Genomic DNA, 71,661 nt, shown 5'->3' with positions numbered 1-71,661 from the left:
AGCATCTAGCTGCTGATAAAGATCAGCTCTCCCTTTCTGGCGTTGGCGAATGCCTCCTCCAACACCACGCAGCTCACACATGCTTCCAGACTGCTGCAGAGAAGGAAGTGGCAAATCATTCTATAGAAAGTGTCATTTCTTTTTCTGCAAAGAAGTGTGAGGATACCACTGGTGAGCACACTTTTTAAGGAGAAATGTTGATCTGAAATCACAATTTGCCTGAAAATACTGAACCAGCTCTTCGGCTGCTGAAGACTGGCAGAGATCCATTTAATTCAATGGAGACACGCTAATTTGAACTAAAGAGCTGACCCTCTGTGCCTACCCATATTAAATTATTATTATATTAGACAGATCACAGATAATTATAATCCTTCATGTTTCAGTTTATTGACACTGTGTCTCTGGAAGCACTCTCTTAAAGGGATTTAGCCAGTCATCTGCCATTCACTTCAATTAGAGAAGCACACATACAGGCTCACAAACTTAAACTGAAAAAAAATCCCAACCCAGAAATAAAAGACTGTAAAACCACGGCAACTGGCAGAGAAATTATAGGCTAGTCTAATATTTGATTCTGCTTTCAAGTCATTGTAAAAACATTGCCTACCAAGCTGGCAAGTTTTGAATTACTCTTTAAAAGGCAATTCATGATCCTTGTCATGCAACATCAATCCACACACATAAACCCTGTTCTGTTCAATTCTAGACCAGGGCTGCTCTTGACACTCTTCAGCCCCAAAGGTTTCTTCTTATTCTAATTTCTCAGGGACAGATGTCTCCTGCCCGTTAGCGTGTAGTTGCCTTTGGTCTGTTTGCACTGGGAAGAGGAGGTGGAGAGCCACCACTGCCACCCGCTGACCTTACTGCTGCCAGCACAGAGCCTCTCAAGCACAGGATGGGGGGATCTTTGTGTTATGGAAATGCTGTCCCATCTCTGTGACAGTGATGTTGCCCCATTGCTCCTTTATGCCCCCATTCTGCTCCACGGCAAAGGCCAAAGGGAGAAAATGTTACCTTCTGCCTGGATGTTATTGTGAAAACCAGAAGAAAAGAGGCCTTTGCAATCCGTATGATCACTACTTTTTGTTTGCTTTTTTCTTGTGTTCATTTCACCAGTAAAATCTGTGAACCCAGTTTTACAAACAACAGATAAGTCTAAGCCATCTCTGTGAAGCAGTTAGTTCTTGTCATTGTCATTCTTAGTAAAGGAGGCTTCATGTCATCCTACGTTGTTAAACAGAAAGTTTGGAACTATGGTACACTGTACAGTGGGAGAGGTAATACAGCCACTGTGCTGTGTCTAGCTTTGGCTTCTCCCATGCAATAAAAATAACTAACAAACATCAAGGAAATTAGGGGGTGGCAGCACAACTGAGGGGTGTAAACATATGAAGAGACTGGAAGAATTGGATTTGTTCAGCTTGAAGATGAGAAAGCTGTGGGAAGATCTTATTGGCATCTTCATCTTCCCAGTGTGAGGTTATAGAGAAAGTGGAACCAGACTCTTCCCAGAGGTGAACTGTGAAATGACAAAAGGCAATGGACACACATTGCAGCAAGGCAAATTCTGATAATAAATAAGGAAAAGGATCTTCACAGTGAGAGTAAACAAACTCTGGAGCAAGTTGCCCGGAGAGTTGCTGGTCTTTCTGTCCTTGGATATACCGAAAATGCAACTCCATCATCTTTCCCAACTGAAAAATAAGGATATCTAAATTGATATAGATTAACTGCATTTAAAGGATACCTGCTCCATAGCTACGGAGGCCATCAGACAGGAAAGAAAAGCGTGTATGAGTAACACATACTCACGTCCAACACTGCAGAAAGCCATCTATTTTATCTGCCAACTTCTCTGGAATGGAAACCAACTGGTAGGGATTGCAGTTAAGTGGGGAATGTGAAACATTATTTCAAATGTTTGGTAAGTACTTTTCAAGGCAGTATTAACATTAATTCCTGCCGGCATTTGGACCTCCGTTGTCACCCACTCGTTTTGGCTTTATACCATGTATGAAAACTTTTGCCATTTAAGCCAGTTAGTAACATCCTCCCATATTCCCACTAGCACTTCGCTTTCAATTCGTCATCATTTAGCATTCCCACTTCATCTGTTTATATGCTTTTTTAATTTCTTACATGTATGAAGTCAAGCTTTGAAGAGGGCAATATTCAGAGTCTTTTACAGCCTATGGAGGTCCAAATGATACTAGGCATCTCTCTTGCGAATCTGAATCTTGAACTGTAATGCTACCTCTGTCCAGTCTAGGATCTAGAAGTCCTAAAAATAGGAGCCACACACTGCTCTCTGCATACATCGAAGCTGCCACTGAAGCCAACAGACCCACGTGTACAGGAGGGGCCATAGTACTGCAGTTTTACTGGGGTCATTCTGTGGTGCACGATCATGGATTAGTGGATTTATGCCTGTAAAGTACACCACAGTGCTACATAAAAGTATCCAAATCAGCTCAAATACCTATACGTTATTTCAGTGATCCATCAGGATGATTTATCTATTTCTCACCTTTAACAACAGGCTGTATAGTTACCACAGTATCTTGCAAACTTGATGATGAACACCTAAATTTAGGCACTTAGCAGTGGGTAGCTGGCTTCATGTCTGGTCACTCTAGGGTCTCTCTGCAATCAAAAGGGAGAGAGAAAGGTACTTCCAGATGCTGATTACCTTGATCTTGGCAAGAAAAAACTTGCTAGCAGGCACTTCAGCAAGGTTGGACTGACCTCAAACACACTTGAGGCGCCTTGGCATGCACGAAGACTTTGGGGATCACTGGCCAATATAAACAACATGATGAAGTAGCTATATTAAATGTAGCAGCAATAATATTCCCAGTAAGCACCTAGTTTTTCATAGTTGCAAGATTTTGTATTTATTTTCTCATAAGCACTCAAGTGTAACTCTAGGCCAGAAGTGAGAGCTGCACCATAAAAGACCCCCATTCGGCTTCAGAGACCATTTGTCCTCCTGCTCTCTGTGTTTTCAACCAGGATCATGGAGGAGCCTGAAGCACGGGAGAGGGAGGGCTGAGGCCTGTGGTAGTCTGATCCTGCGCAGATTCTTTTCCAAATTTTTTTTTCTTGCTTGCTGCATGAAGGTTTATTTTTATTTTTATTTTTATTTTTATTTTTATTTTTATTTTTATTTTTATTTTTATTTTTATTTTTATTTTTATTTTTATTTTTATTTTTATTTTTATTTTTATTTTATTTTTATTTTTATTTTTATTTTATTTTTATTTATTTTATTCTTATAGCAGAGAGAGTTCATATGCTATTATGAGCAGGGAGCATCCTATACAATTCTTGTAGTAATAGGTAATCTATAAATTGATGCTTACTCTTTTAGTTCCTTATGAATGTCTTAAAAGTCTATACAAGACACAAGTTACATATATATATATATGTTTATTTCTTAAGGGTATATAATCAGTGAGAACCTATTACTGAAGCTCTAATGTAGAGCAGCAACCAACATGGTTTGCAAAGGTTTAAGGGCTTTAACAGAGGTGTGGTCTAAAGGCCAAGTTTATAACAAATACAGAAGGACTGAGTCTGGCTGTTAGCAGTAAGACAGCAACGGGTAGCAATTAGTTACAGAAAATATCGGTCATTAGAACAAAAGAAAATTCTTTTAGTCCCACCCCCACAAAGACTATATTCAACTCAAAACTGAAACGATGAAAAAAAAAAAAGTGATTATTTCAAATGAAATAGAATGCTCAGCTCCAGACCTAAAAAAAGACAGTACTGTTATGGGCATACAGAAGATGCTACTTCTCAGGGAAGCGTTTGCCTCGCTAACACCCTGTCTATCTGTGAGACAGAAATTACACAAACATATGAAGACGATAAAATGGGGTTGTGCACAGGGGTAAGCGCATTCACAAGAGGAGGAGGTGGAAAGAATGGATTTGCCAGTTATCCAGCACGCTATTACGTGGTCTCTCTAAATGGACAGTCTTTGCTCCTCTTCTTAAGTACTTTTTTGCCCCAGGGGTTGTCCTCTGCTGAACCTCTCTCCTGGTTGCATCTAACCCAGGGTTGGACGGGTCTCAGGCCTGGAGCACCTCCTGCTGCTTGTGGACATGGCATCTCTCCCACTTCCAAAGTGGTCCCACCTGTGTCCCACCTCCCCTGGCCAGTTCCTGAAGTTTCTGTAATTAATAGTTGATCATTAATACTCATCTCTTTGTAAAGCTCTTGGAGCTACTGCTTTGTTCAAGTCTTCCCTTGAATAAGAACATGCTTCCACGCACTCTTCTTGACATGGAAAATGCAGAATCCACATAAGCAGATCTCTCTTTTTTCCAGCATTCTTTGTTAATTTGGTGTTCACTGCAGCTTGTGACATACAATGTCCTCTTCTCTTTCTGATCTCTTGTACTTCCTTCTTACACAACTTACTGCTCCACAATAAGCTCCTTGCCAGCACATTCTGGTGATGAGCTCTCACTTTACAAGCAACTACTTCAGAAATGCTTTTGCTCTTTCTCTGTCTGCCTCATGAGAAAAGATATTTATTTCCCTGGTCTCTGAACACAAACTACAGCCTATATCCCAAGAATGACAAAGCTTCAGGCCAAAAACCATCGTAAATGAAAACAAAGCACATCTAAACCCCCATCTAGCTTCATAAACATTTGTCAAAATCTTAATTAGGGGACTAATGAGCCAACGTAATATGGTAACCCGTAAAACACAGTCTGCCAGCATAGGTAGGAGCATTCAGCCTGGAGTCTGTGCATACCCTTGGGTGCTCCGAGTCACCAACATGCTTGCTGCAGGTATAGATTTGTCTGTGCCAGCTTTGACCTATGCAACACAAAGGCCACAGCATCCTGGGCCTCTGCACAGGCTCTAAAAGCCTGCACGGGCTCTACATGCTTATTCAGCCAGACGGCTCCCCGTGATGTTCGTACCACAACAGCTCTAGCCCTGTGGTCACTTGAAAGGCTGATGTAAAGTCAGCTCAAACATGTCTCAAGCAGGTTTTTTGCCCAAACAGGTGCACGCACACCGTGCGTTTCCCACTGCTGCTCATATCAAAGGCAGGAATTTTCAGAGAAGAAAAAGATTATGGTATGTACAGTTGGTACTAAGTACAGGCGCTTACTTGCTTAATTATTTATGTTTCCATGTCCCATCTCTGGCACCCACTAATGCAAAAGCTCCACGCAGCCTTTTGCACAGACCTCTGTGCCAGAAATGCACGGGGTCTGCAGTCCCGTCAGGGTCTGCCCTGCTCCATCATCAGTGTTACAAAAGCAGGTTTGGTAGCAAGTATGACTATTTGATAGAGGACGTCCAGCTCAGTACAGTCACTGCATTGTGATTAAAGACGTCTTTGTATTACGCTGAAGCTCTCCTTTAAGATTTTTTGTTTGTTTGTTTTGTGCCCAACAATAAACCTCAAAAGCTAAAGAATTTCATCTTACAGCTTCCCCCACATGTGACTCTAGTTTATACTACAGCTGTAACAAGCACTCCCTACGTCAATTATTTTCCCCTAAATTACTTAAAGATGACAACTCTGAGCAACCTGATCTAGTGGGAAGTGTCTCTGCTCATGGCAGGGGGGTGGATCCCCCTTAGATGATCCTTAAGGTCCCTTCCAATCTACACTGTTCTGTGATTCTATGATAACAATCTTTTTTTCACTGAAGTTCTTGAAGAAATAATTACATTTTTTAATGGAATTATTAACAGTTACTATCCCTGCTAAACAGTAGAGTCATTGAGAAGAAAATGACTGTGAAAAATGCATAAGGGGTGCACACTGCTCTTTTCTAACAAATTACGTTCCTAGTTTACAGCAAGATATAGAGTCCCCAGGAGAGCCACAGTGTGTAAAGCAACATAAATGTACGCAATGAAAGGTGCACCAAGAGTTTTCTTTTAAATAAGAGAGGGAAAAATATCAAAGGAAGTCCCATCACTCATTACAAAATCTTTAACAGGACACAAAGAAAAGGAAAAATGATTTGATTTTGTCCATGACCACAGAAGTAATTTACAGAAATATGGAACAGTCATCCACCCACCATTGAGCTCATTGGCTTCACCACAGATCCCTCATCTAGTAGGATTTAAATCGAACCCAACTAACCTTTCACCCAACCTTGAAGGGTCTTCTTTGAAAATTCCTGTAGTCCAGTCTTCATGTCAAAGCAGACAGTGGGACAGCGAGTGCTACCCCACAGAAATGGTTGCAAGTTCATCAGCAGGACTCAAGAAAAGTGAAAAACAACACAGTGTGGAAAGGTAGCTGCCAAACGCTTCATGACCCAGATGGAAAATAAAACCCTTTGGCCAGGAAACAGAAGCTTCTTCCTTACATTGGGCTGCAAAGCAGTTCTTCTAGCAAAAATTACACCTTTCAAGGAGTTTTAGAAGCAGGCATCAGCAAAACACCACCTGGAGCAGGGCTCCCTGCTTTGTTGTTATTAGAGTTCTGGGAGCCCTGCTTTGTCTTCTCCAGAGCTACAAGTTGACTTGTTTGTGTCTGTCCAGAACTTGGTCCAGAACTGCCAGAATTAATCCTTCAGAGATACACTTAGAAAATTTTGTCCTAGTAGATTCTGTTCTCATGCAGCTTCTACTAGATTATTTCAGTCAACTGAACAAAGTTTTTCATCCTTTTCAATTATTCATTTTTCCTGAGATGTTATTTATACAGCAGTGTACACAGCATTTTGCAGTAAGTAGGTACATCAGGGAAAGAACAATGTCCTCCTGGTAGTATTTGCAGCCCAAAGAAATGAGTAAGGTACAAAACAGCAAGAGTAAGGAGGTAAGGTCATTACAGTTCAACTATTTCATGGAACAAAGGCAATGGTAAGAATGTTTGAGGAAGAAAGGAGGAATATTTGTCACATTGAGTAGGATTCGTTTACTTGACTTTACACATCTACAATGCAAGGATCCATGTCTGAGCTAGTCACGGGGAGCTTCCTTTCTGGTCAGAAACAAGTATTTTTCATGCTGAGATTCATCTGTTCTGGACACCTCTAGGAAGAGAGGAATCATGCTTTATGCTCTACTTACTCCATTGACCTTTGCTCTGTTGACTACAACAGAGCTGAGCTGACCAGCTCAGGTGTGGATATCTACTTTTATTTGGATGAAACCAACCTACTGTTCTAACCATGTGACAATATCTCTTTTAAGTCCTTTTAAAATGAAATTCTGGCTTGTCAAAGCTTCAAGCAGTGGCTCCATATTCTTTTCCACTGGGTGGGGGTGAGGTTTTTTAAAAAGTCCCCATTCACACACACCTTTTCCTGGAGATGATTGCTGGAGTAGCTCAAAGAAATCAGCTGTCTCATAGGCTGCACTCTAAATTGGGTTCCGCTACAGGAGCCTGTTTTCTACAAGCCATCTCCAGATATGGGGTAAATAGGGTATCCAGAAACCTTTTAATTGTTTTGACCACTCCACAGCACCACGTCAGGTGGTCACCAGGAATGACATGGGCAGACACCCAACAGGGCTTTGCCTGATGCCTGTCACTGGCCTCAGCCCCGGCCTGAAACTCTCACTTTTGAGGATGAAAGCAGTGCAGAAAGCACGGCTGCACCAGACGCTGAGCACCTCCAGGTTCCAGCAATGAGAGCTGAGGGTGCTCATCACTTGGTCTTGCACTTGGGACCAAGCATGTGGCCACTAGAGAAAACATCTTTTCTACTGCAGGCACTCTGCTGGGAGTGTCAAGCCACTTTTTCTCTGACACCAAACAGCTGTGGGGTCACAATGAGTTGGTGGCAGTCCTTACTGAAGCCTTTAGATCTGGAATGGAAAGTCCTGCCTCCCATCAACACTGCTAAACCTTCAATCAGCTCATTTCCCACATGAGACAGCCTTTGTTTTTCTATTTAATAATTTCTGTAACTCTGCAATATGCAACTTTCTCAATCCAGTCCTTGTGTGTGGGAGGGTGTGAATATTTCCTGCTCATAGTATTGAATGCTTTGGCACAGGCAGTTGCAGCAGAGCACTGCTTGCAGACCCCAGCTCGAACACGCTTCTCACCATACCCCAGTGCTAATGCTACTAGCTGTGCTTTGTGTGCATGCCATGGTGAGACGACACAGGCAGAGACAGAACAGTACTCAGAAGACCCTGAGATTTATCCCTGCTCTATTACTTACTAAAAATTAACCACATTCCTTACATCAGGCTCTTCAGTCTGAAAAATGTTGCCTAAGTATCTGAGACACCTATGAAAACACAACATCCCCCTGCAGTGCTGTGGTGGGTCAGAAGGGTGTACCCAGATTAAACCCAAACTGGTCACTCTGTTAGGGTGAAGGGCAGAAGGAGGAATCTGAATTCTCAGCCTGCTTTCTGCATACCCATTTCCTTCCTTTTCAGCCCTGAAGTCAATCTCCAGTGGAGACCTGGAGGAGAGCAGACAGTATAAAACACTCCTGCTTTGTCTTCTCTGTGACTATCCCATGAATGCATTAACATTTTAGTATTTTTACTGCTTTGTGGCAACACAGAAGACTTGATGCTGCTTAAAATCGGTCCCAAGTAACCAATGAAGTTATTATATGTTGCCATGGTATGTAAATGAGATTTACAGCACAAAACCTATACACTTAGCAAATCATATTATTTATTCTAAAATGCAGCCACCATTCATTTCAAACCCTAAATAAATTGAGTAAAAAATTAAGTTAAGGGGAGAAAAATGCAAAATACCACTTAAAGAAACAATCTGTGATAATAGTTTGTTGTGCGTGGTTGAATTAAGTTATGAAAAACAGTCTTCTAAATAATATAGTACATGCTAAAACAGAGTAGATATAGATGTTAATTGTCTTCTCCATTACAGAGACAGAGCTAATGTCAGGGATTTCAGACAAATAGCACTTAACCTTCTGAACCCCAGATGAAGAGGGAGATAGATGTTTGCTTTTGATCATTCTGGTCTTTTCATGATCTGAATCAATAAGTAGCCCTTATAGCTTAAAGTCATGTTTCTAATTAGTCAGCCTCTTGGGCCTGGTTTACAAAATAAAATATAAATCAACGCACATTCGTAAATTCCAACAAGCATCCTGGGCCAGTGCCATCTCAATAAAAGAATTAAAATGCCATCAGCCTGTTAACTTGATCTTATCTCTGCCAAAATATATATACTGTCAAATGCCAACTCATGTTTGGAGTGGTAAGGAAAAAGGTATTTTGAAGCTATGATAGCTGCAATAAATACAAGACATAAAATACGTAAGTCTTAATAATACCAGCTAAAGCTTCGCTTTTCTTTGTTAGTGCGAGGTATTACAGAAAACAAACTAATAAGGAATTCTGTTGACTATGAAGATACAGATGATCCATAAAACACTCAGTGAAGCTCACAATTAACTTCTATAAAGACAAATGCAACAGGTAAACTCCATATTACAGACCAAAAGATACATAGTACCTTGACAGGACTTGAATATTACAAGGACAACAGCCTGTGTATTGACCCCCTCACTGGGGAGGATCCCGGAAACAAATTGTCCATTAGCAAGACGATTAATTTTCCCTTCTTTTGCATATTGTTATGCCTCGTGTGTACTAGGACAAATGTATAAGGACAAATTATCAAAAACAGCCTCTGAAATCCCATCTGCCCCTCTCCGCATTCCCAGCTTTGTGTACACGCTGTTGCTTGCTGCTTCCAACAAAAGGCCAGATTCGGGTCTCATTGACACCAGCGAAGGAAGGGAGACAGAAATCAGTACATTTAAGGTGGAAGGCAAATCCCTACAGCTCCACATATGTGAAAGAAGGAACTGGAATTTCCTCACAGAGGGTTTTCTGCAAATTAGTCAAGTCAGTTATGTGCCACACATCAAAGATTAATTAATTAGATATCTACAATTACGAAGAACTGATAAAAACCCCAAGGTACGTTAGCAGTATTCAAATTAGAGAAAGAATCCTTAAGGAAAGAAAAATGAAAGATTTAGAAGTGTATAGAAAATAAGATGGAAATAAATTTCCTTGCCAGGATAGATTATGCTGAATTGTCCTGATATTATTTGGGGTTTATGCATGATAATTGCTGATTTTCAACACAAATGAAATGTCCTAGATTTCATTTACCTCAATTTAAAATCATCTACATATGGTGCCATATGAGAAACTGTTAAGCTGGAAGAAACCAGCATTAGAGCAAGAATCATAAATTCACTTAGAAACTGGCTTGGATGATGATGGGAAAAGAAATGGGAAAGTTAGTAGTGTAACCCCCAAATCACAAGTTTTAGGATGGAGTATGCTTAAAATTTTTGCTAGTGACACTGACACAAAAATAAGGATGCACAAAATGGACTGGGTGCTTCTAACACCCCTCTGGGATGTACCAGCATCATGAAGGTGATTCAGAACAGAAAAAGGAAAAAAAAAAAAAAAAAAGCCTTAAAGATCTCCAGGAAAGGAACAGAATAATAACGTAAGTGGCACAAAAGACTTATTAGGATTTAGTAAAAGCAGGCAACTCATTTTCTATTTTGGCTTCTCCAAGCCAACAGTCTCAATTCTGTAGCGTCTCATTCCAGCAGAAGCTTTAGCGATCTTCACCCACAGTTTATCTCAGCAGTAGTAATTTATAAACCAAAGCCAGACAACGTGCTCGGCAGAGATCTCTGTTGTTCCACAGCTGAGTTTCACGGGGATCAGAAGCTGACTCCTTTCCAGGGCTGGGGGTGACCTCCTCGTCTGAGGGCCGTGCTGCAGGAGCACTGGTGACACCTGCCCCAGAAGCTGCGGGACAGAAGCTGGCTCCCAAGGCAAGCAGGTCTGCGTGGGCTACCAGAATGGAAGGTGATACTTCTAATACACGTTGCAAATGTTCTGTGAGCTTTCTTTTTGGCAGGCGTTCCTCTTTCTGTCTTTTTGGCAAACTGATCTCCTCTCTGCTGTAGTGTTGTGGCTTTGATCTGAAAGCCTAAGGTCCCAAGAGCTGAAGGCATTGGAAAGATTTGGGTGGCAGAGCAGCAGTAATGTCAAATTCCTTCCCTTCCCCTCTCATAGCACCTTCAGCACTGGCCCTAAATGAGATTTAATGCACAGTCTTGCTGGCATGCAGAGCAATGGGGACAAAAAGGGACGTGGCCTTGCTGGAGGTCACACTTGTTTTGTCAGTAGTCTGCATCATTCTGCATGGATGCTTTGGGGCACACCGGCTCGCAAAGCGTTTTAGTTGGATTTTAGCTGGATATTGGGCGGGTGCTTGTTTGCAACCTGTTTTAAAAAACAGTCATAGTAGTGTCTACCAATGAAGTCAAGCAGCTTTACACCAAAAACATGCCTGGTAGAGAGGCTTAGACCACCTCTCAGGGCAGCGAGAACTACTAGATTGAAAACAAGCATGAGACCAGGCAAAACTGACAAGAGAACAAATCCTCTACGGCAGAAGAATGGGTTACTAAATATTTAATGTCAGTGCTGCACCGAACATATTTAGCCAGAAGAAATAGAGAAGTTAGGCCCATGTACTGAAGCTAAATTTATATTTATTTTTATGCTGGTGATAAACATGGATTTAAATAAACATCAAGTACTGGCAACACCTAAAGCGATTGGATTTGTTCTCGAGAAGAGGCCACGTTCTAATCTTTTGCCTAATAGAAGAGGCTGGGCAGAGACTGTAGGCCACCCCTGCACAGTGAAATATCATTAAATACCAAATCCTAAAAAACACAGACCTCCTAAATGTGTGCAGAATCTTTATTTCATGGCTATAGTTGCATATGCAGTTTTCTGTCACTGTAGGCACATCATTAGCAGTACAGTTGTGTATGTCTTTTGTATCTTATTCCTAAAGACAACTAAGTCTAGCTCGAGGTCAAGTTTTTTGAAACAGTCCTATCCTTCCCCATTAAACAAATATATTTTTAAAATGTGATTAAGCTGTATAGCAACAAGCAAACAAGAATCTTTTGTAAATTCAAATTTACTACGTGCAAAATATTCAATAAGCATGTACATACCTTAGGATCTTAGCAGTTTCTTTGTTTTGTTTCTTAAGTGACTTAGGTGCCCAAGTCTGGAAAATTACACCTAACCACTGAATCAACTTCGTCATGTTCAGACATGCTACCCAAAGTCCTTCAGAAAGTCAGTGGGATTGACCCCAACAAAATAGCCCTATATACCTCTGAGTCAAAAAAATACCTGAAATCACTCTTTCTCTTTCCCAGGCGAACGGTGTTTTGATGAAAAGCTTCTTGAGCTTGCGTAGTGCAGCACAGAGAAGTGAGATGAAAGGGAGGTATTCAGACAGTGGGGTGACGAGAGCAAATACAAACATTTGGACAGATTTCTTACATGTTAGTAGAAGTTCTGCTGAACATCCACCAAATTACTCCTGCCACACAAGGGGCGTAATGGCAGTGGTGCAAGGGCATGGCTAAGATAAGGGATTGCACCCCTAAGGGTGGCCCTTCTGCCTGCGTTCACCCAGACGTGACCACGGCCCTGCTGCTTCTTTCAGTCCTGACCTCTTCATGGTAGGAGAGCTGGTGGCCAGGAGCCTCAAACAAGGGAACGCATTTATGTCTGAGCTCAGCTCTCTTCTGCTCCCCTTTCTGCCCGGCTGCAAGAAGTCTGGAGCCCCCTCTGCACATTGCACAGGGAAGCCCCGGGAGATGCAGGCCAACATCAGTGGTCACTGCAGAGCCTGGTCCTGAAATGTTTGCCCTTGGGAGCAGCCTTGTACATTTTTCTTATAAATAAGAATTCTTTTATTCCCAGAGCATAAACCTCCGTCATTTTCCTCAGACTGAAAGGTAAAACTGTAGTATATCATAAGACAAAAGTTTAAGTCTTCAGCAAATGCAGATAATGTTACAGATTTCTCAGATTATGTTGGAGAAATTCTTTGATGCTTGAAAATAATTAAAATGGTCTGGCATGTAAATGTCAAAATGAAGAAATTTAGCAGAAAATGGAGGAGAAATGGCCAGATCTTCCTATTATCACTTGCTGTACATCTCAAAAGACAGCTGATTCCCGGCTCTGTATGGGTTCCAGCATTCAGTGATTTATTGGGTAATTCAGCATTTGCCAGTATGTCTTGTGCTAATTAAATGCATCGCACTCTATTCAGAAATGTCACAATTGATTTGTCTTCTGCAAGCACTGACTTTATTTCAATCTTCTAAAAAAGATTTTATGAGCCCCAGATAACTTATCCTGGCACATTCATCTCCCAGGGCAGCTTCTGCATCTGAGGCCAGTATGGGAAGAAACCAACAGAGAACATCCAATACAAATGTCTCTTTTGCACAGCTTATTTATCTGATATGCGCTGTATATCCAGGAGTAGGTAGCCTATATGGTGAAATTACACGCTGTTCCATTAATGTATAAAAACACTTGAACATGACAGAAGTTAATATACAATATTGGCAGATTTTATTGGTTGATAGACTGAGCCAAGCAGCCACGCAGATTGAGAATGCCGTAATCTGTAACAAGGTGTTTATTTACAAGCGGCTTTGTGACTGAATTCTGCTATTAACTAAATTGCATCAAGAGGAAATGAGCATAAAACAGCTCAAACTAGATAGAAAATGCCAAAGCATGCTTAGTATAACACTCGATGCATAAAGATGGAGTCCGACACTGAGGGCTCTTCTCTCCATCATTTTAATTCACTGCTTTCCCCCCACATGCTATGTATAACTGAATGCTGAGGGTGAACTGCAGCACATTGCTACTCGGTCATGGAAAATACTGTTACAGTGTACAGTAAAAAAAACTGCTTTTTTCTGAGGAAGTGCAATTCCCGACACAAAATAGTGGTTGAGCTTAATCAGAATTGAAGCTCTGTGGTGCAAGAAAGGAAAGATTAGTTTTCATGTGACACAGAAAGAAAACAAAAATACCTATTTCAAGGGAGGGAATGTGTATTCAGAGAGGCAGCGGGAAGGTCAGCAACACAAACATTTTAAGTAGAGAAAATTATTAGAAAACAATATTTTTCTATTTTATTACTCCTGTCCCAGACCCTTCATTGCTTAGACTCTTCCGAGACAGAAATTGTTGCAGAGAGGAGCCTTGCTGCCTGGATAAGAAACTTTCTGGACTAGCACAGTCTGAATTTGTCATTTATCACATTAGCAACTGAATGGTGCATTTGTAGCAGTTTGGAGCTTGTAACTGGGGGAGGACCCTGGGTCTATTTTTGCTGCACAGGCTTCTGGTGCTGGGCCACAACCAAGGATACCTACTACAAGCGCCTGTCTGAGATACGGCAGCAGTTATGACATTTAACTGGAAGACAGTGATTCACACAGTTTACTCCCTGGTGTCAGACAGTGACTCTGTGTACTCTCCCTGAAGAAAAGCAGTTTCAATGGCCACAGACATGGTCATTTGGCCGTGGCCATTCATTGTGCCAAAACACGGATGACTTGACTACAATTTGAACATCAGTGCGAGGTCCTTATCTATTTGTAAATCTTCCTTGTCTTCTCTTAGCTTTCTTGTATGGGAAAGTGTGGGAAACCAATGTAAACACTGGAATGGGAAAGATACTCTTGGGCACTTTATTCTGTAACTCCTAGACAGCAGCAATATATTCTTCTTTTCATGAACTCACCGAGCTCTGCTGTCTGAAACTACCTCTTTGGCAAAGCTGCTCCAGAGTCTCACCACTTCAAGAGTTTGAAATGTTCTTTTTTGCTAATTTACACCTTAGTATATATACACATATTTGTTCTGTGCTTGTTTTTTGTTTTGTTGTTGTTGTTGTTTGTTTGTGTTTGCTTAATTACATCTTCTCTATTCTGACTACATATGTCCTATATGTCTTTCTAATGCACAATCATATGCTCTCCCAGTTTCCACTCAGACAGCTTGCTAGACTTTACCAACCTATGGTTTAGTCTCCATTCCTCCTGGTCATCCTCACTCCCCACACCAACTCTAATCTGAGTTCATCATTCTAGCATGCAGATCCAGAGCTATGTCCAATAATTTACATTGCACAATGACACTTATACTTCCCTCTTTATTTTCAGAAAATGCTTCATAGGCTACATTAGTATCAAATTTGAATTTTTCAAAATTACATCATAATTATTGCTGGCAGCCATTCTGTCATGGACTAACCAACCCAGGTTTTTCTTCTCTCATTTCAAATCAAAGAATTCCCAGTTCATGTCAAAAGATCTTGTTACTCTCCCTTAAGTGCAATTACCTCTTATTCGATTTTCTATTACTTAATCTATTTTAGTCCTCTGGTCACCCAGTTCTTTCTTCATGATATTCTGATTTGTTGTTCTACACTATTTTCTCGTGCAATAAGGATGATGTCATGTGTAAAGAGAAAAGGTAAAGGCAAGACATATTGCCTACTTACTAACAACAAACCATTTGTTAGCAGAAAAAGTAAGTTTGACCAAGAGATTCCTTTTTCCATACTAATAATGTTTTCCATATTAAAAAAAAAAATGCAAATATGCTGTTTACACAAAAGATGGGAAAATTACATACTGGAAGACTCATCTTTGCTGTAACTATATTTTAGCATTGCTTAATTTGTTTTTGTATCACTGATAAAGAAGGGTGCCATGTACATAGCCATCCATTTACTACTAATAAGAACATTTACTTCTGTAGTAAAGGGTAAATATTTGTCTCCAGAAGTGTTCTGGGATATCATTACTGCAAAAGATTGCTGAGAGAGCTCGCAGAAAAGCAATATTTTCAAAAACACAATGTTTTGTAAGTGGCTGTTTGGAAAGTACGAATTAATAGTCTGGCAAAGCCTTAGAAGACGGCATTTTAGAGAACTCCTGAGAATGAAGGAACAAATCTGGTTAATGAAAAGAATCACCTCACATATTGAAACGTAACTGAGTAGTAAAGTTATGGAATATGCTTCTATTTCATCAAGAAAACTCTGTTAGCTTGGGGGGTATGTTGATCCAGAAAGCTCAAATCTAACACGATATCCTTCTGTTCCAGTAAGTCTTGCTTTCAGCTGCAGTAGCCAAGACAAACTTTTTCAAGTGGCCAGTTTTAGGTCACATAGGCAATTAGTACTCACCAGGGTAACCTCCAGAGAACTCACTGCTCTTTTGCCAACCCATGAAATCGCAGACTATTCCTGGTTACTTTGTCTTTCAACACAATTTTTTTTTTTTTTATCACAGGAGATCATGATTTCAGACTGGGCCTCCAAATTTGCAAATCGAGTTTAATATTCCGCTCTCTGGGTTTGTAAGTCTTCTGCTTTCACAAACCGGATAATGGCAAAGGTGTGCTTGAGTGAGATGGCTCAGAGACAATACCCTTCTCCTGCTTATACACAGAAGTGAAGGTCCTGTGTAAATGTGACCTCCCTGCATGTCTAGCTGGAGACATGATGACAGTGTCACTTCTTGGTCTGCCTGTGGCACAGGGCAGCACTGCCACTGGGAAGATTGCAGGTGTCCCAGCCAGTCTCTGAGCACCCTCACAGACTCTGCTGTGTGAGATTGCTCTCATCAACTTTAAACTGAACTTCTTGCTTGAGCCCATTACATCGCATGCAGGAGGAGAAATGGGGCTTAGTCCAATTAAATATTCTGATCAGAAGGTAGAGTAAAGACGTCCAGTTAATGCCTGGAAGACAGAAGTAATGAATCTTGGTTTCCCTGAGCACCTTCTAATGGGACAGTTGCTAATGCAGCTGCTTTTTCTTCTACAAATACAAAGCTGATGCACTTCTTCACAAACATTCCCCGTTCCTTTTCCTGCCAATTCGTTCCCATTGGAGTCATTGGCAAAACCCCATTGATCACATAGACAGCATGATCAATGTCTCCTGTACCTGCATGTTTGTCTCCTTAGAAGATACCTGACTGCATTTCTTCTCACTAGCACACTTGTTCTGCTTACTTGAAGGGCTTCCCTTTATGGCACTGTCACAAATGAGGATGGTCATCTAACAGAAGTGAGCAAAACCTTACCTGTGAGTCTTTCCAGGTGGTAAAGCTAGAGAAAGAGATAGATAGGCAGGTAACAGTGTGCAGGTCAGCTGGTATTTAGCTTAAAAGCAAGTATAAAGCTTGGTAGGGAAGAGGTGGCCCAGCTGCTGACTTGCAGGGCACATGCATCAAAGAAAAGCATTTTCTTAGATTCTTGGGATACACATGCACCATGGAGCAGCTCTAAGTCAGAGCTTTCCAGAGGTCCAGGCACATAGCTCTGCCAGCTGAAGCCCTGGGAGAAGAAGTCCATCCTTCCTTCCTGGTGTCCGGAGCGCTCTCCTTGGGCGTGGAGAGTTTGCAGCACACCACAGCAATACAGATATGGTTGGCTTCTCCTCCTCCCCACACCACCTGTCCTTCCCAGCCAGCAAACAAATCAGCCACTCCTTCCGTATTTCTGCATCTTCCTTTTGCATTCCCTGTCTCTTTGCTGTGTCCCAGTGGCTCCAGTCCTGAAAGCAGTTCCCTTCAGGGCACGCTGTCTGGAGCCCATTTCTTTCCAAGAGCATGAATTTTCACTGGGTGAGAGACAAACGCTGAAGTCAGAGAAGGATTCTCCTTATTTTTATTTGGACATCTGTCAAATAAAAGCAAGCATGTGCTGTCTGAGCCGGGTCCTCTCACTATGGCAACAAAAGCAGCGTTTTGAGAGCTTGAGCTCCTGGAAGGGAAAACAGGTTAGCGAGAAATCTCACTCGGGATGGTGACCCCGAGCTCATGCTTAATGGCTCCTTCACACCCCATGGCCTGGGGGAGCTGCTGCAGGATCCCCCGCTGTGTGAGGAGTTTTTCCAGCCCCTTCTCCACCCTCACACCACCAGTGCCTGTGCCAGGAGCCCCCCCCACCAGCCAAGCCAGCCACCGAGCTCCTCTGCGCCCCTCATCTTCCCCAGGGCTCCTGAGGCAAAAGAGCCTCTTCCTCCCAGTCGGTCTCTAAGAACCAAGCCTGGAAGGTAGGCGTGCATCCCCTCGCAGCAAGAAGACTGTGCTTCCTTCATTTACAATTAAAATACCATTCTTAAGCACCACATTTTGAGGCAGAAGTAAAATAAACAAGAAATCAACAAAAGCGTAGTTTGTTCGTTGAGAGAAAACTGCTAAATTCTGCCTTTGCTGCTAGCTCGCTGGAGTATGAATCCCGTCACGGCCTGGGTGCCAAGGATTCAAATAAAAAATACATACATAAAAACAGACAGCTACTTCTAGCAGAAAGCCAGGATTCGTGCACGATAGACTCTAGAATAGATATTACTCAGTAGCTGCATCTGCTGAAAGTCTGGATCTTTCCCTGGAATCTGTCGTCTTACCTTCAAGCCCTACACCAAACCAGGTGCTTCTCAGGGACCGTGAGCTCGTGCTGTGGGGGTAAAGGTGGTCACAGGTGCTCGGCACAGCTGAGACAGCGACATGCAACCACAACACTGACAGAAATGTTAGCCGCGCTGTCGGAAAACCAGGAGCAATAGCATAACTTGTGCCCCTTGCACACAGGCTACCTGCTTCATTGGGTATGCTTAAATTGTCTGTGCACATCTGAATGCCCTGCGCTTGGCCACATCCAGCAGATCAGTCTGTGGCGTGTGAGCCACGTGGAAAGCTACGAGTGGATGTCTTGTCCCAGAAAAGGGCCAGGCTGTTGGAAGCGGCCTCAAAAGGCAGTCGGGAAATTTGCTGTTTCCCTGAGCCCCCTACGCGCCTCCCCACTCAGTTCTCCCTCTGCCTGCACTTCCCGTGCTGGAGGAAATACTCCAAGCCGAACTGAAGCACCCGATACTCTCATAAACCACCAGAAACATCTGCGCCCGGTAAGAGCGTGACTATTCACGGCGACAGGAGTCTGCAGGGCCTCAGCCCGCGCTGAGCAGACGCCCGTTGCAGCTGATAGATGAGGCCATTACCACCAGAAGCGCTACCCAAAGCAAGGCAGAAAGGCAGCTAAGCGCTGAAGGTATCCTGCAGTCAAGTGGCAACCGAGTCACAGAATATCAGTCTTTCTTGTTAATTGCTGTGATTTTGTTCTAAGACAGCTGGAGGTTGGCAAGAAAGCAATTTGTTTCCTTCGGTGGAAAATAAAGGAGCTTCTGTGGTGTAATCCAGAAAATTCTTCTGAGAGAGCACTTACTTGGGCAAGGTAAGGCCCAAAAGTGCACGGTTTTATCTGAAAAAGAGTTTTAACAGAGGAAGAATACTGTGGCAAGTATGACAGCCTCTCTTTGGGGCTGCCTGGGACTGAAGTTTTAATGAGAATTAACCCTTGTGGTCTGGGCAACAGGAAGGAAAGTGGAAAATTCATTGGCAAGTGAGACATTTGTTTCTTTTCTGTGACTTATTGTGCCAACTCTGGCGAGGAGTACGGTGACAGCCAGGAAGGACAGAAAAGATGTTGCCTAGTAATAAAAACAAAATGCTTTTTGCAGGAAGCAGAAAGAAATGAGTCAAAAAGGGAATTAAGAGGAAGCTTCAGAAAACAGATCACACACAAACAGAAAGATAAAAAACACCAAAAGCCACTGATGCTTTAGAAGGAGTAGGGGAAAATAAGCAACGGGGGGGAAGGACCTAAAAATTGACTGTGGTCCAAGAGAAGAAAACAACTGACCATCGAGTAGAAACTGATCAGTCGAAGAGTCCGTAGGTAAAAGACGTCGCAAGACAGGTCTGTATATCTTGCCACATCCTCAGCTGCCTTCAGTAAATCAGTAAATGTCAACTGAAATGACATCAGTGGAGTTTCTGGCCCAAAGATTTCAAATGGTTGTGATTAGCTGGCTGTCAATAGGCAAATGTCTAGCTGAGGTAAAATCCTTTCGAAAGGGAGACTGCAACTGTATCATCAAAAACAAATCATGGTGAAACCCAAAAGATGGGGGAATCATCCGCATTGACTCAGCGATGTTTGAGAGATCCAATAGAAACCTGGAGTCCTACTTTTCAAATCGGGAAGAAAAACTGTAGAATCATAGAACAGAATCATAGAATCGGGGAGAAAAATAGGTGATCCAGATAGGATCAGAAAAATAGGCTTCCCAGATCCTGGGAAGCCTCATGGCCTTGGGTTTGAGCAATATTGTATAAAGCTGGGCCAGCTAATCAGATCCCACTTGAAGGGCAGGATTACAGTCACATCAGCGAAGCCCCTTGTTTCTGGTATCACACTGCTATCACTAAGCATGCTCAGCTGCCTTTCGGCAATTAATTTGCAGCTTTGCGTTTGAAATGCCTCGTTAGAAGGAAGTGAAGATCGCATGTGGGAGGTCAGCTGACATATTCAGCACAGGAAGCATCCTGCGCTTGATGGAGAGCAAATGGTGAAATATGACAAAAAAATAAGAAAACTGCAACCACCAGTGTGAGGGTTCATCAAGCACACAGATTTTGGGGACATTTTGAAACAAACCTGACCAGCATGGCTACCTCCTATAAGGAGTTTGACAAAGCAGGGTCATTAAATGTGACTTTAACACTGTTCTGTGCTGCCTGGAATGACCGTAGTGAAGATAGGTACTCTAGTCTGGGTTTGCAGGGCACAACAGCACTGAATTCACTTCGCCTTGCATTGCTCAAGCAGTATTTCTCATGGTGCTACCAATGACTACCTTTCCTCAGCACAGAAAGTCTAACAAAAGTCTGCTATTGACATTTACAAGAAAGAAGTCCTTTCTTCTCTCATTGCTAGTCTACTCCTCCTGGAGGACAAAAGATGGATCCACATGTTGGTGAGAGCATGTGTTGGCTAGCAGTCAGTCTGCATCTCAGGGGAACTTCATGCAATCAACTCTGCGTGGAGGAACGGTCCCTTACAGGACTCTGAAAAGCCTAACAAGAAATTCACTGAACCTAAACACCAAGCAAATGAAACTGAAAGTTGGAAATGTTTGTTCTTTTCTATTTTGTCACCCTTTCATTTTGCATGTTATGAAAATCTTCCTACTCTTTTAAACAGTCTCGCTTCAGAGTATCTGCAACAGTTTCAGACCAGATGGAGTCATTCATTGACAAGCAATACTGTATAGCAAGTGTCCGATAATTAATAATTATCTTGGCATTTCATAATTTGGTATAAAAATCATCATATACTAATTTGTTGCAATTATGAATCCAACAGACAATTCCAGATGCCTGCTATAGCTTGGCACCAGCTAATGTTCTTAATGTACTTATGGTACAGCATTTTCATTAAAAATAAAGAGCTTTAGCAAAAGTTTACAACCAAAATACACAGGAAAACAGCTCCATTTCTCTCCCCTGCACTCAGACCCAAACGTATTACAGCTCTTCTCTGCCAGTTGAGTGAGTGTAGATCTTCTCTTGCGAAAGGGAACTGAAGTTTTGTGTCTGCCTGATGGAAACCTTGCCACCAGCTCCAGAGCCATAAGCATTTCTCTGTGCAACAAAGTTAGGCTCAGATTTTGCTGTCTGTAAGGTGCACCAAGGATTTCTGGTCCATGGCCTGAGATGAGAAGCCTCCTAAGAAACATTTTTACCTGGGGTAACTTCATTTTGGCTTATGGTCTAAAAGCATCTATCAGTGCAGTGAAGTATCTGAGCATTTTTCAGACATGAAGCAAAGCAGTATCTAAAATTACACTTGCATTTTTCCATGACAGATTTTCGCATGTACAGAAGTTTCAGATACGTCTGTGTACACTAATTAGATAGTTAACTGTAGAGTTAATGAAGAAAATGCCTATATGGGCATGCAAATGAGGGGTATAATTACAGAAGTCTCCAGAAGAGCTCTGAGCACACGTTAGGGTTGGTTTAGGGCAGCAGGACATTGGCCTTCCCCTTTCTAGCGGGATTCTGCACACACATCTCTGCTCCATCCCCACTCCAGCCTCCCCCCAGCAGGAGCAGTGGGGGATAAGAGTGCCTAGACCACATATGGTCCTCAGTTTTGCTGGTGGAATATTATGAGTCCTTTGCAATACTTGACAGTGTTTCTTCAAGTCATCTCTTGATCTTCTTCATCTTTGGGTTAAATAGTTTCATCTACAAATATTCAATATTCATTAAACAAACAAAAAACAACAAGCCAACGTGTTTCCCTCCCTGACATCTCGTCTCTAACCCTAAGGGGAACTGCCATGCAAACCCCATGCACATGATCCAAGCGCCCCGAAAGCAGATAAATCTGAAACAAAGTGATGGCAAGCCGTGTGCCTGCTTCTCTCAAAAACCACGCTCACGGGAAGGGAAGAGCCGAGCTGTGGTTATGGAGGACTCACGCTGATTTTCTAGCAAAGTGCCATTAATCTGCCAAAACCCACGGGCACCGCTGGCAGAGGCGAGTTTCATGCCATGCCTCCCTGCCCTGCACACCCTGGGAGAGGGAGGAGGCTCCCCAGGGCTAGGATGGGAGTAAGCCCCAGCAGAGCAGCCCCAGGCCACTGGGGAACAAATCCTTTGCCTACCAAATGATGTTGGTGGCAGGAACATCCATCCCTGCAGCTACCTGGCTGCTCCCCCCGCTCCCCCGCCTTGGTGCTTTTAGTTAAAGGAGCTCCTCGAGGCAGAAATTCCTCAACATTTTTTCATGTCTTATTTGTAGCTCTGCAGGATCCTTTTTGAATAAGCCTCGGTTTCGGTGTTTTCTGCCAGCTCAGACAAGCTCTACAGACCTGAGGTTCCAACTTGTTCTTAGCCTCCAGGCAAATTAGAAATTCATGCACATTTTAGGAGACTGGAAATCTCAGGGGGGCGCCTGAAGGGAACTGGAACACTTTCACAGCTAAGTCACACCAAGGGATGTTACCTTTATTCAAATAACCTTTACATAAGTGATCATTTGTACTGCCGGCAAGATGTCAAAGCAGTCGAGATAATCAGCAAAATGTCAGTCCTCCTGCCGATGACAGACCTCGCTGCAGAGCCGGCAGGGTCCCGTGCACCTCTGGGGACAGAGTTGTCATACTGCAGGAGCCAAAGCGAAGGTGGGGTAGTTATAACATCCCGAGCAAAGCACCTGCATCGGTCGCCAGTCAGCTCCCACCCATGCTCCTCTCCGCGGGATTAGGGTCTCCCCGAAGACCACCTAGCGGACAGGCCGTGATTTGAACCTCTCCAGGGCTTCTCCATCAGCACCTCGCTGGGGACAAACAGCCAGCATTTCTCAGGCAGCTCTGCCCTTTTGCTTAAGGCTGCTTCGTGCCTGCTAACCAAACTGATATCTCAATAATGGCAGATTAACGTCACTTTGCTCTACCCTCAGGAAAAAAAAAGAAAAAGAAAAATTTTTTTTTAAAAGATATATATTTTTTTATTTATAAAGGCCACTAAGTGAGAAGTGGCTGAGATGGAACTGCACCAGCCATTTGCCCACCTGTCAGTCAGGTGCTGGATTTTCTTCCTCCTTAGCAAGGGAGACGCCATCCTGAAAGCTGCGCTATGATGCTGGGTGACGCGGCTCTAAATGCCACCAAGCCTACAAAGGGGGCCGTGAGTGATAAATAACTTACTTTTATCAGAGCTACTGAATCTTAGCACAAGTTCAGCAACTGCGTGTCCTTTTAGTCCACGATCATGCCAGAAAAAGGGAATCACTTCAATAGTCTTGTGGTTGGACATATTGACCGGCCGTACAAGCAGGGAACTTAACCTTTCTTTTGCCTTTTGTCCTTTGAAAGCCAGTGAGGCTGCTGTTATGGTAGGGCCTGCAAAATGCAAAATGGAAACCATTCCGATTTGATTCTTGGAGAAGATTTAATCATAAATCAATGACAAACTGTCCCTGGAGGACACTTATATCCTCACTTTCTTTTCAGCCCCACTCCAGGGCTTATTGTATTTTATATGACCAGAGATATATGAAACTGCTCTGTCTCTCATTTCCCTCCCCACCATTAGTGTCTATGTGTATAAAAATATGTGTGGCCACAAAGAAAATTGGGTAACGGAGCCTCCATTAGCCCTGCAGTCTGTTTCAGAAGTGACAGCTAAACAAAAAAAAAAAAAAGAAACTTTTCTAACATTTCAGGCCTGTGGAAGACCAGTGCATAGTGCCCTTCTTAAACTTCCACTTCATGTTTTAATAACCCAATTGTGACAACAGCAAAAAAGAAACCTCTCCCATCCCTTCTCTTATTCAGAAAGCTGGAAACATATATATATATATATATTTTTTTTTTTTTTGCTTTGCTTTGCATGTTGATTCTCATCTTGATTCCAGAGAAGAAACAGCTTGGGAAAGCACATGCCTCCCGTGAAATAACCAAAAGTCCAAACCGCTTAGTGCTGTCTGTTCTGCTTCTGGCCTTCTGATCTCTGCTAATTGCTAAACTTTGAGTATGCACTTGAAATTTTCTGTGGGCAATGTAACTCTCTTCAAATAAAAATAGATGCCAGAAATTTTATTCTAACTGAAATATAGAGAATGACATTTAATGTAAGTGTTTAATCATTATTAATTGCTTTGGTATTCATTGAAATCATGATGGGTTCATCTGAATGTGCTGCCTCGCTCCTGAGAATGCTCTGAACATGTAGATATAGCAGATAACAGTAAAAAAGCAGAGTAAAGCCTTCTAGGAATATTATTTAGTCCATAGGTGTATATGTTCTAGCTAGTTAATCCAAATTATTTGACGTAAAATGCTTTAAATAAATAACCCCCACTACTTCACCCTATAAAATATATTATTGAAAATCTGAAGCCTAAAATTTTGTCAAACCAAACATATTTAAATTGCTGTTTTCTATTTTTGAAATAAATTGCTCCTGACAAGTTTTGTGATACAATCAACCAAAAAGAAAGCAACCGGCGGCAGCCCTGGCAGCCGGGCACCAGCTGGCCAGGCAGACGACACCCATCTGGCACAGAGTACGGCACCCCAGAGCCTTGCCAAAAAGGCCACCGCAGGCTCTTGTGAGACTCACCAGCCACTGTGGTGAGACTCACCAACCAGCTGATGGGCACGGAGACACCAGAGTACACCAAGAGCACAACTTTTGGCTGCTAACTATTCTCTCTTAAGATACATCCATGTAGCAAATCAGGGCTCCAACCTCTTAACACAGGGTCTGGTGCAAATTTCTCCACTTCTGTCTTCTCTGAAAAACCCTGTTAAAACTTTCAGCCTCTTTAAAAAATCATAAATGTAGATGGACCCAGAGTTGCGTCCCAACCCCAAGCATTCAGCATCACAGAATGGTTGGGACTAGAAGACACCTCTGGGTCCATCAGGCCCAAACCCCTGCCCAAGCAGGGCCACCCAGAGCTGGTTGCCCAGGACCACGTCCAGGTGGCTTTTGAAGATCGCCAAGTGTGAGACTTCCAAGTGTGAAATCTCAATGGGAGGTATGAATTCTCTTTCTCAATTCTGAGAAAACATTTGAAAATATATGTCTTAAACCCTCTCCTTATAAATTTGTTGACAGAATCCCTGATAGAACTGGAGTCTTGCTACTACGCTTCTAAAGGATCAATATTGGAATTGGTAGGATTTTTTTTTTTCTGCTAAAATAGCTTCCTGTCACAAATATGTCATTTTCACAGAACCAAAAATTTGTGGGGGGAAAAGAAAAAAAAAAAAAAGGTTCAATAAAGATGACTATGCTGAAAGCAAACAAACAAGTAAGCAAACAAGGAGATTCAGAATTGGTATTTGCATCTAAGCCTCCTTGTCTCAGGTGAATGGCCAAAATACCGTGATTGCAGTCATTCTGAGGTGAGCAATGCCAGAGCCAGAATTGCAAGGAATAATAGGCTGTAACCACCTTTCTTACATAGCATGACTTGTGATTTTAAACCTGAGACAGGGAATGAGCTTCCCCTTTCACGCTCCCATCCACATAACATTTATGTCTGTCCTGAATGAGAACTGGTCTATCTAATATTCTCATTTCTACAGTTTGAAAACAGGTGAACATATTTGGGTTCATCCCCGTGTGGAAAAAGAATCAAGAAAACTTTTCCAAGGAGGTTGAAAAACATTTTCCATTTGGACCTATTTAATATTACTAGTGGGTAGAGAGCATTTTCAGAGCCTTAAAAAAAAAAAAAAAAAAAAAAAAAGTCTTTTTACAGCATCATCTTTTTACTATGTGAAAAAAGCTGGACAGCAAGACAGCTACCTTAGCAATTAAAAACATCAGCAAAACTCTAGCTAAGTGTGTTTCAAATTCAGCTCTATTATGTGTCAAACTCCACCAAATTATATGAATCGCCTTTTAACAGCCAACTGCTTGCTATCTAGCTGCATAGCATCCTGGCACGTTTATGAGGACACATAGTGAAAACCAGGCATTTTAAGGTATTTCATGCCATTTTTTCAAGTCAACAATGAAATTCAATACTCTTCAGCAGCTGTTACTTTCCACAGTGGTAATACCAGCAGTCATATGGTCTCCACAGACACTAGCAATGTGTACAATTATTACATTGCTAATGCAATTGCAAACTAATAACGATGTCCGAAGCCTTTCAACGTACTTACTCATGACACTAAGAAACAGCTTTTTAGTGGTAAAGATGGAGGTACAAGTTGGACAGTTCAGACACAGAAACTAAGGGCTGGAAAATTGTGCCTCTGCTCAATACTCATTGTTTACTACACAGAACACCGAGCTGTGATGTGTGCCATTATATTATACACAGTTGGTAGAAGAGGTAGAAAAATTCCCCAAATTCTTATCAGGTTTCCTCATTTTAAAATTGGTCCTTTTAAGACCCTGCACTGAGGTATCTAATTAAAAAAAAAATGCAGAAGAGATTAAGAAAATATCCCCTATCCAACAGTACTGAGCTGATCCACTATTGTTCATCAAGTTGCAATCAGAGGCTTTGAGCTCTAAGAGAAAACCAATAGGAAGAGAGACGGGAGATATTTAAGAGGACAGAATAAAAAAAGAGAAAGGAGTAGGCCATGTGTACCTAATATATATGTACACGTGGAAAAATAAAGGACCAATGTGGTGAAACTCAATATTTAGGACTACAAGATCTTTGCAGACTTGGACTGATAGAAAAGATATATGGAAGTGTAGTTATCTTGGTTTTGATTCTCAGAAATGTGAACATCTGCAGGCCATTTTTTGGTGTCTAAACATGAAAATCTAATCTAGAGAAACAAACCAACAGAACAACAACAACTAAAAACACAAAAAAAAAGGTTTTGTTTGTACTTTGCTGTATTCTTGTCTTCAAAGCTAATGACCTAACCAAGTAGAATGGAAAAGAGGTGGGAAGAGAAGCAAAGGAACAGAAGGATGAAGCAACTAGTCATGGTGCACGTGGACCCTGGGTTTCCAGATTCCTGATGCAGTACCTGGATGCACCCCTGTCTTGGGGAGGTCCCACTATTCCACTGATCCATGTGAGAGCTGTTGGTAGAAAGTGCTGGAGAACTGTCGAGTGTTGTCACTGAAGCAGAGAGACTGAAAGCCTGAAAGAGAGACTTAAGAGACTACAAGAGGGTGAGCATTTATGGAGCAGAGAATTTTGTCTCAACATTTCAATATCACAGTCACAAGTTTTGTCTGAGTGACTGTGGATCATGTACAAATGCATCGTTTGATTTGAAACCAAGATCATAGAATCACAGAATGGCTTGGGTTGGAAGGGACATTAAAGATCACCCAGCTCCAACCCCCTGCCATGGGCAGGGACACCTCCCACCACACCAGGTTGCCCAAAGCCCCATCCAGCCTGGCCTTGAGCACCTCCAGGGATGGGGCATCCACAGCTTCTCTGGGCAGCCTGTGCCAGGGCCTCACCACCCTCTGAGTGAAGAATTTCCTCCTAACCTCTGATCTAAATCTCTCCTCTTTTAGTTTAAAACCATTCACCCTTGTCCTATCATTATCTGCCTGAGCAAAAAGTTGCTCTCCATCTTTTTTATAAGCCCCCTTTAAGTACTGAAAAGCTTCAATGAGGTCTCCCTGGAGCCTTCTCTTCTTCGGGCTGAGCATCCCCAGCTCTCTCAGCCTATCTTCAGAGGAGAAAAGATATGAATAGTTTGGTTTTTTTCCCTAGATAAATCTTTCCAGTGATCAATTGCTTTTACTTGTAAAAAAATTGGGTTTTATTTCTAATCTCTTTTTGTCTAGCTTCAGGTTCAGTGTTTTTACTTTTCCAGATGAAGAGCTGTATACAATTGGTGATCTCAATACACAATGATCATATTTTTAAATCTTATCTTTGATAAGCAATATTTGAAAACTTACAGACTGAGCTTTCTGAGCCTCTTTTTTTCTCATGTTTTCTGACCTTAGACTCTTTCTTGTAATCCTTCCCTGAGCCCGTTTTGTGTTTTTCAGTACTGTTTGTGAAGAGACAAAAAAAAAGAGAAAGAATAGTGAAATAAGACCTGAGGCACTGCCACTACGGATTTGAGGTAATTCTATCTCCTACTTCTATTTGATATTTGCAGGTATAAGCACGGAGGAATTACATTGCTGTCTTGCATACAGCATCAGAGGGGAACTCAGCTTCTTTTGATTATTTGCTGTGATTCTTATCTCATTTTCAGACTTGTTGAATTCACACTCTCATCAATACTTTCTCTGGGTCAGGATCTTTGTATGGGGTTGAACTTAAAAAAAACTATATTATTTAAGTAAGCACACCATATATAATCTATCCCATTATGATTTTTGTATCTGTAAGTTTTAGTTTTATGATTCAAAAATATTTAGTAAGACAATTGAACAGCAATGAGCCAAGAACAGATGTCTTGTCCCTGCCAGATAATTATTTTCCCATTTACTGTTTTTTCTGTGAGACTTACTACGTAGCCAAGTTCCAGATAATATGGGTAATGTCAATCACATGTTCTGTGGTGTATTTTTCAAGTTTCAATTTGTATTTCTAGAAATTGTTATGAGAAGTGGTCAAATGTAAGTGCTGACTTTTTTATCTCTTGTGTGAAAAATACTTTTCCTTTTTTGAAAACAAAACAAAACAGAATTTTATGGAGAAAAGATACTACTCTGAAAAAACTGAGAATCTCTAACAGCCACTTTCTGTAATAAATGTAGCAAATTCAGGGGCACTCTATTTTTTTTTTTTTAATGTAAATATAGAGTATTCATCTCTTTTTTTTTAATGTTCAGCCTATTCAAGGAGTAAAGCCATGCAACAACCCTGGAACCAATATCTGCAAACTGGTGTCATCCATAACTTTGACTATAACTTTGCTCACTCAGCAGTTACAAAGTCTGTGTGTCTATGGGCTAAACAGACTCATGTTAATGTGTACACAGCGTTATTTCAGCATACAATTATAACTAATTATTTAATATGTTCTCATTACAACTTGAACTTGGGAGAACGAAGACTAAGGCTTCAGAAATATAAACTGATCTTGTATAATGCATATTGCATAGCCGATGATTTTCTTGAGCTACATTAAACAATCTCACGTGATAAAAGGTATTTTACCTTCTTTCTTTTCTTCTGCTTAAGTACCTTTAAAAAGAGAGATTACAGGAAGGAAAAAACATATTCAAGGACAAGTGATTTAGAGAAGGTAAATACTGTTTGTGTTCACTCTATAATGAGGGCAGGAACTAAATCTATGACCCAAGGTAGCAAGGAAATCCCCTTTGTGAGCATCCACTGATTCTCAGACTTCTAAAATGCAGACCTTTTGTTCAAAGAGATGTAAAGTAAAAGTATTTGAAGGGGGTGAGGGAACAGACTTGTTCGGAAAAAACACATGAGAGTGAGGTGGATCATACTCAATACGACAATTTATTTTCAAGAGAGGAAGTTTCTTAAAATGAGATGTTTAATATTTTAGCAACTATTAATCGTGTCTACATTTTTAGATCACAAATGAGAGAATTTGCTTGTATTTGCTCCCCTAGTTATAGAAAATAGCCCCATTGTAATAGTCCACCATAGAAAGACACTAGAGGCCTAGGTTTAACCTAAAAGAAGCACCTTTCCTGATGCCAAGTTGATTTACATGCTCTTGCATCCTGTGCCTAATGACAAAATACAGGCAGCTCGAACCTGAAACCCACGAGCTATTTTACAGTGCACACCAACACTAAACAATACTTCAAGGCTTGAAAATGAGAATGCTTCACCCTAATCCATAACAAGGAATTTGGGGACAGCACAACACATACCTACTGCATTTTATAACACATGCTTACACCCTCAAAACCTGTAGGACTACTTTTGGCTTAGACCCGAGACTTTGTGTGTAAGTTAGCTACACCAAGGCACGTTTCCATGAATATATCAAACTGCACCAATTACTTTATGCTGGTACTATGTAGGTCTGATATATTCTGTAGGTTCGCATCAGACCGATTTCCTAGTGAGCGAAGACAGTCCCTCGTGCTTCAGTACACCGAGTCTCAATGCTAACATGCTGATGGCCTGAGAAAAATGATGTCTCTTCTGATGCAACGCTTACGTGTTGGAAGATCAAATACCGCTGAGCTCTGCTTTGCCTTGCCCCCTCCCTGTTCCTGACCCATATGTTCACTGACTCACAAGGCAGCTGGCAGAGGAGACAGCAGTGCATTCACCAGCAATTTGGTACCAAAAATCAGTAAGCCTCCTCTGGCTGTTGTTGGGTCAGCTAACTATAGGAGAAAATTTTATTACTGGTACAGGAATCTAACCCGTAGATCCTGAGAAAAACCTATCGTGATGCTACTGATAATGTCGCAGTTCCTTCCTGGGTATTTCACTGAAATCATAGTTTTAAAAATGCTTCTGCTGATCTTTAAAGAAAAGCCAGAAAAATTCTCTTGATGCCCCCTTACAACCCCACAGCATGTGTAAAACCAAACCAAACGAACAAAAATAAACCCTATAAAGTTTTAATTAAGAAGAAAGATTTTGGGGCACTCAACTGCACTGAAAACTAGTTTTCCTCCTGTACCTGCAAAATGAAATGCAGGTACATTTGGGAGTGTTTGTACTGCTGCCTGTTTGACTGGCACCTTCAAATAAATTGTTCATGGTCCAAGTACTCAGGTGTAAACTTTACACAATTGAATTCTAAGTGCAAGGAGCAGGCAAAGCTTGACACCTGCTATATCATGGTTTTAAAAATATCTCTCTGCGTCTGAAGTCCTATCTGCACTATCTGATAACGCTTGCTTATCAGTCAGGATGTTAGCTCCCAAGTCACTCAAACACATGTGAAAATATCCTGTACCCTCAGATTTCTGCGTGTTTTGGTACCTAAAAGAGAAGCTATGTCTTGGACTTAAATTATTTTATAAAGGGTTACAAGAGGACTTAGTTATACTACCCAACAACTCTCAATATTAATCAAAAGTGATTAGCAGCACAAAGCTGTTACTAACTTAACAGTCTTTGAGAACGAGGTCAATGGAACATTTAACTATGTCTTTAAACCAAAGTAGGCACCCAACCTCTTCTGTGGGACCGTGTCTAGCTGCTTTATGAACTCATGGCTACTTATCCATCAGTGTACAGCACTTTTTACCCAAACCTACCAAAACACTTTCCCATAGCAAACAGACCTGGAAAAGCTGTGAGGAAAATCCAGTGACGTGTTATGAAGGAAGATGTGGCAGATGGGCAGATCTGTGATTTTAGCTCTCAGAGCTGCACAGCACTGCGATGCCTCCTTTTTATGCAGCGCGAGCAGGACAGGCAGAGACCCGGCCGCAGGAATCTGAACTACCTTATCCTTCGCTTGGGGTGGTCAAATGAAAGTCACATTTCTGGGGCAACATAGTGAAAACTGGAATCTTGCTGCTGACCCTCTGAATGTCCTCAGGACAAAGAAAGGAAATTCTCTAGGGCTGTTAATTTGGAATCTTTCATGAACACTAAATTCACACAAAAAAAATTAAGAGGGGAAAAGTCATCAGCCTAGCTTAGCAGAATGACACGAGCTGTACTGAGCAGTGGTAAACCAATACAAGTGTGGAAGTGGGTCTATTTTCAAAGCAGCTGAAAAGGTACTGTTAGAGCACAGCACTAAACATAAGTAATTTATTCTGGTAGCAACTTCAGGCTGCCAAATGCATTTTAAGAAGAATCCCACTTAAAATGCATCCTTATAGCAAAACTTACCAGTGTTATCTAATTGGAAAACAAAAGGAATGAACTGCTGTCTCCTTTTCAAGCAAGAACAGAGCAAGAAAAGAATATTTCTGTTTCATCAAAACAATAAACCTGTAGGTTACAATTGCATTTTCCTGTTTCAGTCTTAATAGGTCAGTGCAATCACTATTATGCTAAGCTTTGGCTTGCTACATCAAAAAAATTAGAACAGACAGGCACCACTTTAAGGTAGTTGGTACAATTTACCTTGACTTAATAAGGTCTTTCTGTGGAAGGATGGCTAGGAGTATAAACAGTCCTACAGATATTTTCACACCTTTCTTTCGTGTTTCATAATACTGTCTTCTTTCATAGAGAAGAAAGAGAGAGGGGGAGATTTAGCTTTCTCAGAACATCTGCTTAGTCTCTTTTGAGAATAACATCCCAGTTTTCATTCTATTAAATGTTAGCAAATATTTTTTTCAATATTCATCAGGTTCTGATACAGGCAATTACAATGTTTTTCCCAGGTTTTTCATGTCTGTGTGCTCTCCGCTCTATTTTATGTGCAGATACATTTTGGAGCCGACGTACTACGTATTTCTTCTCCTGTGCTCTCAGCGGAAACACCAGCAGAGCTCTGCTGGCCCCACACCAGGCCCAGTTTGAGGGCCTTCTTTTCTAGACAAGGTATCAAACTATTTTAGGCAGGTTGGACAAATGAGCAACAAATGTGCTGTTGTTTTGGGGAACATCACACTTGCCAGTAATGTAAGGGCATTTTAGTACAAGTGTGCGGGTGCCCTTGTCAAAGGAGGCATCCACTTCTCAGGGCTACTGAGGAAGGTGGCATGACTGGGGGGGAATCTACGCCCAGGACCCTCATCCTCTTGATGGTGTTTTGGGGGCCACTGGACAGAAGATTTCTGTACATCAAGCACTGAGCATCGAGACTGGCTGGGTCCAAAAATCTGGCTTGTAATATCACATATTATTGTATGTATTGTAATTACTTGTAATTAATGTATTATTGTATGTATTGTAATATCACAAAGTATTCCTACTAATTTGATAAAGGAAGCCACAATCTGATAGAAACACAAGTAGCTGGATCAGACTCTGAATATTTCTAGAAAACTGGCACCCATTTTACAGACAATTGTATTAAATATTCATACCAAGTTAACACTTCTGAATTGATAGCTTTTCAAAGAGGAAACAAAAATAAAACCAAAATTTGTAAAATGTGCCTATTATCTCTGATTAATTTGTCCCATCTGTTTTGCTCAGAAGATGATCTCTCTGTAAGCATGGCCTTCCATGTATGATTGTTGTCACTGGTACAAACAAAGGAGGAATTTCAGTAAGTACAGTTTTCACAACCCTTTTGCACAAGGGTAAGTGATTTTATAATCTGCATGGCTATATGGGAACTCACAGCTCGTGCACGGTGATTAAAAAGGCAGGTACAGTGTCCCGAGTGCAGTGTCTGAGCTAGCTACTGTAATATTCAGAACAGAAAATGGTAGTTTTGTCTCCTAAAATGTAAGCTCCTCTGATTTATCTATCACTGAGAGAGGAGCAAAAAACACTATTATTCATAATAGGAATATTGTGACTTGAGACTTGGTAAGTTGTCCAACAAAAACCAGGCAACAAATCATAGAACACAGCAGCCAAATTTTTAAGGAAAGAGTGCTTTCAGCTGAAAGGGAACTGTACTTGCCTTTTTTTTTTCATCTGGATATAAAACTAAGATTCAACAGAAAATAGGAATAGAAATAAAAATGCAAATATATACACTAACTGTAGCTATATCCTCCGAAATCAAAACATAGGGAAATGTGAAAACTCTTCCTGTGAGATTTTGCAACTGATGGACGCTGTTTTAAGATATGAGGGGGTACTGTCAGCTCATAATTTAGACAACACAAAAATTCATAAGAATGGCTTCTTTTGGTGTCTAGTCCTGTCTTCATGCATGTGTACTTCTGCATGCTTGTGTTTGAGGACGCGTGTGTGGCTTTCAGTTCTTTGCTACCTTTTATCTTCCTTTTTTTTTTTTTTTTTTCATGGAAAATCAACACAAACAAACAAGAGAAGAGTGACTGGCACACCTCATGCTGGAAGTCTCTCTCCAGGGGGAAGTGCCTTTGCCCACACAGCACACCATTAAAAATGGCGAGGCTCTACATGGGAGCACAGGGCTTCCCACGTGCAGCTGCCTGCAGCATCAGGGGCCAATTAATGATGCAAAACGTTGTCTAAAGCAGGAACTTGACTGAAGAGCAATAGATCTAAAAACTCAAGAAATTCCTTGTAAAAGCAAAATAGAACACAGATTTTTTTCCTTGTCCTTCCCCCATGAACATTCAATATGAGAAAATCCCTTTTATTTGTTTGCCTGGTTTCCAGCTGGTTATTCTTGAAGAGCTGTCAATTCTCTCCTTTCCCCATGGCTACATCAATCCCTGCATGGTGAGCACAAGGCAGAAAGGAAACATTTTCACTTTCAAAGCTGGATTCCTGTCCCTGTTAGGGATTTTGCAACTGAAGAATTATGCAGGAAAAGGTAAATCCAGGTCACCCTCGCTCCAGCAGTCCCCAGCTACTGTGATAGCCCCTGGAAGTGACAGTAGTCAGCCTTGAAATTTCTATGGCTAAGTAATATGGCTAGAAGCAATACCATCTAGTATACAGTTGGTATCATATAAATTAATACAGTGCAAATCTTGCTACTTTGCCATTCAAACCTGTAGCTCCTTCATTCCCTTTCAGAAAAGTTGCTGTGCTGATCGATAACTAGGAAATCTGTAAGAACCAGGGAAAACTGTTTGCTTTGTGAAGACTGGTTCTCTCCTGTAAACATTTGCTTTTAAATAACATGGACTGCAGCTGCATGCTAGATGGAGCAAGCCGGCGGAATTGGCTCACTGTAGGTTGACTTGAGAGGGGCAGTCATTTCTGTTCCTATCAATCAGCCTCAAACTCGACCCCTTTCCCACCCAACTTGTGGTCAGCGCCAAGGGACTGCAGGATCAGGATCATTAAGCAGTGCTGAATGGACAAGTCCTAAAGTGAAGCAGAGGGACAGTCAATTGTAGGCAGAATGCAGCAGATTTATATCCACGAGGTGAAAGAAAAATGACTCCTAAATGGGCTGGAGCAGCTGTGAAAGTAGTCTGCCACAAGCAAGGATGAAGCATGGGAATCTCAGAGTAGAGCCTCTTTGCTATCCAGCTCTAAAAGCAATTACCATAGATAAAAGCAAGTTCCTTGCAGTGCAGGCAAACTGACAGGGCTCAAGTCTTAAACAGCAATCCGGTCCCGGGGGAGCTTCCAGGTCACTTACAGACCTACTATCATGGCAGCTTTACTAGCTGGAAATATGAGAGCAGAGCAGGAGTGCAAGAGGCTGTCCCTACAAATGCACAGATGTTGTCCAAAAAGAGGCATTAAAAAGAGGATTCCATATGAAAAATGACTGTTTTGATGCACGTCAGCTGTTAGGGGAATAGAATATAGCCAAGGTTGCTATACGGTAAGAATGAGCTTCATCTTTACAGACCAGAAGTAAAACCCTCAGGCATTTAAATGTTTAACTGAATCCCCTTTTAGCAAGCTAACTCTGATCACGATTAGCGTTCTGTAGTTAATTTCACAGATCAGACCAATTGTTGTGTAATCTCCCAAGCACAATTCTATAAGGCCTAAAACTGAATTATATTTTCGCTGCGAGCACAAACTAATTTTATTTCTCCAATAAAAGATGAAATAATAATATGTTGCATTGTATGGGGAGGCATCTCCTTGGTCTGATGTTATGAATTGGTTTATATAAAAATTAAAAAAAAAAAAAAAGAGAGAGAGGATCAAGGTTAAAGTGAAGAAGTGAAGAGACTGGCAAAAATGCAATATCTTTCATTTCTCTAAAAGAAAGTTTTGAACCGTGTGTCTCATGAGCCATGACAGAGAGCAAAAACTGAGAAGATAGAGCAGAGCAAAAGGCTGGACGCTGAAGCATGGAAAGATATATGCTTAGTGTTACTTAGAGAGACAGGTGAAAACAACGGGTGAGCGAACTAGTGAGAATAAAAGTCCAAGAAGATGCTGTTAAAGCTGAAGTGGTCATACTGCAAGAAGGGAGAATAAAGAAACTCCACTTGTGAAAAAATGTAGACCAATAATATAAGTTTATAAGAAAAAGCCATCACAAATGAAACCTTTAGGATGTGGATGGCTGGAGACAGAGCTATTGAAGTTCACTCAACAGGGAAACGGTTAAAGGCATTGTGTGATACCTCCTCTGCTGTCTATGTAGCTCTCTGGATCAGGCTAGCTTGGTGCAAAGTACAGGCAAGCCAAAGCGTGCAGGAGTGCATCACAATCACTAGAGGTAACCTAGACAGCATTAATAAGCACAAACGCTTGGGCTTTACTTGATTGAGCATCAACCAGTTTCTGATCCATCTGCTCCATTTGGGATAGCAGTCTGGATGTTTTGTGTTAACTGCACATGCTCCTAGACTGCCATCACTTGTACCTTCTCCTGTGATAATGCTAAGAATGCAACACCCATCTGGCCACAACAAGGGCTTTGTTCTCCTCACTAATTTCAAAAGGGCTACATAGAGGATGGGGCTTGGAAGACCTGATCCCATGCCCTAAATTCAGTCCTAGGTTTAAAGAACACCACTTACAGTGGCTTTCTGTGCCCAAATTAGCAGAGAATCACATTTAAACAAAAAAGAAATGTGCTTTAAGCAAGCAAGCAAGCAAAAGGTTCATGAGACAAATTTTGTCTCTTCTTAAACATAAGCAATCTCATGACCTTCAAAGGCCTTTCCCTAAGCTATGGTAATCTGAGGCTATAACGGACAAATCTTGTTTACAACAAAGTAATGGGAGGCTGGGAATTGATTTAAGGAGATAGGATTTGATCCAGGGAGTTAGTGGGAAAACAAAGCTGTCTGGCCTCCCTTCCTGGTTTAGTTTGAGTTTGTAGAGCCATCTCCATTTCAGTTCCTCTCATTAAGGAATTTTTCTCATTCTCAGTTTCTCTCATTAAAGATACAAAGTTTAAAAGGTGGCAACTAACTAGAAGAAATTGTGTTTGTACAGTGAATTGAAATCTAATGGCCTCAAGTTTTGCCCTCAATTACATCCACATGATGATATTTGTAACTTTGGTACTAACTGCAAGTACAGAGAGTACCAAAGTAATTTAACTGCAGCTCTTGGGTTTTATCAAAAGAATGAAAGTAGGACGGCAGGCTGAAGTGACCACTCTTTGTTTACCCATGTGTGTTATACCTGATCACTGACAGAAATAAGCTGCATTTTGTACTCTGAACGAAGCCACCATACCACAGAGACAGAAACAAAGCAGTAGACGTTTCCAAAATTCCTCCACATAGTACTATAAAATATGTTGAAGGCAATAATAGTGAGTGAAACAGTAAAAATCTCACTAATTTATTTATTTATTTATTTATTTATTTTGTGTGTACAGGTTAAAAAATAAATATTTCTTGAAAAGAGACTGAAATATTTATTTGGGAACTTTTTGCTCTCAACTGGAAGCCCATTAAGACTCATGCAAATTGCCCCACCATCCCATCTTCCACTACGGCAGTGCAACCAGGAATTTCATTCCTCTCCTCCTGTTCCTTTACTGTGTGACCATCAGTAGTAAGACACCTGCAGCTTAAGGTTAGATGTGACTAGTAAACCCGTCATTTTCCAAAAAAAGTCTGTCTAGTCACTTGTCATCTAGATCAAGTAGATTTACATGCATGTCTTTGGTAAGTTCCTCTCAACCCAGAAAACAAATATATATTTTTTGTCGCAAATACCTCAGAAGTTTACAGACCCCCACCAATACTTGTAAACAGCAAGTTTACAAAAAAAAAAAAAAAAAAAAGACATTTTTCAGATCAGACAAAAGCTTGGCAATACCTATACTCCTCAAATATGAATCAACAAAAAAGGTACCACTATAAAACTCTCTTCTTGTCTAGTCAGACAAAGAAAAAACGGGTGAAGGTGGTGAAAAAATTGTATTCTACAGCTGGAAAGCTATATTGTATTCTAGAGATGCTTGATCCTCCAAACTCTCTCAGTTATAACAAGCAATTTATTTTCTTCTGTACTATTTCCATGGATTTTAAGCAGATGCTGAATCTAAATACAAAGAGAAAAAATGTCATTCAGAAGTAATATTAAAGCTGAATTCTTCGAAGTTTCTTAGTGATCAGCCTAGCTTGGCTTTTTCTAAATACCCCCCACCATCTTAAATAATAACTAAGACTGTAATATTAAGTAACTGTTTAGTCAAAAGCCAACAGTGTTCTGCTTTTAGCTCCAGAAAACTCTAACTTAGTATTCTTCAGAAACAACAGTTTATTTTTGCTGTTAATGAACAGCTTTGTGCTATTTTCTGTTAAATATTAGGTATTACCTAGTTCTTCCTGTTCTTTTTGCTCCTTGGAGCACCTGCAATTCAACCCTCACTGGTGCAGCACATCAGAATTCTTCAAGAACAGCTGTTGTCAGCTTTGAATAACATTGTTAAACAAAACAAAACAAAACAAATCGACAAACAACCAAACCAAAAAAAGCCTTCCAAACAAAACCCTGCCTATCATTTAATTCGTCTCCTGCATGTACTGAAGGACTCCTGGCTGTTGTCCTGCCATTTCAGAGCAATGGGTGTATGCCACACTGACAAGTAAATTTGGTCTTTGCAACCCTCTCAACTCACGCAACCACTTTGAAAGGGGGTGGGTGGGAGGGGGGAGTTGATTTATCATGCTAAATAAAGGCGTTTTCTGAAGGATTAATTTTGCATATTTTAACTTTGCTGGATGAATTTTCCCATCGTTCTGGGGGTTCCATTTATACCTGCTACCAACTCGCAAACTGTGGAATGTATTGCACATGCATGCAAGTCCTCCTCTCACTTCATACTTTTCAATGGTATGTGCATTCACGTTTGTTATGGCACTTGCACAAAGGTTGCTTTAAATGACACGTTGCCTCATTTTCCTTTCCTTGCTTATCTTTCTGAAGAAAGAATAATAGCAATCTGTGATCTTCAGTTGCTAATTTTTGTTCAAGCAAACTAGACTTCTCTTGTGAGGCCCTTCTCTTGTACAGCCCCTTTATGCCACCTCCCTCTTGGTTAGAACGAAGAGCTCTCCTCGTATCAGGTCTGGCATTGCACCTAGTGGTCTGCTCTCTTCTTTGTCTGCCCATGGAAAGGACAAATGATACTGAAGCTAATGAACCACTGGTATTTGGACCTTATTTTGTGTCTCCTATTATACATTGGACCCAGTTTACAACAATGTCCAGATGGGAAAAATATAATTCATGGGCTGCAGTGCCCTTTTTGATAATTGCATGATGGAGGTAGGCAAAAGAACGGATGTTATTTAGCCCTTAGCAGACTGTAACTTCTGCAAAAGTTCTGCAAAAAAAAAAAAAAAAAAAAAAAACAAAAGCTCTGCATCAAGCTTTTCTTTAGTGCAGACCTGGTAAAGCAAATAACTTTTTTTTTCTTTTTTAATAGTAAGTTGCTGACTCTTGTTTCTGAACCATGTAATATGGATATTCTAGTTTGTGATGTTACTACCAGTTGCCACTGCTGTTTGTGTGGCAACATAGCTGAAGTTTCTTTTGGTTTTGTTTCCCACAGTTTGGTAACCAATTCAATATTTCTAGGAAGCCCACAGCCCGGCTGTCAGACTTGGGAAAGGGGCTACAAAAGCCAGATATACTACATAAGGTTGTGTATCACATAAATTGTGAATGCAGTGTCATATGTACAGACTCTGCCAGATGCTGACTTGTTTTCACTGTTCACTACACATTTGGTCTGAACAAGACAGTCTCATTACTTTATGTTTACAAGCCTCTGTTTTGTAGGAGAGTGAAGCAAGGACATAAAAAAATAGTACCTTACTTTGCTTTGGACATACTGAAGATTGCTTTAAAGAGAAACTCATTCTATGTGTGTAAAAATGCAGATTGAATATGGTTTTACTTTGTACCTACCCCAGTTTTAATATTGCCTTTATATTTTAAAACACAAAAGAGATGTAGAGTTGCAGGCCTTATGTAAAATTCATCGCAAATCTTCAAAATAGGTTTGATATGGCCAGTGACAAATGATGTCCCATAAAGCGCTGCATGACTATTTTTAACATAGCTCTCATACATAATTTCTCCTGCACTGATTGCCCAGCAATATGAACATGGTGAAATACACGGCATTATAAATGACAGGCTTTCATATCTCCACTTAATCTTTGCTGGACCCATGCTCACTTGACTCCATATGAGAAGCAAATAAAAACAAGTGAGGCTGACAACTGGAACTGTCCCAGCAGCTTAGCTCTAGCCATCCATCTGTATTAATAACTGTTGCATATATGTGGTGACTGGCTGCTAATGGGAAACATCCCAAACATTTCACCTGCCTCACCTTCTCCACCTTTCCCTTCCCTTTACTGGGCAGTAATCTCCCTTTCGGCTGAGTCCCTACAGGCCCAGCCCTCCCCACATCAATACCACCGGTCATTGTGGACTCTACCCCTCATGGTTAGCATGCCCTTGACGCTTTCTTTCCATCTCTCTCTCCCCCTCTCTCTCTCTCTTTCCTTGTTTCCTTCCTTTTCCTTCCTTCCTTCCTTCCTTCCTTCCTTCCTTCCTTCCTTCCTTCCTTCCTTCCTTCTCCATTTCTTCATCACTTTTATAAAAGTACAACTTTCTCTTACCTCCTACCTAAGTTGTTTACTCCCAAATCCTTCTCATTTTTCATCCACTGCCTCCACTTTTGTCCTTCACAGTAAGATAGATGATAAAAGGCCTGAGCATCAGAACGCTTTGGCTTTCATTCCCAGTTTTGCCCACTCACTTTCTGCATGATGCTGAAAACGTCGCAGGATTGTCTGGGATCCGTATAAGAGCTAGGATCCAACTCCCCCAGGCAATGAACACCTGTATTAAAGGCAGGCACATGGGAATCTGTTCACAGGCACTGTGCTGTACCTCCAAGCACAGGCTGAGGCTCTGCACAGTAAGGTGCCGGGCCATTGCTGGCCCCATCAGGTAGGAATGGGGACTGGGAAGGGATCAAAGTGGAAGGGAGAGGAGCGAGAACTGCAATAATTCTCTCAGAAAAGCGCGAGGTACCCTTCCCGGGTTCAAGCGACGTGTGCACAAGGTGGCTTTGCTGCAACTCTGACTGTGCGAGGGCTGGAGTTTGTTGTCCTTTGTGCCTTTGCCAGTTATTTTGCCAGTGTCTGCTTACCCTTCTGGAAAAAGGACTAGTACCATAGCAGGAGATGCTGTGAGCCTTAGGGAAATAAGACACTTCTGAGATCCAGGTGGGAAGTGTACAAACTTCGGTGTCAGACTTGTTTTCACTTCAGACTTTGCATCCGTGTTTTTACCCAGAATCACTGTTCGCGCCCTCCTGCTTGTGAGCACTCAGAAGCACCTCTTCAACCTTGCTGTTAGGTGCATCGCAAGGGCAGATTATAAAATATAAACGCATTCAGCGCAATCCCACAGCCCCTCACCCTCCCCCCAAGGACTCGGGGGATCCAAGCACCCTCCCTGCTCTGTAAACGTGGGCTGCGAGCAAGGACGGGCAGGGTTTGTCACTTGGAGCCACCGCTGCCCGAGGCGCGGCTCCACGGCACGTCCAGAGGGGGCGGCCTGCTGGGGGGCACAAATTCCGGCGGTTCGGGCACGGGGGGCAGCCGGGGACGGAGAACGAGCGGCAGGGCCCGGGCCCCGGGGCCGCCCTGGCTCCAAAGTCCCCGCCGCCCTCACGGCCGCCTCCTCCGAGCCCGGCTCCGGGTAAGTCCCGCCCCGAGCGGGGCCGGGCCGCGGCCGAGGCGCTGCCGGCGGAGGGCCCTGCCCGCGGCGGGGTGAGCGAGCGCGGCCGGGCCCGCGGCGAGGCGGCGGCCCCCCGGTGGCTGCCCCCGATGCCCCGGGCAGCGCCGGGCCGGGACCCTCGGCCGGAGCTGCGGGGCGAGGGCGGCTCCGGTGGTGAGGGGCGGCCGGGTCGGGGCGCTGAGCAGGGAGCTGGAGGAGGAGGAGGAGGAGGAAGAGGAGGGCGCCTGCGTGAGGCGGAGAGAAGCGGGAAGCGGGAGGGCTGGGGTCCGGGCTGGGGAGCGTCCCCTCTCTGCCGGGCAGCCGCTGGGTGGTGTTTTGCCAAGAGTAGCCCGCCGGCTGGGGCTGGCTGAACAGCGTGGTGGAGCGGCGCTGCTATTATTAGCGCTGGTATTTCGTGCTGGTACGCCCAGAGTTATGTGCTGGAGCCCCGTCCCCTCCGGCACTCCTCTCCCGTCAGTCCCTAAGGGTGGGTCCGTGAGGGAACAAGCGCCTCAGTCCAAACCTCGGACCTTCCAAGCCTGCCCTCGGCAGCCCCTCCACCTGGAAGCGCCCGCAGACCTCTGCGAGATGCTTCCACAGTTGCTTAAACTCGACAAGGCTCAACAGCAAAGCTCCAGGCTTGCCTGCAAGCCGCCTTGGGATCCAGACACCATGTGTTTTCTTCCTGGGGTACCCTGCCCTTTAGGAAGCTCAGTCCTGGCTGAAGGGCCGCTTTCTCCTCGCCTTGCAGCGGTTTGGGGAGCTGCAGGGACGAGGGCTCACGGAGCGCGGGATGACCAGGCTGCCACCCAGCAGTGCGCCCAGCGGTGCCTTGGGCACGGGGCAGCCTCCGTGCAGCAGGTCCTGGGCTGTGTGAGCGTGGACCTGAGCTGAAGCACTGAGGTCATGGGGGCGAGGAGCTCGGCTGAGCACTTTTTGGCCAAACAACTGCATCGATATACATGATCTCCAGGAAACTTGCAGGCACAATTCTTTGGGTTTTAGGCTTGGTTGTTGCTGAGGATGTTGTTTTCTCTGTGCTGGTGGCTTGGATGAAACTCTTCAGCTCTTGGATGAAACAAGTTTTTTAGCCAGAGGTCACTTTCTTTTGGGAAATTGTGTTTTGCCTGTCTAGAATGCTCCTGTGGTTTATAGTGGATGCGTTATTCGACGTTCTCTGCCATAATACGTTTTGTAGTGTTTAAAGGTTGTAGCCTTCTTTCTGCTGGGGGCTGTGTTTCAGTGATGGGCGAAGCGACGCTTGTAATAGGTAGTTTTGTATCATTTTGTCAGGTACTGTGGGATTGTCATATGAAGGACTGTGCGCGTGTCATTTATTATTATGAATGCCTCTCGTGTTTTGGAATTTAACAGACATAATATTTACCCTTGTGTCACCATCATCACATTCGTTTCTGTAGCCATAATCAAAGGTGGCAACAATGGCATTCAGATGCTTAATTGCATTTCATATAGGTGACCAGTGTTAACTTATTAAATTAATGCGTGGTGGAGCAGGAGCAAGTGTCACTGCCTGTGGTTAGGAAGCCATCAGCTTGCTCCTCACATATCACAATCAGTATATAGTGAAGCATATGGCATCAGAGAGTGTTTATTAAAGAGTCGTTTCTCTGAACATTCTGTGTATTTTATTTCTTATTTCACTTTATGTAGATCTCAAATATTTTTTCCATCTCAAAAATTAAAACATTGAACAACACTAATTTTTCAGTGAGCTGAAACCAAGATTTCATAAGGTTTCGTGGGAGCAGAGAAAGGCAGTCTTTTGCTTGCATCCAACACGCCACCTGTGTGGGAGGATTGGAAATCCTTCTAGGATGTGGAACCTAAGGTTCAAGTCCCTGGTTTCTGGTTTAGAGCAGAGTTTTGAACTGTTGAACTGTTTTTCTGGGGAATATCCAAGTCATTGCATTATCAGCTGTGTTTTGGAGGGAAAGGGAGTAAGTATCCTACCCCCCTGGTTATAAAAAGAAATTTCATCTTTATCTCAACTGATCAAGGAGGTTTTCTTGTAGGATTCTGCTTTGACATCTTGTTGTTTTATGGTCACAAATTAAAAAAACATACCCAGAACCAAATGAAAGGAAGTTAACTCCTTCATCACTGCTGTTTGCATACCACCTGGCATTTTCAGATGGATCTGGAAATGTTCCACTAGTCTTACTGCTAGAACTATTGAGGGCTGTAAACTTTATTGCAAGACTTGGTTCTTTGTTGTTTGCTTTAGACTGGGTAGCAAAGATTTTTTACAACACAGCTAATTAATAGTTTCCAGAATAAAGATACTGACTTTGTATCTTCTTGCAAAAATACTTAGTCATTCTGTAATACAAAAAGCCAGAGCAGTTGCTGGCTTCTGTGTCCAGTTCCTGTTAAGACTGAAGATTTAGCAACGCCTGGTGAGAAAGCAAAAGGCTATGCAGGGGATCTGACAGTCGTGTCAGCTTCTGTGTGTTGGCTGTGCCCGCTGTTCCGCTATTGTACCCAGCCAAGGGAGAGAACTTTGTACCAGCAGTTGTACAAGCAAGAGGTCGTTGGCTTTGACCACTGACAAAGCATGCAGACTCTGTAAAGACAGTCTCGGAGTTAAAAAGATACTCTCGGAGATACGCCTGTCAGCTTCAAGCTTTTAGTTGGCTCACGTTTTCTTCTGAGAGCAGCTGTGGAAAGCTGTGTGGCTTCCATCTCGTAACAACTGCAGCAGAGCAGTCACAATGGGAACTATGAAGCCTTTTCTCAGGGTATTTTCTTTTCGGTAGGTCTTCAGCTTGCTTGCAAGTCTGGGGATCCAGTTATTTGCAGCAGCAGGAAAATGAATGTGGTTCCATGCATGTAAGCCCATAGAACCACAGAACGGTAGGGGTTGGAAGGGGCTTCTGGAGATCATCTGCTCCAACCCCTCTGCTCAAGCAGGGACATTTAGAACACATCGCCCGGGATTGTGTCCAGGTGGGTTTTGAGTATCTCCAGGCAAGGAGACTCCACAGCCTCTCTGGGCAACCTGTGCCAGTGCTCGGTCACCCTCGACCCATCCAGCACAGTAAAAGAAAGTGTTCTTCTGGAATCCCTGCTTGTCCCAGTTGCTGCAGTCTGCCATTTCGAATGAGGCACTAAACCTTTTCTCCATGCTATTTTCCTCCGTGTGTTTCTTCACAGCCCTCAGTGGATCGAGCTGGCCTTGGGTTTCATTCATCTGAATCTTCTAGTTAGGAGTGGTTCCAGTCCTTGGTCTGGTCTTGACCAAGAGGCAGTAGTGAACATCGCCCTTCCATTGCCTAGATTTGTGTGGTGAGAAGGAAGGTGTTGGGTCTTTGGTATCTCACGTCTCCAACCCTTTTCTCTTTATTTCTGCATGTAAAGATCTAGGGAGTGATTTGCTGTGGCTTTTGGTGAAACCAATTAAGTCAATGAGAATAATGGTAAAGGTAGTTAGGCATATGCTTAAGTTTCAAATTTGAAATTTAGAGGGAATGAAGAACGAAGACATATTCCTAAAAAGCACAGGCTGCTGTCCTGTTTGGTGTTCTCATTGCAAGAAGGGGTGTGTGCTTGTAGCCCAGCGCCCACGAGGGGCAAATACGATTCATCTAGGGTAAAGAACACAAGTGCACGTAGCAGCATGCAGGACTTGCCCGGCCTTGCATGGACTATTATACAGTGTAAAGTCTCCTCAGGCCTGATTTTTGGCCTAAAAACACTGTGCATGTAAAATATAATTAATGTAATGTTGGACCCTAGGGGAGAATTTTTCTATGACCTTTTATCAGGAGTAGTTTTGGAAGCTGCCCAAAATGTAAAATCCCCTGAAGTTCTTGTAGAGGAGCTGCTGATGAAAAAACATTTATGGGGATGTTGGTCTCGTATCTCTGAGGAAAAGAAACTTCAATGTGACTTTGCTCAGGGAAGCCTTGATTTTGCGACCCTTATCTGCACAGAAATAAGGTAAAACAAAAGTCTGACTCTGTTGCATTAACAGCAGCTGAACTTTAACCAATTTGAGAAAAAAGCACTCAAAGTATTAAATACTAAGGCAGCAGTGCACACATGGCCCCGTGCAGGTCTCAGGGGCTTCCTTTGGTCCCAAAGGTCTCCTATGAGAGCCACAGGAGAGGCTGCCCTCTGTCCTGGTGCAGCTGTTGAACTGCAAGGCAGAAACCTGCTTTGTGCGTGTCTGCTCAGAGCCGAGGGGGAGCGAGAGCGGCAGTACGCAGGGAGAGTTTTCGCTTACCCTTTCAGGTGAGCATTTAAAAGCTTTGCTTCTCACTTTTTGTATATTCCCCCAAGAAATCTCTAGGCTTTGGATCTATTGGCCAATTTCTAGGCAGTTGAGAGATTACAGATACCTGAAATGTTGAGGTTCTTACTTTCTCCTTGAAAATACAGCCACACAAAGATGAGAAACTGCAGGTACCATGTGCTCCAACATGCTCCTGCAGGGTTAGATGAGAGTGTTTGTAGGAGAGAGATGCTGTAAGTGTTCCCCTCCTCTCTGAGAGCTTTAGTCAAGGCGTGGAAAATCCCCCATGTGGCAGGTCCTTAGGACACGAAGCCTTGCCTCGGTGTTATATGCAAGGAAATACTAGTATGCCACCCTGATAACTAGGAGGAAGGCCAGCACTGTACATCCTTTTCCCTTTACTATACTTTTGCACTAAACAAACGGCTATGAAAAACTTTCACAATACTTGCTTGTACTGTGAAAAACTGCCATGATACGTATCATACTTGTTCTTTGTTTTTGTTTAATTAACAGAGTGTGAAGCTGGTGAAGAAAGAAAACACCGCCTCTGAATAGGTAAGGTTATTTGCCTTGGCTCTATTTTCTGAGTTAGCATGATGTTCAGCAAATCATGTTAGCCTCGTAGTTCCAGTTTGGGAGAGGAAAAAGATCAATGTCCCTTCTGATCACTGAGCTGGGGAAGGATGTTTAGGACTTTAATGGAAGTAATCTGCTCCATCTTCAAAGAAGCCCATCTGCCATTTCTGCAGAAGAGACAAGAGTTTACCCAGAAACATGCATTCTTTCATTGTCCTTTTACCCCATTCCCAAATTCTGGGGCAAAATAACCCAAAGGAGACACTCTCTGGCATCTCACATAACACAGAGACAACTGTGTCGTGAGAATGCCTGTTTAGGAGGATGGCATCACAGGCCATCAGCCACCTTTGGCACCAGAGGAGTGTCTGCACTTGCTGACACTGTGCATGAGCAAAAACGTCGTGCTTATTGAAAGCGGCGTATGAGAAGGCTGTTTTTCAGGCATGCTTGTCCTGTAATTAAAGCTTCTATGTATGTTTTTGAAGGTAAAGTCGATGTGGAACCTGTCGGTCAGAGAAGTAATAAAAATTGCTTGTCTGATGGGTATAGGGGAGAAAAGTCCCTGCAGAACTGAGTTCCTTTCACCCCACAAAGCTCTGCAGAGCTGGCAGAAGCATGTGAGAAGGGAGAAGGAAGTTCTCTTTTTAACTTCATCCTGAAACAGCCTGCGTGTGTTCTTATACCCTGTGCCTCTCCTCTTGCATCGTCTTGCTAACATTTTCCCTCATTGCAAAATGATCAAATATGGGGGATGCTGAGATAACGCAGGATAGACTAGCTAATGGGCCACAGATGTGTCCTATATTTCTGATATGGGGCTTCTCCATGCTTTGCAGTGGTCACTCACAGTAGAATTGAATGCTCAAAGCATTTCCTCCAGCTGTGACTGCGTATTGAACCTCTGCTGTGTCACCTTTCCTCAAATTGCATGACTATACAGGGAAAAACCCTCTTCATTTGCCCTCTTCATGCAGCCAGGGCAACCCGTGTTTCTAAATGTCAGCTGTGTGTAATTTTTTTCTGAATATAATAAATACCCATTCAGCCATTCATTTTGCTTTTCTGTAATTTTTGTCACAGCAATCTCCACTTAGTGTCCCTGTAATCTCGCATTGTAATGTAACAACAATACAATTATTCTCATACAAGTGGAGAGAATCTGTGCTAATACCATTCCAATGTGCTTACCGAATCAAAACAAATGCAGCGTTAGCATGTGGAAACTGCGTTTATGCGATTATAATGTTTCAGCAATATGAAATTACTGTAGGAAGCAACTAATCCAAACCTAGAGAGACTTCCCATTACAAGACCATTAAAATGACACAATGACTGAAGTGTGCGTTTCAGATGGGAAAAGCAGAAACACGACTCTTGCCATCAATATTCAAGGAAAACATCTCTTGAATTTAGCGGAGTTTTTACCAGAGAGAGGAACGCAGTACCGTGACCTTTTTAGCAGCAAGTTTCTTTCCTCTTAATAATACCTCTAGGAGAAATATTTACTTCTCCAGTATTTAACAGGAGGGTGATGGTGAGAGTTGTATTCCACCATACAATGAGATGTAAAGCTTAGTCCAGAGTTTTTTAAGGAAATGTTAGGTAGTTGTTTCAAGGCTGTTGTGAAAAAAAAATAATCAGAGTTTTGATTGTATATTAAAGATTATATCTGTTTTCTTTTTATCTGAGTATATTTCCAGGAAATATAATTTATTTCTCTTTATACAGCACCTAAACAGAGAAACCTTAATGTGTGGGGGAGCGCCTTGGCAGTACCAGAGTATAAATTAGTGATTTCCAAAGCCAAAATACGTCTTATTGCCAGATAAGAGCCTACCTGTTTAATTTTTGTCATAGAAATATGAATTCCTTTCCCCTTTTTCCTCTTCCATTCTCTCCCTGCCCCTTCCATCGAACTGGGTGAGGATTCAGGAAGTTTAACTCACATGTCTCATGCAGGGCCATCTAAGATATACTGGCTTGTCCAAGATTGTTTCTTGGCTCCTTCCTTAGTCCATGGAAGGAGGCAGATGTTAGAGAAAGTAACTTGTCCTGTCCTGTCACAAACATTCAAAATAGGCTGGATGAATTGCCTGTGGATATGTCTTCCCATCTCCAGTATGAAAATAGTCTAGACAGTTATTTTATAAGGACATGTACCATTTTAGATGGCTAAATGAGAGGGTATGAATTCAATCCCCAGTGTACGAAAGAAGAAACTTTCCCAAAAAAAGAAAATTCTGTGTAAAACGTGGCATACAAGTCATTAGAAAACCGCATGAACATTAACGTATACATGTTTAAATTAAGCAGCAGTCATTATTCAATTTGAAAGCTGTTTGCACATAAATCTATTTTAAAGACACTAATTAAATTATGGTTCCATCAGGTGAATCTTATCAAGAATAATGTATCATTATAGCATATTCATGGCATGCTGTCTATGTAAATGATGGTAGAGAAGATACCAGGACTGTGTTTTTAAAAATAATTCTAGTCACGATTTGTTGGCTGTCTCTATTTTTCTTTTTTTTTTTTTATTAAAAGTGTTGGTTTTCTAAAACTGTTAGTAAGCAGGCACTGACATTAACGTTAATCATATTTTTCAGGAAGATAAAATTAGGCCTGCTTTAAATGCTGTTTATGTCAGTTTCCATTTCTGTGATGCTTCTTATAGTCATAAAAGCACTTGGGCTCAATCAAAAGGTTCAATAGTAGGCATTGGTTTTGTAAGCTCTGTATGTATGCTATAATCTGAAGTACAGAGCCTAAAAATCAACAGATTCATGTCTGCTGCAAGAGAAACCTGGCACTGGAACAGGTAATTTTAGATGTTTCCTGCTGTTATAAATCAGAAGACAGCAGCCTCAGGCTATAAGATCTCACACAACCATAGGTTTTCACAGTGTATGGGCCAGATTAATTGATGGTAGTCCAATTTAGCTATGTCAGAAAGGAATTAGTGGGAGCAAATGTTGAAAGTAAACTTTTAATTATTGTACTTCTTACATTCAAAGGAGGAATCTGAAAGTGAGCAAAAATTCTGAATCAATTAGAATGGCTGCTTTGAGCCACTGCACTGTCAAAAAAGATAAAGTGGAAATTTTTTAAGGAAACTGACTGTAATCACTTTGTGTCTAGTTTTATTAACAGAGCTTCAGTACTTATATACTTAAATAAATACAAACTTACGTAGGTCTGTTTTCCTAACTTAATAAATAGATTTGAAAATTGTCAATAAATGTGGAGGAAAAAAATGTTTCTCCAGTAGAGAGTGGATATCACTTTTTATGCTATAGGGACTTTATTGAATACCAGAGCATAGATACTTAATGGAAGAAAAATAAAAATTAAAGAATACATTATCATAGTCACTTTGCTGTGGGTATAACAATGACCTGGATCGCTGAGCTTTTTTCAGACTGGGGCGCTGTTTTACAGAACACTGGCTTTATTCAGGAGTGGAATTACTGGCTCAGTTGGACAACTTAACTGAATTGCAGTTAGCAGCAGTTTCTGACTAAGGCAGGTATTTTGCTTTTCATTATTTTCTCAAGAATAATATTTTCTGAAATCATGCACTTCTTAATTTATTTGGCAAAAAAAAACCAACACAACATTATATTAATCAGCCAGCAGTCTGTTCCACGAGAGTTATTATTCTTCTGCCTTCTCAAACAAGTCAAGACACTAGTCTACAAATACAATTCATAAAAGAACAGTTCTTCTTACGTGGGATTATTATACATGTCTGCTTATACACAAGACAAGCAAACACAGTCAATCAGTCCTTTCTTTTTCTTATGGATGGGTGACTTTTCATGTTAAATTAACTGCCAGCACTCAAACATCACTAGACGGGTGGTATCTGCCTTTTGCGGGAGCTGGGTCACTATTACATTGGTACTCTGGCAGCGAGTTTTTCTCATGAAAAGAAAGTATCCCCAAAGAGATACAGGCATTCTTGTGCCCTTTGATATGTAGAGTTCAGTGCCCTTCAGATTTCAGTTTTTCTGTCATCCTGGTAGATTAACGTTAGCAGTTAAAAGGAAGATGTCCTCTGAGGGCTTTACCAGTAACAAACCCATGTTTATGATATTATTCACTAAAAGGGAGACAGAAATGGGAAAGACCTCTCTCTTTAATCAATAATGCATGCTCTAGTAAGTCCTGTCCTCTGGACATGATTAAACATGTATTTTGTTTCATAACTGATGATTTTGGCTGACTAGGGATTATAACTACATATCCTCAAGCCTTTGCAACTAGCATCAGGAAGATCTAACATGAGCTGAGTAGTCAGCTATGCTTAATGTTAATACGGCACATAGACTATGAAGATCATCCCCACCCTCAAAAGAAAAAAAAAGTCCCCCCAAATCCCAATGGAGACAGCTGCAGCTAATTCTAACCTGTAGAGATCCAGGCTAAACTTTCACAGAGCAGATGCCTATGACAAGAACCAATTGTAGACAGCAGCCCCAAGGTATGTCTTCGTCACCACTCATTTGATGTTTTGAAAATAACCTGGTTTCGTTTATATTAAAGATGAGGGAAAAATCATCTTAGGGGCTGAGCCATGGAAATGAAATGTTAGGCTAAGGTCTGTTCTTAACTGGTAAAACATTTGGCCAATGAAGCTGACAGAAAAAGCACTTTGGAACCAGATGGGAATTTCTGCCCAGCTGGATGGGGGCCAGGTTGTGTTTTCAGTGACTGTTGTCAGCTTTGGAGGAGTTGCCCTGGGGCTAGGCCAGGCTTCCCCAGCAAAACTGGCAGGAGGACTCGAGCCCCTGCTAAACGCCCGAGAAGATGTCACCCCATCCCTGCGTTCCTCGCGTGGAGGGGCAGGGGAGGTGCCCAGACCCAGGCGGGTTCCTTGGCTTGGGAAGGGGATAGCGAGTCGTGGAGGACACAGATAAAATGAAAGTACCAGTAAGGAGTATTCACTGTTGGTGCCAAGTATGTTCATCTGGTGGCTCAAGCTGACAAAAATTGACAGCTGCTGAAGAGTAAAGAATCCTAAATAAACATACAGTGGTTGTTATTAAATAGGAAACATTTATCTTAATGTGGCACTGTAAAAAAACTGTAGCACAATAAATGATGACAATTTCCTTTTACTGGAATGTGATATTTTTACATTGTTAGAGTACTGATGAAAGTGTAATTGGGTAAAATAGCTGCTTTGTTTTCATATTGACTGCTCTACTTGAACTTACCACTTGAAAACATTCTAACAAACACACAGCATATAGGTATGTGCGTGTGAGAGAGGAGAATTCAGACATTTTCCAAGAAATGTTGGCTTTTTCTGAAATTTCCTTTCTTCTTCCTTCCTAGACTTCTGTAGAATCTGTATTTTCTCCTTTTGAAATTGCTGAAGAAAGATGCCTTCCCTGAGAGGAAAAGCCCAGACTGTCTTGGGCCTCGTGGAGCCGGACCAGCTCGGCTACACGTTGACTCATGAGCACTTGTCTATGAACTACAGCAGCTGTTTTTGTCCGCCTTCACCAGGCCAAGAGCCTTTGTCTGATGGGCCCATTGAGATGAAGAACTTGTTTTGGATTAAGCAGAACCCGTATAGCCACAAAGAAAACCTTCTTTTGTGTCAGGAAAGGGATGCTGTAAAGGAGGAGCTGTTGCATTTTAAAGCAGCAGGCGGCGGGACTATCGTGGAGAACACGACCACAGGAATCGGTCGGGATATGAAGACTTTGAAGAAACTCGCTGAAGAAACTGGAGTGCATATTATTGCTGGGGCTGGGTTTTATGTGGATTCCACTCACTCTTCTCAAACACAGGCTATGACAGTGGAGCAGGTAAGTCTTAACCATCTCTTAGGAGCCTCTCTCCTGTGGATTATCCCTGAATGAGTCAAAATTGGAGAGAAGTTCAAGTAAAACAGATGAAATCTAAATGTTCTTAATTTGCAGAATTTAAGAGCACTGTTACTGCTGGTGTGCTATAGCTGGACCAGCCCTACTTGTGTGTACTGGGGTTATCTGTCAGCATTTCCAGTTCTTAAACTCCTTATTCTTTCAGGGATTAGTTACAATGCAACAGTAAAGGAAAATAAAATATTTCATATGCGGGATTTTGGTACAACACCATTTATCCTGTGCATTCTACAATTTTTTAAGGAGGAAACATTATTCCTTATTCCTCATTTGTCTATTTTCCTGGCTAATTACTTCCCAATTAGATCACCCAGAATTCTTGTAAAAAGCATAACTAACTGCAGTATTTATAGGACAGTTGTAAATCATCGCTCTGCTCAAGCTGCCTGTTCTCTCTCTCTTTTCTGCCATTTTCCCGTTTTTTCAGGGCAGAATCTACATCCAGTTGTTTGTGCAGTGCCCAAGACAATGTGTTAATAATGACAGAGGTCCCCAGATACTTCTGTAATAATAAATATTCATTCATCTTTTATTAAGAAAATGTGATGATAGGGAGAAGGAAGCGGAATTCTCCAAGGCAGGAGGCTGTGAATGAGAATGTATAGGGCTGAATTATTATTATTTTTTAAGTCTATCACAGTTTACAAATGAGTCAAGTTCATTTTAATAATAAATGCTTACAGCTTCAGCAGGTGTAATGTGACATAGCACTGTCAGCTCTGTGGACCATATTGGCCCAAGCTGTATGGTCCAACTTTTCCTAAATATTTTTACATCACTTGGAATTTGATACAAGTAGATTTCCTTAGGCAAAGGTTTCCCTTCTGTATCTGATGGACTGCTGAAGACCCACAGATGTCCTGTAGTCACAGTTCATCAATACTTAATGCAGTCCAAACAACGATCAGTTACTTAACAAGGGTTGTGCAGGGACTGCACCATGATAACTGGTGGTTCCTCATTTGCTGGTGAATTTATCATAGTGATACTTTTCCCGATTAAGCAAAGATAATTTGAATATTCTGTTGCTTGCTTTAGCTGAACAAGAGAAGTGTTGAGGCTTCTGGTAATCTGTGTTCGTTTAACACGAGTGAAGTTGCAGAGCTGTTTGGTGACACAAGGGTGTTGCTGCAGGAGAAATGTTCTTCAGGTTGCTCTCAGGAGAGAAGTGAACTCTGTGTCTGGATGTCCCTGGAAGTGGTTGGTAGATCGGTTATACATGAAGCAGAAGGTGTGTGATCATAGGATAAAGTGTGGGGCAGAAACCTGCTGTAAAATGTGTTGTGTCAACCTGTTGAGGAGACAAGACGTAGAGTAAAGGTAAGTTAGAAATTTATTTGAAAACTGGTGTGAGCTTTTTTGATTTCCTGGGTTTGCTTGAAAACCTTCTTCCTTTGTTTGCTTTATTTTTCCTTAAAATTGTAATTTCTTTAACGTTCAGGGACAAACGTTTAGAACGTCATCATCACTGCCATTTTGTGCTCTCAATTCTGAGTGCGTTCTTGAAGATACACACCTATTCTGGAAAAGAAAAGCGAAAGATTTTACAACAAGCTGATTTTATTCAGAGATTCTGATGTCTTTTCTGCCTATGAATATTTTAAAAGCAAGCTAATTTTGACCCTGTAAGTTTGTCAGCCGAGCTTTGTTCTTGTAGTTCCAAAGTCAGCAGAGTTACAGTAGTTTTACATTGGCATTCCCAAGAGCAGTATTTGCCTTAAACTTGTCTTTTCAGGGTCTGTGGCCCAGAATCTTTGCCAGACTTTCTTCCTTCCCTGTTTCAATGACAAGGATTCCTTAATCTCTGAACCCTTGTTTAGCAAGAAATTACCTGGAATTGTTTCTGGATCCAGTCTAGGACTGTGAGGCACAATGTTTTATCCTGGAGTTGTTTGTGTTTTTTTTAAGAAAAATTAGTCTTAGCTTAAAGCAGCATTCAAATTATATGTAGACAATCTTTCCTTGCAAACCCAGGCAACTGTGTGAGTGCTTACTGTTAAATTGATTTGCTCCTGTGTTTATTTTGGTCTTAGTTAATGGCTAGGTTGACGTTAGTTGGCAGAAACCAGATTTTAATGGCAGTGTTTTCACACACCCAACTGTTAATTAAGTAGGGTCATAAGGACCTCAGGAGTATAACCAGTGCAGTGTCCATCAGCCAAACGTGGTGCTGTTTAACACAGACAGTGTTACTAACCAAACATCTCATTTTCCTGTTCTTTAGCTTACAGATATTATTGTTGGTGAGATACTCAGCGGAGCGGATGGGACTAACATCAAGTGTGGCGTGGTGGGGGAAATAGGCTGCTCCTGGCCCCTGACCCAGAGCGAACGCAGAGTGCTCCAGGCAACCGCGCGCGCCCAGTCGCAGCTCGGGTGCCCCGTGATCATCCACCCCGGCAGGAACAGCGATGCGCCCTTCCAGATCATCCGCGTTCTGCAGGAAGCTGGGGCTGACGCTTCCAAAACTGTCATGTCTCACCTCGACAGGTAAGGAGACTGCTTGTTTAGAGCTTAATCGGCTTCCAGCACTTCAAACTGGATCAGCTCTTAGGTTCACACTGATAAAATGCTCTAGGGGTTTTAAACACTCCTTTTGAAGGTTTGGATGCAAGATTAGGAATAACCATAACCATATCAGGAAAAAAAAAAAAAAAAGAGGATTCCATTATTTGACATCCCTGTACAAATCACTGCGTTTAACAAGTGCCGGATGTTGAGAAGCTCCCGCCAGGCTGGGTGGGAAGCTGTTGGGCTTCCAGCACTTTTGAAAACAGGACTACTCTTAAGGGCCTGACCAAAGTCTCACAGATGCTAACGCACTCATTGATCTGACCGGACTCTGGATCTTTTCAGTTCTGCTACCAGACAGAAGAAATAAAAAGAAAACAGTTGGATTTTGGATAATTGTCATCTTAGACCCCAGAGCTAACTTTTAGTTTCCTTGACAGCAAAAACCAGAAGCCCTACAGCAGACATGTAAAGGAATTGGGGTGCTTTTCTCTCTCCAACTTAGAAACACAGCCTCTGTTACCAAATCAGTTTGGTGTGACCTTGTGTTGCTCGTGATGACTTGGAAAATGTCCAAGCATTGATTGGTTTGGACAGTTGCTGAATAATCGAGACTGTGGTCGTATGACTCTCAGCAATCGGATTGTTTGTCGTCGATGTGAGTGTAATACAGGCAAAAGCACTGTGCTCTAAATTTCTAATGATTATAGGCTCTTATAAATCAAGTGTCAGGTTGGGTTTTTTTTGTATTCATACAGAGCTCAATGTTGCGTGGCGATTTTAGGAGCGTAAAATTCAGTGCCATGAAATTTTATTTATATTTGATTATATAGAAATGATATGGGCTTTCTTTATTTACCTGCATTCCATTGTATGTTTAGCTATATTTTTTCTCAATTATTAAGACAATCTGACGGCTTAAATCTTTTTGTGAAAGAGGACTGAGCAAACTGCGGTGTCAGTACTTACGTAGCCATTTTTGCTACAACATAAACATCAGTTCTGATTTTTTCTTGCTTTTATACACTGTTGTAAATCATTGAGTTCAGTGATTTATTGGTGGAAAAAATAAACAGCATGAGTAGGAAAACAGTCAAGGTAGAGGTGCAGTTTCACTAACAGCCGCTGATACACAATATGGCTTTTCCTTATTCTGCTTCTATCATTATTTTCACACATCCAGGTTGGCACTTGCTGTAACATAGGCTCTGAACTGCTGTGAAGTTTGGCTTTGCAGTGTGCGTTTAACATTTTAAGTCTCTTTCAGTGAGAAGAATCCACGTGGGAGCATCCCAGTCCCTTAAATGTGAGATAAATTTGTGCAGAGCTCCATATTTCATGCCTGCTTTTGACACAGACAGAAGGGCAGTTTTCAGGTGGATTTACAGTCAGATACAGAAACTAAAATGCTGGCTGCCACGTTTTGCAATGTAATATCTTAGAGCAAAAGGTTGCAAGTGTCCATCGTGAAAGTACAGTGCCCATGCAGGCTAGGGAGGAACAGCTGCTGAACCTTGGCTGCCGAATTGCATCATTTAATTGGGATTAAGGTTACAAAGGCGTCTTAGTAGAGATCAGCATACGCTGAATTCAGCAGCTTTTGTTAGAAGACTCACTGCAGCTGCGAGGAATGCTGGTCTGAAGATGGCTTGGTGGGTGTCCCTGTGGTGACTCGTGGATGAGGTCCAAACCACTTCCCTGTGTCCCATCTCCTTTTCCTTGAGTTCAGGACCACTCAGGGACATGTTGCCCAAACACCTCACTCCAGCACCCGGGCTGCCAGCTGGAGGAGCTGCCAGCTACTGCTGTTGCTGTATCAGCAGGGCTTACAAGGGGAACAGTGGCTGATGGAATTAAGTTCTCCTGCCCCTTGTTGGAACAGAGCTTCCAAAAGCACAACACTAAGAACAGTTCTCAAAAGAAATTGTTCTGGCTGTGATTTTGAGATACACTGTTAGTGGGGTTTTTTTTGTTCTTTGTTTTTAAAAACATGTAGGATCACCTGCACAGGAATGAGTACTCCTGGCTAGTTTTGGTTACCTATGCTGCCCTGGTGGAAACCTGTTTTTTTCCCTAGATGAAAAAAAATGTGTTGTCATAAATATAAAAGATAAATTTACCAGGTATCATTTGAGGGTTCTGTGGTGGGGTTTGTTGTTGTTGCTGTTTTTCATTTGGATAGTTTATGCTATTGGTAAAAACGTTTCATAGAAAAAATATTCCAGAGAGCTGTTATTTCAGTTGTCATTATTTTCCAAATGAGGGATGGGTTTTAGCAGCTTTGATCCTTTGCTTTCCACATCTGATGCAGAGCCCATGCCTCGGGTTCTCACAGTCCCATTATATATTTTGGTAAGAGCATTTCCTTGAGGTGTTCTGGGCAGATCCAAGCACAGGCTAAGATATATTGCAGTTCTGGTGACAGTCTGGAAACATCACTGTACATTATAGAAACTGAAGACAAAGTTGTGTATTAACGGTGTTTGATGGATGAAACAGGTCCTGGATGTAGCTGTCTCCGGTAGCTGTTAAGAACGTAAATCTGTCTTATGTCAGTAATCTATTGTCCTTTTTTTTTAATGTCACCCTGAATTAACCTCCTCCTTAAATGTCCTTCCTTGTTAGGTTGTCTATTGAGAGGTTTAGTGGTACCAAAAGTAAGTAACTTTTCTGTTTCCCTTTAAAGATGATTGTAAATGTGTTTTTTTTTTTTTATTATGTCACGGGGGAAGAGTTACTTTTGCTTCGTATTTGTTTAATGCATGAAGTCCCAGCTGAATGTAAGAGGGACAGTGTTGGCTACCAGGCTCAGTTGCATGTGCCAAATGGCAGTTCTGTTTTTCAAAATCGTCGCTAGCTGGTTTTGTTCCTTGCAAATAGGAAGTCACAGAATACCTCACCTTCACACCGTGAGACTTTTTTCTTCCCGTTACAATGCTGACTTTGTGTTATATATGTTCTGCAGGACTATATTTGATACAGAGAAACTTCTGGAATTTGCTAAACTTGGATGCTATCTAGAGTATGACCTATTTGGTACGGAATTTCTTCATTACCAGTTCCATCCTGACATCGACATGCCGAGTGACAATGAAAGAATTGCAAGGTATCTGCTTCAGTGCGGTTTGAGCAATAGCATTGCCATTGACAAATGAATATTATTGGTACTTGTCTGAAAGGGCATCACGGAGTGATTCTGCTAGCAGTTCAAAAGTGTCTTTTTTCATACTAAAATAATGGCAATTTTTTCTGCTGCTGTCACTTCTTTAGGGCAGCATGTATAATTTCTTCTATCTGCAAAGCAAAATGTGGAATCAGAAAGTCATAGAGTGTGACTTGAGGGAAAGATCAAAAGCTACTCTAACTTCATTCTCTGTCCTAATTCCATGCTGATTTGGTTGAATTTTATCATTTACTGCGTTTATATATTAATGTATTATAAAAAATTAAAGTGTTATAAAAGGAAAGGCTGGAGATACAGGATTTATGTTAGGATTTGGCTTCTGTTGGAAACCGAGTGTTGCTACTACGCCTCTTCTGAGCCTATTACATCGTCTCACGAGTGTCTTATAGGAGCAAAAGTCATTAGTTTCATTGGGTGGATTTGGTCCTGTGCTTCCATCCTGAAAAACAGCCTTTTGTTCTTCCATGCATGTCATCATTTATCCCGCCCCTCTCCTGTTGTCCTTTCCCACTTTTGAAGGCTGAGTCCTCTCTCCTCACAACTCCTGTGCTCTTCACAGCCACACTGTGACAGTATTGGCCCTACTGGCCAGATACCTCGTCCCTGTTTCAGCTCAGCTGCATGACAAATCTCTGTGCCGTGCTAACACAACATATTGCCAAGGAGATGCATTCCTTGCAGAAGCTGCCTGAGGCAGGTATGGTCGGCTGGGAGTGGGCTTCTCCCTTCTTCCAGTCTGTCCAGGGGTGTGAGCCTCCTTCACCGTTCATCCTCAGAATTCGGGTGTAGTCAAGCGGCAGCTATCTGAGGGGTGGCATGCCATCCTGCCCTATGTCTTGTTTCGCTTCCAGAGTCAGAAACAATTCTTTCCTTCTCTTTCAGGAGAAAGATTTTAAGGTTCCTGATGACTAATGAAGGAGCTTTCTAGCTTTCACTTACATTTCAGACAACGCTTTGCCCCTCACTCTCAAATTAGCTGCAAATCTTTTCTTCTCTGTTTTCAGGCTGCTCTCCTAAGAAGGTATTGTGGCTACTGTTCTACTTACTGCCAGGCATTTGCTGCTGCTTTTCACACTAGAAATAGCTTCTCTCTCTAACAGGTCTCTCAGTCTTGCACACGGTATTTTAAACTGCTGTGATGAATCTGCAGTTTTTATATTCAGAATCGCTGAAGTTGCTCCCATCTCCTGTGCCACAGTAGGTCAGCGTGTACAGAAGCACTGAGGAAAAAAGGTGTAGAATGGAGCATGCCCTGGTTAGCAAGTGTTTGTTCAGCCATGGCAAAGCTTTTATTCCATCCATGGTACTTGCTTAGCCACCAATATTTCTCCTTAAATTTCTCTGGCAGTTGAGTGTTTATCACAGCAGGCTGCTTGTAGGAAGAACATACTAAGAGTTTGTCCTCTCTTTGTGTGATGTGGCTATCTGCACTCCAGTTAGAAATGCCATTGCATGGATTTTGTTTAGGTTTCGATGCATCCACCCTGGGCATATGTTGACAGTGGAAGTCTCCTTGGATTGTTGGTTTTGTTTGTGATTTTTTTCTGGTCTAGCAGCGCCCCAGAGATGGAAATCAAACTGATCTTTAGATGTGTCAGTGAAACATATTTTGGCCAAACTAAATGGAGAACATACGCTCAGGTCTTGTCTGTCCAAAAGATAAGTAAGCTTCTGTAGCCATACCATACCTAGTCTAACACAGTTTAGCTGTGTGTGTACTGAGGCATTTATGCTGTAATCTACTGCCAGTGCCAGTGGAAAACTGAATTTTTTCAAGAAGAGTTTTCCTTTGAGACAGCAGGAAGTACTGACTAAACTTACAGAAGCAAGCAAGAAGAAGCAACAAATAAGGAATATAAAGGACCGTATGCCTCCACACACCACAAAATGAGTCCAAATGTGAAAGGAGATCATTCTAAGATGATGTTTGGTCAGCCAAGAACTTACACAGTCACTCCAATGCCATTGCTTTTATTCTCTTGTTAGCTTGTGTTCTCTTTGTATTTCAAGGTGGAGAAGATACTAGTGGTGTTGTAATCCTATAGCATACATAGAGCTGTGTGCTGTACAGCACTGTTTGTATTGTTTTTATGAAAGACACTGATTTTTTACTAAGTTCTATCTCACTTGCCTTCTTTCTGCTCTCCATATTGATTTGATCCTGCTCGATGTATCTCCTCGTAAGTAGTTGTAATAAAAACTGACAGTAAAGGCTTTCAGATACAGTGTGGTTACTTATAAAACCAGTGTTTGCTTTCTTGCTGATCAAAGCACAGGCAAGAAGGTGAAAATTAGAATTTCACAGTGCTGGCGTCTGGTGGAATTGGGTGGCTTAGTGAGGAATGAGCACTTCCAGGCCTGCTCTGTCTGTCTCTGCCACCTCAGTGCTGCAGCTTGCCGCCAGTGCAAGTGGAAAACCGAAACTTAGCAGAGTCATGCAACAGAGAAGTTCAGACACCTACCAAATAAATTCTAAAAACTGAGCTTAGCAAGGGATTAAGGTTACCTGAGTGCAGTGTAGAACAGAAGGACGCCATGTAGGAGGCTTGCTGCAAGGGAATGACCAGAAGGATGAGTTTCGTTTTGTTATTTTTTCAAGCTGACTTGTCAATTTGCCAAGTCTGCTTAGTTGGACTGCTGAATTAACTCCTCTAATTTGCTGGCACATGCTGGCACTGTACAATGCCTGTCTTATTTATCTTCTTTAATGAACATCCTTGAAACATGTTTGGTTGATAATTGCCTGCATGGAATATGATGCTGACAACCTGGTTATTCTAATTGGGAATAAAGCACAGATGTGAGAGTATTTGCCTTGTTGAGCCAGGCTTCATAAAGGACCTGTCAGAGGCAGAGTCTGGTCCTCCACAATTGTTATGGGACCAGTGCTGTGACAGCAGCAAGAGCTAACCCCATGAGTAGCTCGTGCTGGCAAGGAGTTTTTGTAGGAAATGATTACTTACTCATGTATATAAAAACTGTGTCCCGTGCTTGGCTATAATGAAATTCTTGAATTCCTCCATGGACCCATGAGACTGGAAATTCAAAGTCACGCCAGCTGGAAACAATTTTCCTTGTCCACATTGCGATATTTGTTGGTATGTTTTTATTATTATTATTATCATTCAATAAAGTAAGTGTTTTAGGTTTAATTAAACATCAGGAACATGTCTTCTGAGTACCTTAAAGTAGTTATTTTCTACTAGTAGTTATGATGCAGTGTAGGAGTGCAATAATGTGAAAAGTTTAACTACTGATCAGTTCTGTGTTGTTGCAGAGTGAGAGCTGTCAGTGACAGGTACACTTTTTACCTTTGCAGGGTTCGGATGCTGATCAATGAAGGCTATGAAGACAGAATTCTGATGGCTCATGATGTGCACACGAAGAATAGGTTGATGAAATACGGAGGTCATGGATATTCACATATCCTTAAAAACATAGTTCCTAAAATGCTCATTAGAGGCATCTCCCAAGATAAAATTGATAAAATACTCCTAGAAAATCCAAAGCGGTGGTTGACTTTTAAGTAAGAATAATGAATAAATTTATAAATTCCTATTTTATAGGGGAGCTTGACATAATTCAGATTTGTTTCAGGAGAGCAGTCATTTAAAAACATGCTTATTGTCAGAGAAACTGGAAGGTGTTCATGTTACGAACAACCTGATTAGGACTTTTCTTTTTAATTAGAACAACAAAACTGTGTTTTCTCCCTTCTGAAAGTCTGCTCATGAATGATTTACTGGATATGAGCCTACCTGCAAAATCTTTTCAATGTATTAAAATAGTTGTTTCCAGAGAATAAGCTAATAATACTATTACATTATCCAGGAATATTTTTGAAGATGCATCATCAGGGCTTTGAAGAAAATTACAGTTTTCAGTTAAATCCCCCTTTTCCACAGGGTGATTTTAATTAATTAATTCTTGTAATATTGATAATCCGCTAATTACCCTAATATCATTTAAGTAATGCTAGATAAAAGGTCTGGCACTTTGAAATACCTTCCAAGTAGAACAGAAGGCAAAAGAAATTTCAAATAATTCTGAAAAGATACTATTTCTTTTTCATTTAATCATTTACTTGCTTTAAACTGAACATGTAAAAAATACATGGAAAGAATTATTTTTGAATAAAACAATTCGTAGACCTTTTAAACTGCGTGTAGTATTGTTAAGGATGTCTATTTTTTAACCACATTAGTTTTTCATTTGGAATTGATGGAATCTCACAGCAATCATGTGAAACTGCAATACAGACCAGCTTCTTTTTGCAAGGATGCAACACCAAAAGGCAAAATATATTACATAATACGGTTTTAATGAGTTGCAATAGTTATAACAAAGGTTGTGATATAAGTCTTTACAAATCAGTATATCAAGATATGATGAAAAAGGAAGAAATGTTTGCCTTATATGTGTTTTTCACATAAAGTGTGTTCTTTCCTCTTGTCTAACTTTAAACCAGGGCAAGTGATTTATCCAAAAAAAAAAAAAAAAGGTCTTACCCAGTAGCAATGGTAGCCTGATTTTGAAAGCTTCTTCATATTTGACCTTATATGTCTTGTAGTATTGACCTTTTCCAATAAATACCTCAGTAAATATGCGTTGTTAGTTGTAAATTATCTCTAGCTTGGCACATTACTGCTTGCTGCTGCACAGACAATCTCCAGCTACACTGCTGCGAGTGCGCTAACCATGGAAAGCAGTTGTGGACTGAACAGACGTGAAGTCAGTTACACGTCTGTTATTAAAGTATGTTACTTAGTAGAAGAAAAACAGAAGTGATCACTACAATGTGCAGATATAGTTTGGCACTTTGTTATAGACTAAAAGCATAGCCATTCAGATGAGGTGATACACAAGCAGCTTGCAGCACGATGTCCCTTTATAAAACCTAAATGAATTAAACTGGCGATCCTCTTAGTCTAGACTACCTCAGCATATCTTTCAAACTGGACAACTCAAAACAGAAACAGAATGAGCAATATGTTCCGTTTAAGAAAAGCTTCACTCATTCAAATGAGATTTTGAGAGATTCTTAAAGTCTTCGTCAGTCTTCTACTGAGCAATCACCACTGAAGAGCTTTTTGTCTCAATGGCAGACACTTCAGGCGTTTTAGTGCAGATAAATCTGAGTTTGTACCCTTAGTAGATTAGACAAGGTTGCTTGTGGCAAATTGCATGAAATTGAAATGCTAGGGGTAGCCTCTATTACTCTGTAACGATTTATACAAATGTTACCTTCAATTTGCCCAAATGTTAAAAATAACCTAACCAACTCTGTTAAGGAGCTGGGACCTTGCTTAATTTTTAGATTGGAATCTGCAAGTTTGAACCTGAGAGAAATAGACAGCCTCCCCTCCCCAAACCAAAACAAATAATAAATCTGATTTCTGAAGACAAGTATTCTGTGGCTATTAGTGGTATGACAGGTTTTAAAGCATTTTTATAACTATGTAACTCATAGTACCTGTGTTTAGTTTAATTCTCCAAGCCATTAATCCTTTATACGTATTAAACTTCTTTCTTTGAGCCTTAATATATATATATCTCTATATATGAATGAGAAAAATAGGTTCTAATACACGCTTCTTTTTGCAAGTAAATATCTGCTTCTTTCTTTGCATATGTGTTTTCATTTTTGGTAGTATGCTTATCTGTGTCCATTTCATAGGCACGCCTTACCCCAAACGGCTAACTAGCTACCACGGAAAAGGTCTGTGTCCCACCGTTCTCTCTCAGGTCACATCTCCCACTCTTCCTTTGTGGGGAGAGTCTCACCAACTCCAGTGAGACAAGACACCGAAGACAACTAAGGTTTTGACCCATTCCTACAAAATTCTAGTTGAACATCTGCAGTATGCTGTCGTTACTATTTTATTACAAATAGTACCCACGTACAGGCTAAGTGTTGAACGACTAATGAAGACTAATTGCTGCAAAGAAAACATTTGACCTTGGTCTGAGGATGTTGATGCTAAGCTTGCTAAATATTTACACAACTAACCATCAAGAATGGGCCTGTAAAACTGGCTAACTGTATATTTACACGTTTACAAATGAAGAGCCAAATCCTCTTTCCACTAACATCAATGGGAGTTTTGCCATTGGCTTCAGTGTAATCGGGGATTTGGTCCAATATAATAGTTTGTCAGCTGTTAAATATTTCAGAAAAAAAAAAAAGTGTTTCTTCTACCCCTCTTTTTCTTTTAGAACATAGCTAAGGGGAAGACAAAATTTAAACAACTCCGGTGGTTTGACTTTATGTTAAAAGTCTAATGTAAACCTACAAAGCAGGAACATTGAGTTAAGGCTTGAAGCTGATTACTTTCTAGTTTTAAGTGGAAGAATAAGAAAAGTACAAGGCAAACAATTCCTTTGGAGAGAGAAAGTGTATTTCGATTACCTCTTCCTTTTATTGTAAAATCATTCCTCACCACACTATGAGTGGACTCTAAGCATCATTGTTAGCGAGTAAGTCACAAGAACCAAAGCTGAAGTATGGATAAAGCAGCAAGATCATAACACATCGAAGTATCATATACACTGAAGAAATAGCTCAGTGTCTTTAGTGGTTTTTTTTTTCTCCTATAAAAATTTGACCTGTGTAGGACTTCATTCACATGGACACTAACAATGAGGAAGTATTTGCTTTGGCGGTAGTGGATCACACATCTGTTTAACTCGCTTAGTAATTTTTTTAACATAAGGTTTCTCTGTGTTGTACAGATGTGCATCAGGTAGCATTCGACTTTTTTTTCCCCACTAGTGAGGTGTTCTGTGGTCGATCTCTGCTGGGGTGCTTGTTTCATTGACTTCTGCCACGCAAATCCATTGCTTAGAAGAGCGAGCTTCGTTTTTGGACTGGTTTGGTGGGTCTTTTTACTCGTTATCAGTCGGCATAAATAATAAATCCAGAAAATGTGCTGTATTTGTTGTTGTTTCCTCCGTGTGCTTTTCCTCCATCTAATTTAATGTAAACTTCATCTCCTGGCTCCAAGTGAAGAACCACGCTGTTACTGGCATAGTCGTAATTCTGATCAGCATCCTGAGCAATTGCACTAGCTCGAACCTACATGAAATACATAAGGAGTGGTTAAGAAAACTCTGATATTTTTTCCTGCGTGGTGAAATTAAAGCATAGCCTCACCATTGTATTCAGCATGCACACATTGCCGCTTTAAATGTCTAATAACATATATTGCAGTTTTTTCTTATGGGCACTGCTTATTTTCTCCTACAATACAGTATTTGAAACTACAGCAGTAACCTGCTTATATCTCAGTCCTCTGATCGATACAAAACTGCTCTGCCGTAAATATTTTGTGCCTTTTTAAATACACGTGTAGTAAGAGCTAGAGTTGGGAGCACCGAATCTGGTCGCATGCCCGTTTTACACTGGCGTGACTTTTATTTCAGCGGAACAATTGATTGGCATTGGTGAGGGTCCACAGTGAGGCCCTACTGATACCAGGCTGCAGTGTTTCCAGAGGCGATTTATTGTCATACTGCTAATAGTATCATGCTGTAAAGAGAATTTTAAAAAATACCCACCCACCCACCCACATGCTCGCTCCAATGAACACAGGCAGGTAAGGTAATCTAGTCAGGGTTTGGAAAAGCTGTTAATGCCACATTTCATTAAACAAACATTTAATTTCTGTGTAGTGTAAAAGATGCATATTTGAAAAATCAGGGGTGAGTCGCTGTTTACTTTGAGAGCTCTTGGAATTTACAAGCAATGGAGGACTTCTAATTTCATTTGCAACTTTCACTTAAACATACACTTTTTTTTTTTTTCATTGCTCCCTTGCTATTTCACAACTGATTAAATTTGACATTAGTAGCAAACTGGAAGTAGATGTATGTTGGTTTCCAGCAATGAATAGTCTGTGGCACTGTAAGTCTTCAAATCATTTATATATAATTTGACCCTGTTTGTTAAAATATTTAAACTTAGTTGTATGAGATTTATATCGCATCATCTGCTTGTTGCTCGTCTTTGTTCTGGCGTAGTTACAGAGCAGTAAGTGATTTAGTGGCACTGCAAACCTGAACTAAGTAATAATGCATGACTTAGCGTACTATATGTGGGATTTTGTCTGTTCTGAATTGAAAAAATAGGCTATAAGTCACACATTTCCATGGATTCCTTTCAAAGTTTAAATGATAAATTTCCAAATTAAACTTTCATGTGATATGGTCTCACATTAATATTGAAATGTTAAAAGGTGGGGGGGGGGGGATGTCTTTACCATGGAGGATCTTATGGTATTACGCAGCTTAAACATCGCTGTAGGTGGAAATTATTTATACATTTCTTTATACATCCTGTATGAGTGAGAAAGGCTTAAAAATCTTGCAGTGGTTTGACAGGCTGCAAATTTAAACTGATGCATCGCATGATAATAAACCGCATCTATTTCAGGACTTCTTGATCCTGAATCGCCTGGTATTGTTTACAGGGGGCATCTATTTTGCTAGTGTTTTAGCAATAACAATTCTAAGCACAAGGTATTTCGTCTGGATTAATGACTAGCAGGGGGGAGTTGAAGGCTGTGGGCCATTAACCCTAGAAATGCCCTCCGAAGAAGATAACGTGGGCTGAGACTGTATTGCTAATAGAGACGGAAAGGGCAAATGGAAGGGAGTAAAAAGGCTACAGCTGAAGGAGAAAAACTTTCACAGAAAGTGACTATTATCTTGCATGTTGGCAAAATGGTTTAAATTACTTTCCAAATTTCCATGCAGACCATAATTAAATGCTGCTTAGTGGATTTCTCTACAATTTTGTACTGCTGTGAATAGTAAAAGCAAATTCAAATTGTGTTTGTGACTGGCGTGAGGAGGTCAGCATATGGACACTGAATACGCCAATAATGGACATTTCATTTTAAGACCTGAGATCGCATGTAGTGGCTGAAGGGGGAAAAAAGGGGGGGACCCTGGATTCGAAAGCCTGGAAAGTAAAGTGCAGGTATTACCGCCCTGCGAATGGTGACAAACGTCCTGTAAACCCCAGCGTGCTATTTTTAAGTTTTTTACCTCGTTTGGTGAGGCACCATAATTATTTTTTTTTCCTTTTAGAGCCCGGCGGAACGGTCTCGGGTGAATTCTCAGCGTAGCGCCGCAGGAGTGCACGCGTGTCTCGGAACCAGCGCGGTAAGGCAGGCTGCGTCCCGCGGGCTGCTCCCGCGTCCTTCGCAGGGCTTCGCTGGGACAGCCGGGCTGCGGGCACAAACCAGCGGAGCTGCGCGAGCGCAGCACTTCCCCGGGCGTTACAGCTATTAAAGAAGGCGATGTGTTAGCACCGGGGACCCTGAGATTCCTCAGAGGCACTGCGTAGGAATGCTGTTTTCTCCTCTAAGTCTCACACTTTCCAACGGCTTCTTCTTTGTCGGAAAACACTGAGTTTACAATGTCATCTCTGTCAGACGCCATTTAGCGATTTACTTTCGAAACTTCCGAGCTTTCCTACACATCACACGCGGGGCTGACTGCGGCCACGCCACATCAGCGCTCAGCGTTTCAGGTATAAATCGTAACCAAAAGGAAGCGCTGCTGCACCAAAGCTGTCGATTTCACATAATTTGTGTGTGGATATTTACCTAAATATTTAGCTTAGCATAAACATATACATGCGTATACCTAGACATGCTCCCCTTTTTTAATTTTTTTTCCTTTGAATCGGTTTAATTTGTCTGATGTGTTTATATACTGGAAGTGGTTATATTTGGGGACGCTTAGACTCCAGGCTCCGTTTAATGTTTGCAATTAGTTACTTTTTTTTTTTTTTTAAGTAGCAGGTCTGGGAAAAGTAAACACTTTAAAACGCGTTATAAATAGGGACCAAAAATGAATTCATGTCTTAATTGCCGGTAAAACGGTATCCCCGCGGTGGACGGGACTGCCTTTACATGGAAGTGAATATACCACACGGCGCTTTGTTTTACGGCTCCCGGTTTGTCTGCTGCGCTCGTATTTACGGCAGACATCTCCTAATTTAATTAGCGGCTGCTGCTGCCCCCGTCACTCCGTTCCCCGCTCCCTGTGAGGAGCCACCACCCGCAGGAGCCGTCCCGGAGCCATTTGCTCCCCCCCGGCACAAGGGCGCGGGGCGAGGCGCCGGGCCGGGAGGGGAGCGGGCAGGCGTGACGGGGCTTAAGGCCGGTAACCCCCCGGGACGGGGCTTAACGCCGGTAACCCCCCGGGACGGGGCTTAACGCCGGTAACCCCCCGGGACGGGGCTTAAGGCCGGTAACCCCCCGGGACGGGGCTTAACGCCGGCCGGGCTGCGGGCACAGCGCCGCGCCGCCCCTCGGCGTCCCTCAGGCAGCCGAGGCGGAGCAGGGGCGGCGCCCCCAGGGCGGGGGCTGCTGCCGGCCGCGGGGCGCTGGGAGCGGGGGGCTCCGCTCGGCTCCCCCGGCCCTGCCCTGCCCGGCGCTGCCCGGGTACCGCTGCCCCCGCCCCGCGCCGCCTCCAGCGGCCGCCGGCTGCCGCTCCCCGCCCGCTTCTGCCGGGCGGCCCCGCCCGCTCCCCTCACGGGTCCTTGTTCCCTCACGGCTCTCCCCTCACGGCTCCCTGTCCCCCTCACGCCTCCCCTTCCCCTCAGGGTTCCTTCTTCCCTCAAACGCCTCCGGCTCCCCCCTCACCGGCTCTCTGTGCCCTCACGGCTCCTTGCGGCTCCCTGCCCCTTCACGGCTCTCTGTCGGCTCTCGGCGCCCTGTTCCCCTCACGGCTCCCTGTCCCCTCACGGCTCTCTTTTTCCCTCAAGCTCCCCTGCTCCCCGGCTGGCTCCCTGTCCCTTCACGTATCCCCTTCCTCCCCCGGCGCCCTGTCCCAAGCATCCCCTTCCCCTCACGGCTCCCTGTCCCCTCACGTATCCCCTTCCCCTCACGACTCCCTTCTTCCCTCAAGCGCCACCGGCTCCCGCCCCTGGCTCTCTGTCCCCCCCGGCTCCCTCTCCCCTCACAGCTCCCTGTCACCCCCCTCCAGCTCTCTGTCCCCTCACAGCTCCCTGTCCCCTCAAGTATCCCCGTCCCCTCACGGCTCCCCGTGCCCCCCCGTCCCCCCGGGCGCTCGGGGCGCGGCGCCCACCTGGTTGTTCTTGCAGAGGTCTGCCCACATGCTGGTGCCGTCGCCGCCCCGCATGAGCACATGGTAGGTGAAGAAGTAGATGCCGGGGATGGAGCAGGTGAACTTGCCGGTGGTGGGGTCGTAGTGGTTGCCCAGGTTGGTGACCACGTCGTCGAACTTGAGCACCTCGTAGCCCTCGTGCTGCCGCTTCAGCCCGGCGTAGAAGGCGATCTTGGGCACGGTGCTGTAGGTGGCGGCGCTGATGGCCCCCGCCGCGTTCAGCCCCGGCGCCCCGGGGGGGCCCGGCAGCCCCTGCCGGCCCGGCTCGCCCTTCTCGCCCGGCGGCCCCACCGGCCCGGGCGGCCCCGGCTCCCCCGGGGGGCCGCGGGGCCCGGCTTTGCCCGGCCGGCCGGCCTCCCCCTTGGGGCCCTGGATGAAGGTGGGCAGGGACTGCATGAGGCCGCGGTCGGGCGTGGCCGCCGTGCTGGGCGCCTTGGTGCCGCCGTAGGGGTCGCAGACCATGCGGCAGGTGCCCAGCATCTCGTAGTGCGCCGAGGTGCCGGCCGAGCTCACCAGCACGGGGATGAGGACGACCAGCAGCAGCACCATCACCACCCCCAGCGCGCCGGCCGCGATCAGCCGCCGCCTGCTGCCCACCAGCCGGCTCAGCGCAGGGCGATCCTCTTGCCTGCTTTTGGACAAAATCTTGCTGGTTGTGCGGGGACCTCCTCAGAGCCGAAAAGACGCCGAGCCCGAGCGAGCCCGGCTCCCCCGGGGGGCTTCGCCGCCCTCCCGCTGCCGGCGGAGGCGCCTGCGGGGCACCCGCGGGTCCCGGGGCGCGGTGCGGCTGCTGCGGGAGGAGGGGGGCGGGAGGGGGGGCAGGAGGGACGGAGGACGGACGGAGGAAGGGCAGAGGGAAGGAAGGAGAGCTGCCGCCTCCCCGGCCGCCCGCACTTTTATGCTCCCGCTGGCGATCGACTTTTTTTTTTTTTTTTTTTTTTTTGTTCTCTCTCTCTCTCTCTGCGCGCTGTGCCAGTCCGAGTCAACTTTCCCTGGGACTTGCCTGTCGCGGTCGCCCCGCTCTCTCCTCTCTCTCCCTTTCCCCGCAGAGGTGAAGGGGCTCAGCCCCGCCGCCGCCGCCGCCGCCGAGAGCCCGCACCGCCGAGCGCTGCCGGAGCCGGAGCCGGAGGAGAGCGGGATCCTGCCCGGGTGCCACCTGCCAGGAGAGGAGGAGGCTGACGAGCGCGCTGGAGCAATTTATAGGCACCCAAAAGCGCAGGGGAAAGGGGAGCTGCTTTGGCATCTCATTCCAGCATCTGCTCTGCTCTTCCCACTCACAGAGAGTTTGGCATTACTCTGGCAGTGTGGGAAATATATATTTTTTTTTCCTCCCCCCCCCCTTCTCTCTCCCCTCCCCAGTCCCCCCCCTCCCCCCCGCAAACGCATGAACAGTGAAATCGTGAGGCTCACTCACTAGCTGCGTCGTGTGATGACAGCTCTTTCTGGAGCAGACCGAAAGGAAGAGATCTGCTTAGCAGCCTCTGGGCACCCTTCAGGTCACCGATCGAGAATTAAAAGGTCAATCCACCTCCTGCTTAACGCATCCCTGAGGCCACCCTGCCATGTTAGTACTTTCTGGGAAATATCACTTCAAATGTAGGGATGCTTTACTGTTACCGATTGTCCAAGTGGAAGTTATTTGAAAATATGCCTCCCACCATGCACGGTAATAGACATTAGCTTCTCTCACAATTTCGGATCTCCCTCTTCCCCCCTCCCCAATTACAATCATAAATGCAGAGAAGGAAACATTTCTGTTCATAAGTTGAAAGTGACATGCTCATAACTGGCTGTAGTGTTTCCCAGTGTTAAAACCAGACGCTGCTTTGCTGACTAAGTGACACAAGGAAAAGAGTTCCCTTTCGTTCGGAAGCTGAAGGAAAGTGTGGGGCATATGCAGATCAACAGATGCCTGGACCTGAGAAAAAACATCTCTCCGGCTTAACTTGACGGCAGCTAAGTGTTTTGTTGAGTCTTTTTTTTTTTTTTTCCTTTGGTGAAAGGTTTCTCCTCCCCCAAGAGCTGGTGGGCACCTCTGTGACAGGGTAGGAAGGTGAATGTGCAATATTAGTGGCATTTCTCCGGAGAAAATATTAAGCAACTTGTCCTGCTCACAAATACACAAGGTACACAAAGAGCTGTTTAAATAAACAAACAGAATTGATTCCTAAATCATACTTCTGTATTCAGGAGCAATGGACGTCAATCAAACG

The 71,661-nt window shown here is 42.7% G+C and overlaps 2 protein-coding genes across 8 annotated transcripts; one reads left to right on the top strand and one right to left on the bottom strand.

The window, feature by feature from the left end:
• The first annotated feature begins 41,853 nt into the window (after window positions 1-41,853).
• Window positions 41,854-62,468, top strand: PTER (phosphotriesterase related). Of its 7 annotated transcripts, none has more exons than XM_080579613.1 (7): window positions 41,881-41,927; window positions 44,655-44,844; window positions 46,649-46,690; window positions 52,058-52,536; window positions 54,839-55,104; window positions 58,091-58,231; window positions 61,629-62,468. In XM_080579613.1, the coding sequence occupies exons 4-7, from the start codon at window positions 52,105-52,107 to the stop codon at window positions 61,837-61,839; spliced, it is 1,050 nt and encodes a 349-aa protein (XP_080435739.1). In that variant the 5' UTR covers window positions 41,881-41,927; window positions 44,655-44,844; window positions 46,649-46,690; window positions 52,058-52,104; the 3' UTR covers window positions 61,840-62,468. The 7 variants fall into 7 exon arrangements, with proteins under 7 accessions (XP_080435738.1, XP_080435737.1, XP_080435739.1 ...); XM_080579617.1 differs by lacking the exon at window positions 44,655-44,844 and adding an exon at window positions 50,156-50,239 and having other exon boundaries at window positions 41,909-42,048; XM_080579615.1 differs by lacking the exon at window positions 44,655-44,844 and adding an exon at window positions 45,982-46,131 and having other exon boundaries at window positions 41,925-42,048.
• On the bottom strand, window positions 61,627-70,818 carry C1QL3 (complement C1q like 3). Its single transcript, XM_080579618.1, has 2 exons — window positions 69,410-70,818; window positions 61,627-65,384 (listed from the first exon to the last, which is right to left on the bottom strand). The coding sequence occupies exons 1-2, from the start codon at window positions 69,995-69,997 to the stop codon at window positions 65,205-65,207; spliced, it is 768 nt and encodes a 255-aa protein (XP_080435744.1). The 5' UTR covers window positions 69,998-70,818; the 3' UTR covers window positions 61,627-65,204.
• Window positions 70,819-71,661: the final 843 nt, after the last annotated feature.

Source organism: Anser brachyrhynchus (assembly GCF_964034855.1).
Source record: "Anser brachyrhynchus genome assembly, chromosome: 2".
In the NCBI taxonomy this organism is placed as follows: Eukaryota; Metazoa; Chordata; class Aves; order Anseriformes; family Anatidae; genus Anser; species Anser brachyrhynchus.
Note: the sequence above shows the minus strand (reverse complement) of the source record. Positions and strands in the feature narration are given on the sequence as shown.

Coding starts and splice junctions, on each gene's coding strand:
- C1QL3 (XM_080579618.1), bottom strand. CDS start 69,997: ATGGTGCTGCTGCTGGTCGTCCTCATCCCCGTGCTGGTGAGCTCGGCC. Junction 65,385..69,409: donor ACCTCTGCAAGAACAACCAG/GTGGGCGCCGCG, acceptor TATTTCATGTAG/GTTCGAGCTAGTGCAATTGC.
- PTER (XM_080579612.1), top strand. CDS start 52,105: ATGCCTTCCCTGAGAGGAAAAGCCCAGACTGTCTTGGGCCTCGTGGAG. Junction 52,537..54,838: donor AGGCTATGACAGTGGAGCAG/GTAAGTCTTAAC, acceptor CCTGTTCTTTAG/CTTACAGATATTATTGTTGG. Junction 55,105..58,090: donor GTCATGTCTCACCTCGACAG/GTAAGGAGACTG, acceptor TATGTTCTGCAG/GACTATATTTGATACAGAGA.